Here is a 60948-nt window from a genome sequence, read left to right as displayed (position 1 = left end):
CTCAGAAATATATTCTTTCAAAATTATTCGACATTGTCAAACACTAAATATATGTGTGAAAATTCAAACTATAGTTTGCCTCGTAGTGAAGAACTATCCTCTTATGCTTCATCCACATTCTACCCTAAACCCTAAGCTAAAAATTTATTGTATTTTACACTTTCGTAAAAGTAATGAATATATAAAGGAAAAATAATCTGGGAGCAAGTGTTTGGTAAAATAATAAATACTTTCACATGCATATCTTATTAAAACATGTCGACTGAAGGTTTTTGGTCTATGCCGCAGAACTGAAAGCAATACTAGAAAGAATCATAACAGAATTTTACATTCAAAACATATATAACCAATTTAACTTTTTTGTCAAATTTTTAAAAAATGGTTGGAAATAAGTACATTTTAATATAAAACACAATCTAACCCCCTATTTTGTGTTGAACAGAGAGATGCTGGTAATACCTACCTAACAATTTCCTGGCTCTACAAGTCCCAAGCTTTCTTTAAAAACATGTGGGATGATTAAAAAGAGAGGTAAAGCTCATGTAGTGATACTTGCTAATCAGATGGCAACTTAGCTTTCAAAAAGTTGAGTCTGACAATTTTGTTTCCACTGCTACCAGACATGTTAAGTATCAATTGCTATAGCCGTATCCATCATCTGACATATTTTCAGTAATAATCATCATCGTTATAGCCGTATCCATCATCTGACATCTTTTCAGTAATAATCATCATCGTTATAGCCGTATCCATCATCCTCAGGGTAATATGCATCTGCAATATTATCAGTGGACAACCCATTTTGATACATCTCCCCCATATCATCTTCGAATTCATCCACTGATCCCATCTCATCGTCATTCTTGTCCTCAAATGACTTATCTAGGGGCGGATCCAACCGTGCTTTCTTCTCTTTCTTGGGATCATCGGTTTTCTCCTGTTTGAAAATATAAGAAAAAAAGTTGAATTGAAGAAAAGTCCAATGTCTTGATTTAAAGAATAGTATAGGTTAATTGTCAGAAGACATCTTTCCAAATTTGTCTTTTGAACATGTTGAAATAAAGCAGTAAATGAAGAATGAAATGAGGCAGATAAAGCAAAAGCATGTAGGCCTGATTGGACAGGTTTTTCCATAGGAGAAAAATATTGAAGTAACCTTCTCTAACAAACTAAAATTAACTTATGAACAAGTTAAAATTAGTTTTTATAGAAGCTAACATCATTAGCTTATCTAAAAAGACGATTTTAGAGTATGCATAAGCTAATTTAAACATAATTCACTTTACTTTTGTATTTTCTTTTTCTGTGAATGTCTATTGAGAAGTTTATCAAAATCATGTTTTAATAAGGAATATTTTCTGGTGTTAGTGGAACTCAAAGTGTATCAGTATTAGATGTGATATAAAGCAAATCAGTTCTAGAGAGAATTACCAGTTCATTAAATAATTCACCCAGGCGATCAAAATTGACTTTAGATTTCAGACTCTGCAATTGCTACACAAGCAAACAAGTAGTTTTAGTAATATATAAACAATTTCGGAAGATCTTATGTTGATAATTAAAAAAACTAAAATGAGTCATATGTATATTGCTCAAGGATTTGATCAATAAAGTTGCACGCACATAATAAAACAAACTAAACCGTTGAGAATTGACACATTACCTCTTCTCAATCTGAAGATACAACAACGAAGCCCTAAATCCAAATGCTCAATGAGCACGAGAATACAAGGTCAAAGCAACGGTGAGTACTCCAACACTACTCAATGCTTTGAAAGACTTGGCGTTTATCTTTCCTATCATATCTTCCCTTTTTTAAGATTTTACCTCTAAAGTTGTTATAATTACTAGACTACGGATGGAAACAAGAAATAATTTTATTGATAACAATCATATGAACTACATTTTGGATTCCTCGATCATATTGTAGTAAGTGGATTTATGCCTAACTCATTCTCATAAAACCAGCTTGCAAGGTAAAAATTACACCTCACTTATGGGATCTTCAATGCACTCCCTCACGTTAAGGAATGAACGTCTTAAGCATGAGATTGGATATTTATAAGTGGTTTAACAAGAGTCTAATACTGGTAGCATAATAGTCCCAAAGAACTTCATTAGGATAGGTTCTGAATGACTTCTATACCATTTTTGAGAACTGAGCTTATTCAATGGGGTTGGGTGGTTATGGGGTTAGATGTTCCCAGAAATCGGGTTCCACGACTGTATTACAGACTAAAATAGGAAAAAACAACACAAAAACCAATACCGAATTGCCAAATTCAGGACCAGTAAGGAACAACAATTTTGGTATCCTTCCAGATCCACCTTTCTGTTTAGCATATATAGACTGCTCAATCCGGTAGTGCCATAATATTGGCTTACGGATTCATTGATCTGCCAAAAAAATGGAATACATATTCCGGAAACAAAAAAACACGTACGCACCTCTCCCAGTGAAAACCTACCGCGAACGCTAAATAACCACCACCAAGCCGCCGGAAACCAACTTGCTGCACAAAACAACGAGAAAAATCCAAGTGGCACTGCTGCTCGTTGACGCACTTCCAATAGCTATGTGGACAGAAAATTGCAGATAAGGGAGAAAGAAACGTTGTGACAGTGGTGGTATGCTGCCTTTAGGGTTTTTAAAAACTCCAAGGATATAGTAATTACACATAAATGTAAGGAAGAAACACCCTAATAGGACAGGTGATCTAATAACAAACATAGGACAGATTCTGAAGCTGTCATTTAATATGGGTTTGAATTTAACTCAATCCCACACAACAAACTTTTGAGAAGTGGGACTTGGGCTTTTCCCCAATAATGTGAAAGTAGAATCTCTTGTATTGAGAACTGTATTCCTCAATTCAAAAGACTGCATATAATCTTAATATATAGACTAAACTACACCGATGCTAAAATCTCCTGAATAAGGAAACTAGGAATAAATAATTCATACAGCCGAGCAATATATACAGAACATTTCTGCAATGTCTAAGAAATATGTTTCTAATTTGGATTTATTTATTATGTTTTATGAATTTTATACACTTGTAAATATTTATCTTACACTCATCACATCGTGTTATTTTTAAAATTATCACATTTTTGCATCAGATATGTATATAGTTTCCTGTTATTTTTATACAAATATACAATGGTAATTGGACTGTAACAATATAGAGAAAATGCATGTCTGTTATTGAATAGATAAATACCCTTTTTTTATTAGACATTTGGCCGAAGGCCTCCGCAGCAGATTGAGCTGGCCCCATATTTTTTGCCTCATTGGCTCGTCTCTGTTTCATTTCCTGAAATAGAGTATTTAACAAACCAAAAAAGATTATAAGCTTGAAGTCTTGCAGCATGAATCGTACAATGTAAACAACAAAAAAAAAAAACAATGATAACTATTGGATTGGATCCATTCTACACCCATTAAAATGTATAGTATACTTGATTTTTGAAAGTAAAACAATTACAAAAACGTTGTAAATCACATTGAATTCAATGCATTTGCCAAACTCGCTAACTTCCTAGAGTGGCTGCTTCAAATTTTCCCATGCATCTCAGGCTTCCATTTCATTAGTCTCTAGTTTATATACAAGTAAAAAGTAAATAGGTGGTTTAACTTATGCATAGTCATAACCTTCTTATTTACTTTTTCTATATGCAGAAGTTTATCCAAACAAGGTCACACTATACAATTCCTAGGCCAGAAATTCTTCGTATCTCAATGATCTAATCCCTTTTGATATTCAAATCGGTTTCAACTCAACAAATACACTTTATTATTACATTGACTAATATATGGCAGGGGAAGGGGGTCTTCAGGTGCTAGAAATCCAGTTCCCTTCATCAAACCTTGGATTTCTAAACAACTAATAGCACCTCATTCCTGACATTAGCACTGCAGCAATGACAATCTATCACTTAACAAGAACAGAAACTGCAAACATCAAACATCAAACAAATGCACACCAACATTGGGAAGCTGATAGAACACCCAATTAATGGCTCAGTTTTATCAACAATCATGGGGGAAAAAAGACCTTAAGCTTTAAAAAAAACAATTCCAGATCTTGTAGCTCCTTAGAGACTCGAGATGGAGTCCCCTTCCAAACCACAATACATAATATGCATATAAGCCTGGGACCTTCAAAACATGGCTGAGGATAAATTTGTTGCTTTCCCCCTCCTCAATTAAACGTTCCAGGTCATGGAATTCTCTGAAGAAAGTTTTACATGTAAAATCAATATACAATGTATTTTCTAATAGCAGCGTCCATACTTCCCTGGATTAAAGTTTAGACAAACTGAGGTTTCAGTTGTACTGACCAGTTTCCCAAAATTTTATATTATTAAGTAGTGAGCTTAAGCCTAACTCATCCTCACAAAACTTGGCTAGTGAGGTGAAAATTGCCCCCACTTATATACTATAAATTAGTCTTATCTTTAATCGATGTTAGATCTCCAACACACATCCTCACACCGAGTATGTACATCTTGTGTGTGGGTCTATATATTCGTGGGTGATCCGGTAGTGGTCCAATAACGAGTGGCATGATAGACGCATCAAACCTCGCTAGGATGGACTCTGATATCATATTAAAAAGTGAATTTAAGTCTAACTCATCCTCAAACAACTTGTGAGGTAAGGATTACCTCGCTTATATACTATAAATTACTCTTATCTCCAGTCGATATAGGATCTCCAACAGTTATAAATTGATAAGGATCCACCCTACCAACATAAACAATTGTAAAACTTGGAAAATTAAGTAACTTATTATAGGTGATCAATCTAACCATTCAATTGTGATAATACATTGTTCATGAACATCAAATTTCAAATATATTGGCTACTGATAAGCCAAAATCTAGAATACAATAGTTTTCATGGAAATCATATTTTATGCTAATTAAACATCGAATGAAGTAACAAGCATAGATTAAAATCAAACTGATGTGACACTTCTTGACATGGTTTATGTAATGAAAGATAAAAATCTAACTGTATTTCATGAAATTTTTATCTCAAGTTACTTGTGGTATAATTTCACATTAAGAATGTCTCCAAAAAAAAATCAGAAAGAACCTTTCTGGATTTTGCCACGGCCTCAGAAGCAGATGCAGCAAGCTCTCTTGCTGCAAGTAAATCCTATGAACAGTTCTCAAAATTTGCCTCAAAAGCTTTCTTATTAGCTGCTGCAATTGCTTCCTTGGCTGCTTGCTCCTGAAAGAAAATATAAAGCTTGAGTGAGATCCAGTGCAGATTAACCTTCCAAATAAAGTCAAACAGAAAACCAAGGACAAGCCGAAGTACAAGTAACAAGCACCCACTTCCGAATTTGAACTTCAAACCATGATACAAAATGAAAAAAGAAACTAAAAGACAATTATCTAGCACAACTAGAAAAAAATAGATAATACCATTTCTTTACCTCAAGATACTCCCAATTTGCTGTTTCCCATAGTATCTTCTTGATATGTCTCCCCTCCTCATCATGAATGTATAAATCAACGTCTTTATCATCAATATCAGATAAAGTTTCTGATTCATCTTCTCTAAATGAATCATCATCTTCATATTTACCATCTTTAGTGGCCTCATGGGCAACATTAGCCCTTAAAAGCATTTTTGAGCAATTAGGAATGAATACAGAGAAAATTTAACATGATAGCAAGAGTGAATGAAATAAGAGCACCCACCATACCTTCTGGCACACAGGCAGGCAAATCTTCTGGGTGGCTCTTAAACTGATCATTTGATGCATTCGCTAACTAACCAAAAGAACCAGAAAAAAATATAAAGATTTATAAGTTGTGAATGCTTACGATTCTTCTAAAATTTATGAGCCAAATTGTTCGCAAAAACATACAGTTGTCTGGAAATTGGAATTTATTTCAGATGCCCATATATATGGACCATTGCTTGAAGAATGATTTCATATAGGATAAAGAACTAAATGAAAGTTAAAGTTTGTACTTGGCCACATTTTTGTAAATGCTGCACTTCTCAGGACTACTTTTGCTAACAAGGGGTTACAATTTCATGATATCAACTAGACAATGTGTGAGCATGTGCACAATAAGAGAAATTATCACCTCAAATGGCTAATTTCTAAGGCCTCTCATACTCTTTTGCTGGATGCATTCAGTTATAAGTACAATATTAATTGGATCTGATCAGTACAACGTAAGGAACTTAAAGTATGGGTTTGATGGTCTGATACAATATTCGGCACCAGTATGTTTGCCTCTGGAGTGAGTTTGTGGACATAGATTATCTTTTCTCTTTCAAGATGAAACTCAAATTTAAGAAAGTATTATGAATATAGACCCTATTTAGTTCTTGAATTGTTAGACTACTCCAATTATATCAATTCTTTTAGCAATTTAACTATAAGACAATACAAATAATTTTGCTTCTTTCTGTACAAGCAAGCCCTGGTGAATTTAATGCAAAATGTTAAAACAGAGAAAAGGAAAAATTAAAAAAGATACTTGTAAATAAAATGCAAAATACCACACAATACCAAGCCAAGGAATACTTACATCACATGCTTCATCAACACTCTCTTTGAGAAGTGCTCTTTTCATTCTTTCCCGCTCAGCACGCTGGAATGCAGGAGGATCCAAACCACCAGCAAGTCCACCAGAGAGCTTATCGAACTGTGAGTATATCAATCAGTTCAATAGTCAATGCCCAAAGGCAATCTGGCTTCAAAACGAAACCATCTTGAAAAGAAGGAAAGTACTCACATCCTTATAGCATGCTTCGCACAATCCAAGAGCAAAATGGGACGCCCCACTATCCTTGTGCTCACATAGTAGATCTTTTGAAATACACCCTTTCAATTCACCTTCTGCCATTACCGTTGGATTTTTTTCATGCTCCTTTGCCATGGTATCCAACTCCTCAACCTAAAAGGTTCATGAAAAATGTTTACTCATTGTCAGATCTAAGATGGTGAATTTAACTACAGGCCTTAAAACACACTCAGTATCAAAATAGACTATGGCATTAAAAGGAAGTAGAAACATACTGTCAAGCTAGAACATTCCGTATTTTCAAATTCAACCAATCGCTTGGTCAATGTTGCTTCACACACATGGACGATTCTAAGCTGCATTGAAAATTAGTAAATCAAGGGACATCTAATATAAGAAAAAATATTAAGGTCAACTACTCTGTACAGAAACAATTACAATAGCAAATGTGTATAGGCAGAAGATTGTGTCATACGTTAGAACTAATATGGCCATTCTCTTCAAGAATAGAAATTCTTAAACACAAACAGGATGAAAAATGTAATACTAAAATTCAAAGGATTTTGTATAACATGATTACATCTACAATTATACCAGACACACGATACAGAAGCACAAATCAACCTTGGTACAGATAATAGGAATTGTTGTAACTGCTTGTCAAGATTTTTTATTTTTCTGAAAAAGACAAAACAGAAGAGGATGGAGAGAGGGAAGAGGTTGAATAGAAAAATGAGAATATATAGTTATATTTATCTAGTAAAAGGGTAGAATGTGTAACTATTGCTATAGTGAATATGACATACAGAATAGAAAATAAGAGAATGTGCCATCACATGTATAACAGTTAAAGGGTAAAATAGCCAAAACAAATGTGTACACCAAAATGAAGTGACCCTATTTTTATGATGATTATTAATTATAAATAAAATAACAAGAAAAATATATAATTTTAGTCTTGTAATATATTACAAAGAAACAAAATAAAAAAGATGTTACGAGGACTATTTAAAAAATAATAATTTTGTATGGACCAAACCCAAAAACAATATATTTTCAAGACCAAACATACACCTATTATGACCCAAAAATATAATCATGTTAGATAGCATACTTAAAATGTGTTAAATATGTAACTAGTTGTTACTAGAAATTAGGGAAGCAATTACCAAAATTTATATTTGATTTATTCTTGTGTATTTATGACTGACTCTGTGGCACCCATTAAATTTGATTATCAATAAGACTCTTGTAAACAAAACAACTAAACATACAACACACAACATTCACACATATTCCTTCAATATGATATGACAATTGGGTGCCCTGAATGTGAAGGTTGAAACCAAATTTTATCAAAATTAGGAGCACCTATCTGATGTATACGGGTTTGGACATCCCTGAAATGTTCAATTTAATTATATTTATTCTTTGCTGATCAAAAAAAAAAAAATGATATGATATCAATAGTTGAGGTTCTTTCTCTTTATCCTTTGTCTGAGTCAATGCTCATTCTTGGGTGGATTGTACCAGTGATCACACGAGCCTCTTTTTCCATGTCACTGCCTCTACTCTCTAGTATGCCTCCGAAACCTGACCCAACATCTTCTAACAAGTGTCAAAGGCCCCTCCCCCCACCAATTGTCACACATACTCCCTCATGCAGCTTCTCTTTGGTGCATGTCCCATGTGACAGCAACATATCACAGCATGAGCCCTTTTTCGATGACCATTTTGTCACCCTATCACTTATGCTCCTTAATCATTGCCTCTTAAACCTTGTATACATGGCTCGGATGCTTTTGGTCGTATGTGAACCCTTTGCCTTTTGTTAGCTTGGTAGATGACTCTTAAATGAAAGTTGAAGGCATTGGCAAACTCATCCCATTCCTAACCTTTACTTAGATTTAATGTTTAATGTTACTGGCCGTCACTTAATTTTAGCATCCATTAGCAAGCTAACATGCAACCTTGATTATTCTATTCTTTTTGTTCATAACTTTGTCTCATATTTAACATATTCACTCGAGGAAAATAAATCCTTTATTAAGACCAGGGGCATGCCCAAATAGTTGGCTTCTCAGATATTGTTTGGGCTGGATCACCGAGTGATAGGCGATCCATATCCAGTTAATGTGTACTGATTGGAGGAAATTCAGTATCTTGAAATAATAAAGCAAAATGTTGTAGTCAGATGATTTGCTAAAGCAGAATAGAGAGATAGATTGACTCAGGAGGTATTGCCACAAGCTTCATAAACTCCAGTTAGTAGTTGGCATATGTCTTCACCATGTCCTTGAGGTGATCAAGAATTGACTACATATGTAACAAACTAGGTGTATATGATTTGTATGCTTTAGCTTGAGGGGGAGTGTTGAAAATCAAAATAATATATTTTGTATTTATTGTAATAATAGTAGTTTATAAGCATGAAATCTCTGATTTAGAGGAAACAAAATACCATTATTTATGTATAGTCAAATGTAATAATAATAAGTCTATACTTGCATCCTTTGTGTAATCAAACATGCAGTTTCAGCCTAATCGGGTCTGTTTTCTCTCTTTCAAAGCATAGAGACAATCATTGTGCACTAGGACCCCAAAACAATGGTTTCAATAGGGAGTACACAAATTACCATTATAGAAGAGTCTTAATGGAGGCTATGGTGAAAGAGCATATAATGTCTCTTATAGTGGGAAACAAATTTTAAACCATTGGATATATTAGTTTTTAAATGACTGGTTTGGTTTAGACTTTTTTTTCTCTTTTTCTATCTTTGGACATATTTTAGTTATAATGACCCCCACCCACTCTCTTTTCTCCCAAAAAAACAACACTTGACTTTCAGGTGATGCTAGTTTAAATGGGAGTTCAATGTTCTACACCCAACCAATACAGGATTCTGTTCCGGCATTTTGCTGTTTCTGAACTTGACCTCCACAAAAGCATCTTCCACATCCTTAGGGTGGCAGCAAATATATGCCTTTTGAAATTACACAAGAATAACAACAGCACCAGAAGAAATCAAGATAAGTAGTCAAGTGTGTGTGTTGGTAATAGACAGTAAAACATCCCATTCCACCTAACAATCTCAAAACATAGCAAAAATAGTTGTGTTCCATGAGACTTGAGAGATCATCAAATTCTAAATAATTCACACTGATAACACCATCAGACTAGGAATTCATGTATGCTTCTGCAATAACCAGCTGAACAAGCTTAAAACTTGACTTTGCATTTTTGGGACAAATCTTCTGATAATCAGCAACCAAGCACAGTATTCTGAATTTGGAATCATGTTCTAGATATTCAACGAATATAAATTCCAAAATCCAAGTCTAGTATATCCTATAATGTGGCAAAAATAATCTATTGTGTTAATAGATTTAATATGAAATTGAGGCAATTATATGACTAGCAACAAAGTCTATATGTCTATATCCAATATTCAAGGAAGAAGCGTAAGTTAAAGTTACTTTTAACAAGTGCCTGAAACAGGCTGTATTAATCCAAAAATTCTAGTTCACGTATTCTATTAATTACGTCTCAGACCAGGACAGAACTAATGCCAATATTTAAATGAGTAGGAAAATTGAGTAAATAATAACAATGGAACATATATCAGAAGGGAGACCAGAGAGCATCTGCAATCAAGCATACCAATGAATCTCAAAAAGGAATTCAATAAATTATGAATAAAGCATTGAGTATTTCCTGAGTATCTTCTACACTTACAAGGAAGTGTACATGTAAAATATACCCTGCTAGCAACATAAGACAATAACAATAAAATAAATCACAAGGTAGAAAACTTAATCATTACTTACAATATCGGGTTTAGAGCATTTAATTCCATGTGCAAGAGCAGAAATGTATATTGCCGCACCGCATAGACCACTAGGTTTCCTACCTGTCTGTTTTCTAGCATTAGTAATTCAACATCTTCACAATAAAAAAAGTTTCTACTTGACATCCTAAATTAAGGCTTTCTTTGTCCAAACTAAGAACAATGTTAAGATACCTGCATCCAGTCCCGTTTCATGCTTGCAACAATGGTCAGTGCAGTATCAGATACTGCCTTAGTCCCTCGCTTAATCAAATCTACATGACATGACATTAATCTATTACTTCTCCAAGCTCAAAGTAAAATAACTGGATAAAAATTAAAATAAAAATATATTAAAACAAAACCAGGTTTAAAATCTGCACAAAAGAAAGATGAACATCTGAATTATTTATTCTTTTATCAACAGAAAAATAAAACATATAAAATATGAAAGGAAATTCTCATCTCAAATCACAGTAATTTAGATTCATATTCAAATAAACATAAAATTTATAATTCCCTTCTATATTCTCAATTTATTTATTACAGTATTGTAGGTCCAGGGGAATCTTTGAAGGTGGAATAAAGTCTTGCAAGTGAAAACTCCCAAATACAAAGGGGAGTATTTATTTGCTAACAATCGTAAATCTTAAAAAGCTTTAGCGGGAAGTACAGTATTACAGGGTTTTTGGATTCATGTATCATAGGCCAAAATTGCATTTAATCTTCATGCCTATTAATTATCTAAAAAGCTGCACCACTCATTAAAATCAGAGAGATAGTCTCCATTAGGTCTATAAAGGGTTCTCGTTGTCTAAATTCTCTCTAAATGATTTGTTCTCTCTCTCTCACTCTTTAAATTCACCACATACAACCAACAAAAATGTTTTAGTTATCTCCTTATACAAACTGATGAAAAGCAAACACTCACTTTTAGTATATCTATGAATAAAAAGACTAGGATCAACAGGCTTTTGAACAATTGGGTGCTCTCCAAGCCTCAACACTTCACAAAGCTGCAAGAAAACTGATCCTAGCACATAACTGCACATTGAATTCATGAACAGGAGCAAAGCAACAGTCAGAAACACAAAAAACAGGGATAAATTGACAAAAAAATAACTAAAATATGGGGGAAATATAACCAGTAGACTCCAGTAACAAAAGAAAAGCATACTCACACATCTATTCTTAAAAAAATTGAAAAATCAATAAGAAGGTACGGCTTATTGTTGTGCCTGCAAGGAAAAAAATAATAATTTCAGCACAAAAAATAAAATGTTGCAAAACGACCAGTCTACCAGACTCATTATGATAAATCAAAGGTGAAAAGTGCAATCCATTGAACTCATTGGTCTTCAACCACAGTCATAGAGGCACTATTCTCTGACAATTAAATACTCAACAAACATCCTTAACACAGTAGTAGCTGCAAAAACAATATCATTAAATTCTCGTACACAAGTGCACTTGTTATAACATTTACAAAAGACGAAGGAAATTTGGAATTGCTGGGTAATGCTAAAATCTCATTTGGGATGTGAGATATTTAAGAAGATTTGGAAGATTGCTAAAGCAGTCTTCGTTAATCAAAAGGTTGTGCCAAGATATGGAATCGTGGTAGTGGAATTAAGTGTTCAAGACAAGGTAAGAAACAAAACAAAACTATCAAAGCCTCAAATAGGTCTAACAATGCTAGAAACAAGACAAGAAAAGTTGTAAGAGAAGCACAATCTACGCTTTTGAGAGATTTAACAAACATCTTTGGACAAAGAATGGACAATGTAAGATATATAAGCTTGCCAAAAATAGAGAAAGGAAAACAAGATATTTAGACTTATTGTTGTGGGAGAGTTTGTTAAAGAAAGGCGTTAGTGTGGCTTATATTTGGACTATACAAGACACAGTTTGTGGGGATAACTTTGAGTGTGAGAAACTTAGAAGGTAAGACAAAGGACTTTCCTATAAGGACAAGATTACATAGTCCTTGTTCAAACAAGTCTAGAATCTACTTATCAGGGTCATACAAAAGAATCTCCTTAATTGCATGTTTTTTGTGAATGATATTGTTGAAAGACAGAAAAATAGATAGAAGTTATGCTAAAAAAAAGTGTGTAGACTGCACACAGACTCCATTTTATATAAATTGATCATAATAAATACAAATAATTAAAGGAGATCTTATTCCTAAATACATGACATTTATTTTTAAAAGAAGAAAAAATGTCAAAGTAAAACACTATACAGGCTATAATCCTAACTAGGTTAGCACTAAAACCTATATCAATTCTCTTACACCTTTACACATGACATGATAGCCTATAAATCATATTCTAATCAGATAAGCCTATAAAAACTCTTCCATATATCCCTAAATCAATAAAATCTCCCCTAACTTTGTCTATATCTCCTCCCATCAAAACATAGTAATGGTTTCAAAAATTTGAAGCAACTTCCCTACATCAACTGGAAATTCATTCACAAATTGGAATAAAAATCTCGAGCATAAATTCCAGACCAACTTAAGAACTAAGCTATGTCTGTTTCTTCATATTTCAACTTCAACACATACTATATGTGCACACAGCTTAATTTTATATCCAACCTAATGAGTTAAGAAAAATAAAATATGTAAACACAATATAATTGATTGTCCACCGTGAAGAAGACATCAAAATGACTTATGTACAATTCCACAATGTATCCCATGTTTGGTTTTACATTTTTAAAAATAATAGTTCCAGGAAACAATGTTTGAGAAGAGATAAATCGAGATAGAATATAATGAATATATGTCTCGTGTACACAGAGTGTTCTTATTTATAATGAAGAAGAGATACAATAATAAAGAACTAAATCAATATCTAATAATGGGAAATATTTGACAAGATATTTCCCTATCATATCATATCTCTCTATTTAATTTAATTAAACCATATCTTTATCTTTAAGAAACATATTTTAAATAAAAGTAACACGTTACTCTTTAACTTTTAGAAAATCCATATAAATATTATCAACGATATTTTTTTATCAACCAAACAAAATTTAATCATTCCTAGAAATCATAATTCCCAGGATTCAAGATTCTCATGAATTATGATTCCTACAGAAAAAATTATGTGGTATAAACACCCCATAAAAGTAACAGAATGATAAAACAGGCTTTTTGCTAGGGTGCTTTGTTATCAATTGAAGAAAAAGAAAAAGTAGTGTAACACAGTAGCCAGAAGGCCACTGGCTTTTCAAAAGTATGGGTAAATCTCATGTGCGCAGTTTTACATTTGCATGTTCTAAGAGACTTTTTTTATTCAGACTCATGGCCAACTAATCACCAAGGCACGACTTGACCACTTTAGACAAGAAGTACAAAAATTAATGCTTTGAGGTTTATATTAAAATTATTTGAACAGCTTTAAACAAGGGAACTTTAAACTCTCCACATCACATAGTTACTCATGGGTGGAACTATAAAATGATAACTGTATGAAGAATCATTCAAAACTTATGCCCAAAAGAACTCATACCGAAATGCAATATAGAGACAAGCAGCCTGTACTTGCTCTGATTTACGTCCACGGGTGAAATTTCGCTCAAGCGCTATCTTCAATAGGGAAATTCGAGGATTAGTTAAATGAAAAAACTATTTTCAAAAGTGTATAAATAAAATAAAAGCAAGTTTAAAATGAGTTCAGTTGAAAATGTGACCTACTTTATAAAAGGTCAATGCTTGGTCAGCCATATGTTCATCATGAACTCCAAGGCCCATACTTAGATATTTAATTTCATCATAAGCTGTGAACTCAAAGAAAATTGGCACATAAGAATACAAAAAAGTACAAGCATAAAATTATTAACAGTAATCAAACTGGTCATTATATAACAAATAAACACTGAAAACAACTATCCAAATTTCTCTTCTAGACATGTTTTCCCTATAACGGTAAGGTCATCCTCCTGCACACTATCAATTGATTGCACAGGCTGTTGGGAACATAAACAATACTATATTTTCTTATCGTTTAATAAATATTAAACATTAAATTAAAATTTATTCTTGGACTGCAACTTTGGAAGGATTGAGGAACAACCAGAAGAATAGCAGAACTTGATAGATTTAAGACTAACACAGTAACATGTTTGATAATTCACCAATTTGTGTGTGGTGTTTTATGCAAATAAGAGAATTAATTAATCAAAAAATACTTAGGAAACCATTATTTCAATTAATCCCAAAAGTGAAATTAGTGTAAGACATTGAGATTTAATAAAGGCATACCTCTATCTAAAGTCCTTTGACGTGATTCAGAGAACTCGCTTTGAACTGTTCTTACATAATTACCTGATAATTTACTCTACAAGACAGAAGTCAGGAAACCATGAGAAACAAAAAATTGTGTAAACAAAAACAAGTGTAGAATGACAGACAAAACAAATGGTCGTGCATAAAATAATTAAACTTGAATATCCATTGATAGAAGAGGCAAATAATTAATGTCTTCTATAATGCTCTCCATTGATAGAAGAAGCAAATAATGAATGCACCACAACAATATTTTTGGCACGTTTGAGAAAAGTCCTATATGTGACCTTAGGATAGTTTGGATCCTCTACTTTTTCTTAAGATAAGGACAAGGTCACACACACTCTGCAATAGAAAAGAAGATACTTGCAGGTTTGCATTATAGGACTGCATGGTGGGATTCACCTATTTTTCCTTTCAAAAACCATACTTGCAATCAAACTTAAAAATCAAGCCATCTAAATCCCTATCAGTTCTTAATAGAAATAGGTCAGCCACTTTCCCTGTAACATGATGTTGTAATTTAAGGGGATCAATCTTAAAATTATCTTCCCAAAAGACCACCATAGCATGTCAAGCTTCAATTACCTGCCCTGCCGCATTCTTGACAAATGTAGGCTCCTCAGCAAAAAAGTAATCTTCCAACACCCTCCCACAGCTTCCACAACATCTGAGAAACAAAATTAATAAAATACAAACATTTAACAACATTGGAGGCTTCCTCTACACATTCCTAGATCCATAATTAAATAAAAAAAACAGTACAAAATTCAACTTGTATAGCATAATGCACAAATGCTATTAGAGAAGTGTCATTCCATGAATTACTGTTAAAGCACTAAAGATACTCACAAGAAACCGTCATCTAGTCGCTCCCCAGCTACATTTTTGGCACAGTGACTGCAGTACACCATTATGGTCGAAACAAATCTGCAAAGTCAGTGAGATGAAGGCATTGAAATTGATAGCAGAACTAAAGTGAAATGAGAGGGAGTTGAAATTTTTAGAGAATTGGAATAAAATTTGAATTCAATGAGGGTTTATCATTTAGGGGGAGAGGTAGCTAAATCTGCCACATAAATAAATTAGTGATTAAAATTTAAAGAATTAAAATAATCAAAATTATAATTACCTCACTCATAAATCAGTTGATAGAAACTATTTTATCTAAATCAGAGATTTTAATCAACTAGTGTAAACTGTTTTAATTTAATTGAGTCCTAATCCTGGAGAGTATAGCATGCAGTACGATAACTTCATTAATGCAACAAAAGGAAGAACTAAAGAGTTTTAAGTTTTCTTATGCCCTAATACGTCATTTTTCACCAACCCAACTTCATTTCAAACCAAACATTACCTAAGCATGCAATGATTGTGTTTCAGGGCCAATTTTCATTTATATGACAAATTGCAATGCTATGGTGACTGGTGCATCAATGTAAAAATGCAGGTCACTCTTAATGGGACATGTTTACAACTGTTCATCAATAAACAAAAGTCCCCTTGGATAACTAAATTTAACATCAGCACCTTTATCTTCATATAGACCACAACAAAAGCCAAACCGCATGAGCCTTGAGACTAATCATAAGCAGAAGCACTGACATGTCTCAAATACACAATCTCTAACAATAAGAGTTACACCATCAGAAGAAAAGTAACACTTGACGTCCATCAGACACAGTATTCCATCTTCAACTTTTTCCTTTTCTTTTGTGCAAACAAACTACTACATAAATACAGTAGCCCTAACATATACTGGAAGCTGTTTCCTAGTGATATTTATACATCACGCTAACAGGAAATAATTTGCTCTAAGTCATGAGATGAAACACTACTTTATTATTACCACCATTAAAAGTTCACCCAAAATATCCACCAATTATGTTCTTCTCTTCTTCTACAATCAACTTCTTTTCTATGGTTACTACTAAAGTTCTTCAAAAAAATAACATTCATTGCACTGTTTCTTTATTTATAAATATTATTATTTCAATATGAAAATGTAAAAAGTAATCAATAACTAAAACAAACTCTTACAGTTAATAATCTGAACATGGAACTCGTTTGGTAGGTAGCTTATTCTCATCAAGGAACTCATTTCCTTTTCTATAATGTCAAATTAAAAAATAAAAAATAAACAAACTTTTACTCTTCAATGATATAGGTACCACGCCATACATGCCCCATTACATCACTAATTAGTAATATCCAAACTATTCAAAAATACACTTAATTAAGATACCCTTCACTATTAGACGTATATAAAAGGGAAAATAAAGCAAATCCAAGATCTAAACAAAGGGTCTCTGAACTTTAGCTTCAAAAGTTCACATGGGAAACTACAACAGCAAAATATCACATAGGCAACTACATCAGCAAAAAATCACATAGGCAATTACAGCAGCAACAGTGGTGGCACATGACATAAGCTACAAAAGAATCTGACTTTAGATAGAGGAAGACTCCTGTACTTTCCTTACAAGCCTAAAGGACAGAAGAATGTCAAAGGAGAAAAGTCTATAAATAAACCCACTTTATGTCTACAAAATGGTGTGAAATCAGTTTTGACTTATAAAGTGATTTTCAACTCAATATTGGTTATAAACTGGTTGTAAACTAGTTTTTTTAATTGGACGGTCTTGTGAAGCCACAAGAAACAATGCTATTATTGACGAAATTATAAATAAATTATTCTTAGGACAATTGTCATCAAAACCAAATAAATATACTAAGATTAATTTCACCATAAGTACACTAAATACTAAGAAATAAATATAAAAAAAAATCCCAACAAAATAAGCATACTAAATCATAAGAAGAAAATAAATTTCAATTCAAACACTTACAGAGAGAAGTGTGTATACAAATAACGAACAAGGCCCCAAAAGCACCGAAAGTCACAATCCCAAAATCCTCCTGAAACAACAACAATGATCAATTTCATATTCAAAATGTAATCACCATGACACCTAGCACAAAATTTCAGCACCAATAAATCAAATAGAGAAGAGATTTCCGGCAACTCCCTATTTGGCAATTTCAACCAATAATTCAAATTTAACACATAGAATTTGATCCTCGAAAAAGAAAGTAACACATACAAGTCTTACTTCCTTCTATAACTTGGTCTCCTCTAATCTATGGTTCATATTAGTCTCTCTTTCTCAGCCATTAGGTCCAACATTTTGGGTCAATCATAATAAAATTCCAGAACCGAGCACGATGAAAAAAAATGTGAAAAACAGTTTTTCTACCTTCTAAAATAGTTTTTATATATACTTTTTGTTTTGTTGGTAATCTCTATTAGAGAGTTATAGCAGCAGGGGATGTGAAAGTGGCATTCATGCCCACAACTTCATTAAGAATAGAGATATGCATATTATTTAGCTTTGTGTATACATAGATAGATTAAAGCAAGAAACAAATGAAAGAAAATTGGGCATTATTATTAGAGAACAATATCAGAAAACAAGGTTATGAAGAGTGTAAAATAGCAAATATGGGTCCAACACATATAACACGTATTACATGCCTTGAATAAACAAATTACCAAATATTTTGTTTGAAAGATAAACTTAATCACGTACTAATCCGAAATATCTAAACCCTAAACCCACACAATCTCAACAACAACCAAACCTACACAATACAGACAACCCTGTCAAAGTCCATAACGCAACCAACAACTCACCTTATATTTACGACAATTGGTATAGTGGCATTCTTCTCTCTCACCACCACGTCCAATCTTCCACGGCAACAATGGAGCTTTTAATCGAAGCTTGATTTCAAACTCTCACTACGTAAAAAACTACTCACAAATGTAAAAATCTAGGTATCAAAATACTTACCTTCAACTACTCCTTCTTCGTCCCCACGAATTCAAGGCAGCTGCAGAAATTTTTTAAACATTTAAAATTTTTTGTGTGGGTTTCATCATTCAAATTTTCATCATTTATTTTAATTTAAATTAACAGTTATGTCGGTTAGGTTCATACTAAACTTACATTAATTTTTTAAAATAAAATTAATATAAATCCAACTTTTCCTGCAAATCTCTTTAGAGAGGAAGAGAAAGTTTCAAAAAGGAAAAAACTGCCTATTTTTTATGTTTTCATACATCTATTTTAATTTTCTTCGTCATTCTCTTCTTTCCTTTGAATCCACATCAAATTTTATTTATTATATTTTTTTTAATGTTATATTAGTATTTCCTTAATGGATTTAACATTTTTTATTTTATTTTGTGGGCTTAGTCCACCACTCTAGTCATGTTTCCTGTTAAATCTATACTAATTTTTATAACCTATATCTTCATATTCTTGTAATGTATACAAAATATTTTTGTTAAAGAATATCAAACCACATAGAACTTGTCAAATTATTATATGTATTAAATCATAGTTAATTATAATATTAAATATTTAAAATTATTATTATTGAAAAAATTATGTATATGATGATATTAAAAAATCCACTAAACATATAATTCTAAAAATAAAGTTTTAAAATTTTAATTATGAAGTACATTTGAAATATATCATCGATGGTTAGAATATATTTGAAACAAATATTAAGACTTTTAATTATTTTATATATACTTAACATGAATATACAATATTTTAAATTTGATATTTTCAATAAAAATATCAAACAAAATAAGAAACATTTAACAATATGAAATGGAGAAAGAATCCATTCAACATTTTTTTTTAATGTGTTTCTTGTATATTTGAAGTTGGATTTAACAAATGTTTCTTAATGTTCATTTCTCTAATAGTAAATGACCTCAATTCTTTTATTAAAAGTTATGGTAGTCTATTGATTAATTTGATCAAACTTCTTTTATTAAAAGTTATGACATATGAGAAATTATGTCAGATTTCAGGTTAAGATTGATCTTTCCAAAATAATTTCCACCATTAAAGATTTCAGTTGCCTTGTGTGCAATTCATCTAAAAGTTTATGAAAAATGATATGATATTAATACTCGTAATGGCAAAGTCCTTCATCATCTTCTTGTTGGATGAGAGTTTCCTTCTTCAGGTTGGGTTAAAATTAATATTGATGGTGTGACAAAGGTTATCTTAGTCTTGCTGTTTGTGGTGATATTTTTCGTGAAAATATTGGGGAGTTTATTGGTGGTTTCTCTGCTTTCTTTGATATTTATAATGTTTTGATTGTTGAGTTTGACGGAGTTATTCACACTATTGAAGAAGCAAGAAAGATAGATTTTTCTATATGACTTGAATTTGATTTTGCCTTGGTTTTTGTTGTTTCTACTGCTATGACTAATGTTTATGGGATTATTCGTAATAATTAGTGGAACAAATGCCTTGATTATTGTGAAAAAATCAGACTTAGGATTAACCAAACCAAAAAGAACATAGATAACTTCCGAAAAAACCTTTCTTGGAAGCTTAGCTTGTGTTGATCATATGTTACATCTTGAAACTTTAGTGAATTTTTCTTTATATTCTTTGTGGGTCTGCCTTGGTTCTCATAGTTGTCATTAGAAATTTCTTTGATAATATACAAGTTATTTAAGCATTTAATAGACCATGTAAAAGTTGTTAAATGAAATATATTCGTGAGTGAAAAGCCAAGAATATAATAACATTTTGTATAATGTTGCCAAAGTAGAGATGATAAACTAGTACTACTAATAATATATTTAAATAAGAACATTATCTCATAAATAATAATTTATAAAATATTTTTGTATTTTTTTTAACGACATTTAATCTTAATTTTTATTTAAATATTCACTTTAAATTATTACAACATTTGATATTCATTTACGTTAAATTATCAAATTTAATAATTTATATTAAATTAAAATTCAATTAATAACACTGATTATTAATATCAATAATGATTAAATTTTTAATAACTCATAAATTTATTAAAAATAAAATTATCTATTAGTATAATAAGAAAAAAATAACAATCTTAATATAAAAATTATTTTTATTAGATTTGTTTGAACTTAATTATTAAAAATCGAGGTAATTACATATTGTTAATATTAATATACAATTAACTTTTGAAGATTTTTTTTTTATAAATTTAAAATCCTTAAATTTATTATTATTAATGTAATTAACTTTTAAAAGTGTTCATTTCTTTTGCTTTTTGTAAATTTAAAATCTTATAGAATTAAGTTCAAAGGTACTTTTTACTCTATAAATTAAAAATTTCTTAATAGCTCTTTTCAAAATTAAGCAGTACAATTAACCTTGAAAAAATCCCTTATACTTTTTTTTATTTTATTTTGTAAAATTAAAATTCTTAATAGCTCTTTCAAAATTAATTATATATTTATTTTGTCTCCTTGATCGAGCTGACCGCTGACCGACACACCCAATCCATTAACGCTCAGATCAAGGTCAGTAAAGACAAATCATAATTAAGAACTAAGTAATACGCCTCTAAGTGTGATCCACTCTACTAATCCAATCTAATAGGATAAGTCCATTAAAACAATATAAATAGCGCATATTCAAAGAAAAAGTACAATAATCACTGTCCATTTCTGAGTGTCGAATAAGCGTCAGAGCCTTCTGCAAGTACCCCCATTCGACAATCACCTGAGATAGAACGATCGATACTTAAAGGAGTAGCAACGTAACACTAAGGTGAGAAGGAACATACTAAAGCTCTAGTAGACTGTCCGATAAGAAGGAAGGAAACGAAGCCAGCCAACAATTCTCTAGGTCTCATCTCCTTAATGGAAACAATATTAATTATATTTTTTCTTAATAATCATATTTCTTCAAAAACAAAATAAAAAAAAACAAAAATACAAATAGTGTGAAGTGTGGTATTCTCTCCCCACTCTCTGCAATGAGACGCGCTCCTCCCTCTCTCCATCTCCTCGCCGCCACTGACACCGCCGCAGCCACCGCCACCTCGATGTCTTCTTGTCCTCCCGTACTTTTTCTCTCTCTTCACACACATTCATGCACTCACTATCTTATATTCTCACTCGTATATTTTTCGCAGCATCGAGGACGCGGTAGAGGCTTCTCCGGCCGCCCGTACTCTGGCGGCAGAGGCCACTTCATCTCCGGCGACGCGCACTTGCTCTCGGTCCGCGAAGCCAATTTAGGACTCCGGCGAGGCGAGAGTGGAAGCTTCACGAACCAAACGCCGGATAATCAGAATCCCCTGTCTAACCTGAGACCTCATCCACCGTCGCTTCACAATCAGCGTCCTGAGTTCCGTAATCGACCTCATTCCCCGCACTTTCGGCCGCATTTCCCGCAGTATCGGCAGCATCCTCCGCCTGAGCACCGGCCGACGTTTCGTCCGCATCCCCCGCTGAGGCCGCCATATTATCGAGACTGGGAGTTTGCCCTGACGCCGCCGCCTCCTCATTGTGGTAACATTATACTTGTGCTGTGCGATTGTGACTTAGATTTCTACCTTAGGGTAGGAACCAAAGAAGTCAATTTTTGGTATGATACTGAATGTTATTATTTGGATACCTGGCGTTTCTGCATTGCATTGTTCAACATGTCAGATTATGAAAACGTAATGTTGAGTGGAAGCTTGGAGTTATCATTGATCATAGCAATCACTAGCTTTTGGTTTTGACTTTTGAGTACTGATTTTCTTTTATTCGAGAAATCAAAAGCCATTAAGGAACATCTTTCAGATGAGTAATTTGAGAAATGGCTCTTGCTTCGCATGCAAATTTGACAAGTTTGAGTCAAAGAGGAGGGCTTCTTGTTGGTAAGAAGAATTGTGGTGTTGAGAATATACATTTTTTTGCTTGAAGTGAGCCTGATGCACGAAAGTGAATGGACATGCATGAAAATGTTAACATTTGATAATTTGGATTAGCTAGTGAGAGGAGGATAGGCTTGAGATTGATTGTTTATCAGTGTCCCTCCTCGTGGTTTGATTATTTATCAATATTCCTTTCGCTCCTAGTTGTTCATAGTTGATTGTTTTTTAATTATATGTCATCAGACTAATTTAGCTTATTTTTTTTCTTTTACCTTTGCTCAGAACGGTTTAAAGTTCTTTCCTATAATATATTGGCTGACTACCTTGCTTTGGACCACCGGAACAAACTTTATTTTCACATACCTTCATACATTTTGGACTGGCAGTGGAGAAAGAGAAGCATACTTTTTGAGTTGGGGCTGTGGTCAGCTGATATCTTGTGTTTACAGGTTCATAATTATGTTACATACCCCAATGTTTGCTCCTCGCTTAATATGCTTTTTCAACATGTTTGTGATCATATTATGCTGTATATTTTGGTTTGGCTTCTGGAATAATCATGGTATAAAACACGGATGTTGAACTTGGCAATCACATTTAAGATAAGACATATGGCAAGAACAATTCTTCACTTCCAATAGTTAAAAACAGACTTGGACTTTTTTATTTACCCCATTTTCAGAAAGGTATTTTGCATTTGTTTGAAACAAGATTTTTGAGTTTCATTAACATCTGAGCTTAGTAAGATTTGTATCTTTGGAATTTTAAATTTTTTCTTTGACCTCTTTCTTTGTGGTCGAGTAATATTAATTTTTTTAACTGTGTTGTGTGTGTGTGGAGTTTCACTTGGAAAAAACTGACTGTATATAGAACTATTCCCTTTTGATTTTTTGTTATAACTTCCAGGAGGTCGATAGATTTCATGAGTTGGCAGAGGAGTTGAAGCCTAGGGGATACTGTGGCATCTGGAAGGTGGGTTGGAACTTGAAAGTGCCATTTGCCTTAAGGTTACATGACATGAACACCCATATTCTGAACTTTTCTGTTCAATGCTGCTTGTGCATTTTTTGATATGCATTGGTTTGTTTTAGGCTGTTTCTAGTTTGAATTTATATAGAAGGTGTTTTCAGTGACAGTGTTTTTGTTTTTATTCAATGATCAGAATATCAGATGTTAGTTTTCAACGATTTAGATAAAAATTTATCTTACTTCCGGAAATATTAAAGTGATATTTTTAGTCCCTCAAATGTTAAATTGAAACTTCCCTCAAATTTAAAAATGTTTTTTAGTCCTCCAAATTTATAAATATTTGTCAGTCCTCCAATTTAAAAGTGGGTATTTAAGTATTCTAATTTGGAAATAATTTATTTTGGTTTTCAAAGTTGATGTTATTGAAAATTTCTTGGCATAACTAACACATTTTAATTTGAGAAAGACAATTTTAACCGTATTTGGAATACCTTTCCTGTTTCTCTCTTTCTCATTATTTCTATCTCCTTATAATAGTGATATGGGTGATTGCTCCTATGATCGCAATGACGTAGGCCCTTATCTTCTACCTTGTCACATGGTCATGAATGAAGTTTGACGTAAGTTTTTTCAATTTTCTATCCCTTAATTTTTTATGTGAAGAAGCAGAATGAAACAAAAGTTTCACATTCGGTTTTGAATTAGAGATGTTAATTCATTTTTTCAATTTGAGGGACTAAAAATCAATTTTAAAATTGAGGAGCTAAAAAAATTGTTTTTAAATTAAGGAGACTAAATTAAAATTCAACCCAAATTCGAGGGATAAAAAATATATTTTATTAAAAAAAATTTAAAAGTGAATTTTGATGTCATTATTTTAGTTACACTTGTCATTGTTGATGTGGATGTCGTTAGTGATGTCCTCAACGAGTGTAACACCATTAGTGCTGAGGGACCAAAAATAACATTTTCTGAAAGTCAGGGACTAAGCTAATTTTTAATTTGGAGGACTAAATAAGTGATCCAAATTTGAGGGACTAATAATATATTAAGCCAAACAGTTACTATGCTTTAACTTGATGAGGATATTTCTGCACTTGTGCTTCATCATCTAGTTGATTGATAGGCTACTTTTTCACTTCCCTCCAATATAATCAACAAGTTGTAACTTGGTTATGTGCAGTGACCCATCTTCAGATCACCTTTCAGCAGTATTTTTCTTTTTACATTGCCGTACCCATTCTGATTGATTATTTCCATTAAATTTTGAAAGAAAAAGAAATAGTTCTGTTGCATTATAAAGTCTAATAGCATTCGGTTTACTTATAGATGCGTACAGGTAATCCAGTTGATGGCTGTGCAATCTTTTGGAGAAAATCAAGGTTCTCTGCAAGTTTACTTTCCTTTTGTTGCTACTTGCTGATTATCTTATTGGAATTTGTTTTCTTCAATAATGATTAAAAATTCACTGTATTGATGCATTTTTAGTTTTGTTAAGCTTCTTTATAGCCATGCAAAATTATGTGTTTCTTTTGCAGTTTGATTTATGTGCATTGTTTATTTGGCTTATACAATTTTATAGCTTAGAATGATAATATAAAAGTGTAGTATTCTACACTAAAATGATGTGTAGAAATATGATGTATAAGCCTGTCTTGTCATATTAAAGAAGTAATATCGTTAAGTATTTGTTGGAGATCTCACATCGACTAGAGATTATAGCCTTTCATTGTATATAAGTGGGTGCAAACCTCAACCCTATGAGCCGGTTTTATGGGGTTGAGTTAGGCTTAAAGTCCACTTCGTAATATGGTATCAGAGTCATTTCGAGTCTATCCTAGCGAGTGTTTATTGGGCTTATCAGGCCACCCGCTATCGGGCCGCTATCGGACCACCCATAATATATAGTCCCACGCACGAGTTGGCAGTCTCGGCGTGAGGGGGGTGTGTTGGAGATCCCACATCGACTAGAGATTAGAGCCTTTCATTGTATATAAGTGGGTGCAAACCTCAACCCTATGAGCCGGTTTTATGGGGTTGAGTTAGGCTTAAAGTCCACTTCGTAATAGTATTTATTGACAAATTGAAACTATTATACTCTATAATGCCTCAAGCAAATGTGTTATTTTTGGTGGCCTTTTCTTTTTATGTATTTTCTTTATGTGATCTTGTTGATAATTGATTCATCTGTATCATTTTGTGATTATTCGTTTATGTTGTATATTACATTATTACTTTTCCCATATATTGTTTTTGTGGTGGAAGGCCCGCTTGTCCTGATGCTTTGTTAATACATTTGTTTGTATTTTTCTTTATTTACACATAATAATCTCATTACCATGATTTATCACAGGTTCAATTTGTTATATGAAGAGTGCATTGAGTTTAATAAGCTGGGACTTAGGGACAATGTCGCCCAGCTATGTGTACTAGAGGTACGTAATGCTCTCATACTGTCATCTGCTTTGTTCAATTTTGAGATAAACTTAGAATGTTCAATTATCTTACTCTTCACTCCTTAATTGATTTCCCTGGATTTCTTTCCAATATTTTCATCCACCAGATCATTAATCGAAATGGATCTCTCCCATCCAGGTAATTATTCTCTTTCTTTTGGCTAATTGGGTTTGTATATATCTTCTTTTGGAAAATGTAAGAGTACCTATGCTTCATATGCATGATTATCAAATCTGGAGAGTGGAGTGGTCAACCCCAAAATGATATAGTGGGATTGTTGCTGTACTAAAAGGCAAAGACTATAGATGCAGGACAGATAATTATGTGCATATAAATACTAAAAAAGAACAACTATCCTGATTTAAATATAAATATACATATATATATATATATATATGTATGTATATATATCCAAAATTAATAGTCAAAAGTCACATTATAAGTAAGTATCAAATAATTACCATAGAAAGGAAAATATTGGAATTTAATAATAAAAGGGAGCCTGTGAAATGAGGAACCCGACACATTGAAGAACACAAACAAAAACTGAGTTCATACATGCATGGAAAGAGACTCGTGGGTGTCTAGGAACAGGAACATAGACCTGTGGTTGTCAGAAATGGCCAGGCTCAGCCACAATATTGGCAAGCTGTGGGTTTTAAACCCTAGATGTTTCTATTGTTGAAGGTGGAGGGAAAATCAAAGAAATATTTGAAAAATCTTGGTGAACACAGAAAATAGGGACAAAGATGAAACTTGATTCAGTATGACACCGCAGTGTTTGAGTTGTTGCAATATTGGCTGTGATCATATCTGTTACCCTTAAACAGAGGGCACTGGGCACCCCATAGAAGCCTCAAGCCACTCTGCTCTGATCTGGTGCTATAGTGCCCTGATCTTATGTACTTTCCTCTAAGTTCTTCTAACAGCTGGTTACTGCAACCATTTAGAGTATCTGTTGCATCGTATGTAGAAATACCACCTTTTGATTGTTTAAACAGTAGGAAAACTGTAAACTACACTATAACCCCTTAAGAAAGATATCTCATTTAGCATCTCACCTGTCCAACATATAGAGTAGAAACAGATTTACAAAAGATTGAGAAGGTTACTGTTACAGTCCGCAAATTATTTTTCTTTTTAACGATAAAGGTCAAAAGTTAAAATGAATCAGTGGAATATAGTTTCAATTAAGTTCAGCATGACAGTAATCTTTCTTAAATAAGGCATTTTGTTATGAAACAGGTTCACGGGAGCATTTTATTCTGTTATCCATATTAGAATGAGTTACAAGGTTATGGGATTATTTGAGTTGACCTTTGATTGGATTAGGAATTTGGGATACTTGCTGCTTTTTTTTTTAAAAATAAGTGAGGGTGTTTCATTGCTTTAAGTATTTCTTTTCATATTTTGTGCCATGGGATATTTTTTGCATTCTCAGCATAACATAACATAAACGTCACTCTCTGCAGCTTGACAGGCTCGAGTAAAGTTGTGGTTTGTAACATTCATGTGCTTTACAATCCTAACAGGGGAGAAATTAAGCTTGGCCAGGTGTGCACTGCCTGCTTGACATGACTTTTTTCCTTTTTGATGAAGTCATCTATGCATCTGATACTGTAAATTCTTCTTGTAATTACCTTTTCCTTTATATTTAATTCAAGCAGGTTCGAGTGCTACTTGATAAGGCTAAATCTGTTTCTAAACTCTGGAATGATGCCCCTGTAGTTATCTGTGGGGATTTTAATTGTACACCCAAGGTAATTTTTTCTATTATGGTTTATCATTTTATTTTTGTAAAATGTTATCACAGCCTTTTGACATTAACCATTTTAATCTTGTCTCAGAGTCCGTTATACAACTTTATATCAGAACAGAAGGTATGTACTCTTTTGCTCTTCTCTACCTACGACTTTGACATAAAAAATGACATCTTTATATTATTGCAGTTAGATCTGTCCGGAATAGATAGGAATAAGGTATCAGGACAAGCTTCTGCAATTCGTGCATCAAAGCCCTATTATGGTCCTAATGCTGGGTAGACTTTTTCGTACGAGACATTTATATGGTGATATTTATTGGGTTTCTTGCTTTATGCATAAATTACCTATTAATATGTTTTAAAATTTTCCAGTGAAAAATCTGCTAGTGGTTCAGTTCAGGCCAGATCCACTGAAGGTGTCAAGGAAGTTATTGAACAAAATAACTATCGGTCGGACATGACAGACCTGGACACTAAATGTCACAGTTTGGGTAATCAACATACTCACCCATTTTTGGATATGTCTGTTAAGTCTTGTACAAATGTTGAGTGTGTAAATGAAAATGATGTATTTGCAGGAAAAGATACTCAGGAAACTGCTGTTGACCATTCAAAGATCTTTTGTGAAGTTGGTAGTATAAAAGAACAAGATCCTTCTTATAGTGAAGGTAGGATCCATATTGTTCCTGTAATTGGTGATATTAATGACATTACACCTGTGACCTCGACCTCTTCAGCTACTGAAGCAGTTAACAGAGAAAAAACTGGGATGGGAAGCAATGAACATATACCAGATGCTGTCCCAACTTCAAATAAAGAATTAAGCAAAAAATCCAACTTACATGTCCTTGAAGAGAATGAACAAGTTGAGTTTGACTGTTCCCCAACTCTTCTTCAGGAAGATAATCAATCTTTCACAAGGGTGAGGATTGTTCTTGAGTCAACAGATCTAAACAATGCAGTAATTTCTCCAACTAAGCCATCCAGCCAAACTTCAGTTTCCAAAGCATTTGAAGTCCCTTGTATAGAGTATGGAGATAGCCCATCTCATGAAGAAATTGCTGATGACCAAAATAGCAGCGCATCAACATATCTAGTTGATAAATCGCATCAATTGTCCAACATTAACTTTCCACTTGATGATAAAGAGAAATCATTCTTTGATGAGATAGATAAAACCGTCACAGACTGTGAAAATATTGATGATAACAGCAGTTTTGTATCTTCCTTACATAATACTGAAGGAGTTGCTCTTGACACCAGTCCATCAAAGAAATCAGATCTTGATAAGTCCTATCAGTACAAGGAATTAAATTCTGCTTCCAACTTGTTGCTGCCTGTAGAAAGCAATGAAGTTGAGGATGACTTATCACGTAGTCAGATTTCTAAATCTATTTGTGGGCAGGAAGCTACTTATAATCCAGCATTGTGGACCCCTACGGAGATAGAAACTGCAACAGGAAATGAAGATTGCACCTTCTTGGAGCACCCTTTACTTCTTAGGAGCACATACACTGAGGCAATGGTAATATCTAAATAGTCGCTTGCTCATTTCTTTGAACCTTACTTTATTTGACAAACTAGCATATCTTACACCTCATACTTAAAAGCTACAGTTAAAGTCTGTATTTCCACTATACCTGTAAACTTGTATAATTGCAGGATCGTTCAGGGACCAGAGACCCCTATGGAGAGCCCCTTGTTACCAGTTATAATAGGCGCTTCTCGGGGACTGTTGATTACATTTGGTAGGTGCTATAAGCTGTTCAAGTTATTCTGCCACTGATTTGCTGTGCCGTGCTTCTAATTTTATTTTGAATTATAAAGTGACAATAATTGCTCTGAAGTCGTGACTAATGTTCTTGTAAATGCATGTTTTTTTGGTTAACATTGCTGATTGATTCTCTTGAATTTTAGTATGCATTCATTTTTTTTTCTGTACACTTATGTTTACCTAAATGAAAGGAGTTAATATGAATGTACTTTTTCCTTTGATCTGTCATTTAGGCGATCTGAAGGTCTTCAAACAACCGGAGTTCTTGCTCCGATGGCTAAATATGCCTTGGAACATACTCCGGGATTCCCAACAAAGGTAAGAAAACTTAATTTTTGTCTGAAATATTGCAGATGAATGAGATTTATAGGTGGGTTTTTGGGATTTTTCTTTCACTCATCATTATCATTATGTTGCGCATATCTCAGGTCCCTAAAAGTCTTGGTACTATCATATTAGTCCATGAAAATAAGAAAAGTTTTTTAAGAAAAACCCTAGAAGAACCCTAAAGGTGCAATCTGCCATTCACTTTGCTACAAAATTTAGAAAGTAGTTAAGTGGTCTTATTAACATATATTTAAGGTCCAAATTCCTAAATGTCAGTAAGTAATAAGTTTAGAAACTATTTGACATCAATATATTTTGAATTTCTTAGTTCCTGGGCTGATTTTTGAATTTTTAAGGACCAAGTGGTGTTTCAATTTAGGTTTCCATGATAGCCGTATGTGTTGACAACTGAACTAGATTCCTTTCATGTATAATTTCCCTTGATTCTGCAAACTCTAACCCGAAATGTGTAACTTTTGAATTTTTTAGTGTTTTTTTTTGCCTATCAATTGTACAGAAATGGGGCAGTGATCATATCGCATTGGTGACCGAGCTGGCTTTCATGAAAGATGGTACCGACATCTGCACCAAGGTTAAATAGCAGTTCATTCAGTAATCAGTAGGTTTATGCGATTGTGTTAGATATTCGGATATGATGCCAAGTGAAAAGTGGGGGCATATGGACCTTAGGAGGCACTTTTATTTCAACCACGATTTTCTTTGACACACTTGTAGCCTGTAGGATAGATAAAGGTTCTTCTGCAAGTGTTTATTTGTAAATTAAATATTCATACCGATCCTCAAGTCATTCCTGTACATTTAATAAATGCTTTTAGTACATGATATTCATATCTGTCATTTTATTTTTGAGCTACTAATTAACTGCTTAAGATGGATTGAATTTGGTATTTTCTCAAATTTATATTGGTTTTTGGCCCCAAAAGCATTTATGTTGGTTTTAAAATTTAATGATCAAAATTTAGATTACTTAAATTGTAAGAAAGATTTTGTAAGATCTACTTTATTTACTGGTTCGTATTTTCAAGATAAAAATATATTATGTCAGATTAGTCCAATGAATAAAAATGACCTTATATTAATAAATTATTATAGTAGTTATATGTATATAAAATAATTTTGTTAAACTTTTTCAGTGATCATCTTAAAAATCATTTTGAAGTTATTTGTTTACTGAATCATACATAAAGTTATTTGTGATTAAATCAAATTATATTTATATAAATTCACTACCTAGTACACAATCAATAATTGAATTATAATTTATAAGCCCAATTTTAGACAAAATAGAAGAATAATAAAAAGAAAACTCAAATAATCCATATTAAATAAATATGAATTTAAAAGAAAATCAAAATAATGTCAATTTTTAGCTGGATAAATAAAGATATTAAACAACTTTAGGTCAATATAAATTTTATATGCATATTACATCTAAAAATACTTTTTATTTTTTTATATATCATTGTGCAATAAGTTATATGAATGAAGCATTTCATTCAAACAAAATCAAAGTATATGACTAAGCAACAATTTTTTTCAATACATAATTTGGTTAATATGATCCTCAAGCTACAGGCACATGGCCATTTTTTTGGCTTAAAAAGTAATTAACACACAACATACAAAAAAATGGCAATGCATCAATATAGTGCAAGAAAAAGAATGAAAGTTGGTATAGAAATATATATCAGAATAACAAGATTAAGAAGTGAGCATCAGCAACAGAGATGGGCAATGTACAACTTGATTTGCAGTGTCATCTGCAGATATTAATGGTGGCAGTGCAGGACATTCAAGACCAAGCTTCCCTTCATGACACTCACTAACAAAGAGGCCAGGAGGATATTTTTCATAGAGATTGATGTAACTAGACATGGTTGAGGCACCACTCATTTGTTAGATCATTTAAAACATCTGCATAAGGGCAAACAGACTCTTTAAATCGACCACAACATTCTTTGGGAGGGTAAATTGGGCCCTTTGCACTTGCTTTTGATTATTGTGTAGTTTAAAAAGTCGAAGTTCACAGAACAACCAAATGCAAGTTGAAAAACAGTATCATCAGAATACTATTTGGAGGGTTTGAAACCACATACTTTCAATTCATATCCCACACAATCAAAATATATAACATACAACATATAAAATAAAGTAATAAATTAAACAACATTTAAAGATCTCGTAATCATTGACCCAACAGAGTGTAAATGAAAGGGCCTAACCTTCAAAAGGAACAAACACAAAACTATATCACAATCAACAAACATTGCACCTCAAACCACCAAACACCAACACTGCACCAAATTACACTTCATAAAGCACTTCACAAAATCGTACTTCACAAGATCGCATTTCACCAATATTCAATTATAACCCCAATCGTCTAAACTCCCTCATTGCAACGTTGATTGCAATTAAAAAACACTAACCTCAATCACCCACTCATTTATTCCAATTCAAAAACTCCAACCCCAATGTTTATTTGTACTAATATGTTGATCCACTTCACTTGTCACCTCACACAACACCCAAATTCATTTCTCTCTGCTACATAAGGAGCACTTGACGCAATTGGGAGGAGGAGAGAGCAAGTTAACATAAAGGAGAAATGACTAATTTGGATACTTTAATATATCCATATTTAAATTTAATTAATTCCATAGTTCCAAGAAATTTAAATTCATTATTTTTTCTGTGCTTAAGCAAGGAATTCGATAAGTGTTTTAAGTGAAATATACTATAGTAAATGATGAATGCTTAAGCAAGTCAAACTTATTGACACTTAAAGGGAAACTTTCCAAAGCAAATGTTCATGCTTAAGGATTTTTTTTTTAAATACAGTTTTAACATGCTTAAGCACTAGAAGAAATTTTTTTATTATTTATTGATAATTACTTACTAATTTATATCCCTAGATAAGTTAGGACTTACCTATATATTTTATCTACAATTTTTTTAAATATAACAATAAAATAATTTGGTGGGAAAAATATGTAGATAAAATCTGTACATAATTTTCATAGATTTTGACAAAAATGTTACGAATATTATCTAGGTTATCAATGAATATTAATATTATTATTAATTTTAGTCATATTCTTACTATCAATCTTATTAATAATAATAATAATAATTTTATTATTATTATTAATTGTAATTTTATTATTATTATTATTACTAATATTATTATTAATATCATTAATATCATTTTTAATATTATTAATATAATTATTAATACAACTATTAATAATATTAATAATTGTATAATAATATTAATATTAATATTGTTAGTATTATTATTAAAATTGTTATTAATATTATTAATTATTATTAACATTATTAATATTATTATTTCTATTAATAAAAATTATAAAAAAATAATAATAATCATTATGATAAAAAAAACATTTTTGGTGTAGTGATTAATGGTTCTATGTGTACTCATGAGATCCCAATTTGATTTCCTTCTATAATAAAATGTGAATAAGAATAGTAAAATTAATATTACCTAAGGATTTAAATTCGCAAGTAGGTAATATCTTTAGGTAATATTTGTAGGCAACTTTATTTATGTCCATTTTACCTACGGATTTTTGTTTGTAGGTAATGTTTTATCTATGGATTTTTGTATTACTTACGAATTTCTGTTGTAGGTAATTGTAAATTTTCTTGTGTATTTTTCACTTGACATAGTGATGAAGCATGAGTGAATTATTTATATAAATATGTTATATTATTGTCACTTAAGTGAAATATTTATTGATGCTTAAACAAAATAAACTGATATACTATTGATTTTTTAAAGCATGTGTTGTACGTTAATTAAACAATTGTACTGTAAGTGATTGTGCGGTGAAAATGTAACAGACATGGAAGTTCCTCAAAATAGAAGGTGGATGAATAAAGGGATAGATTTGAGTCATAGTATCATTGAATAGTTTGTTATTAGAATTCATGCATTTCATTAGTTTGTTATAATATGACGTCCATGTAAAGTTTGAAAACGTAGGAAATATGAAGATTCAGATGTAGTGAACTTCATTTTGTTAAGGAATAAACAAGTCTAATGATGATAAGAGGTAAGTCTTAAGATTTATAGGTATGCCAATGATATCCATGTTTTAATGATATTAAGCAAAATATTTTGTGTTCATCTGATATAGCTACCTAGTGTGGAAATATGTTTTAAACAAAAGCTGAAAACTATATGAACAAATCAAGAAAAAGCTTATAAGATGTGATCAAAGCCTAAGATTCAAGATACAATTGATCTAAAAATCTCATATAAGACTCATCACACATAAAGCTAGATGAATACTTACTCTAAACAAAGTTCAAATCAACACGCACATTTAGCAAAGCATATTAAAAAATATCACAAAATGCAAGTGTCATAAAGTATGTAAGCATCTTTGTATAGGCTATACAAAATTGTTATAAACACTAGATCAAGAACAAACACTAAAGAAAAGATTAACTTCTAGACATTGATAATGATAACATAAATCATGTAGATTAAATGTAGCTTTCAAGTGCTTAATACAAGATACATCTTTAAGATGTAATATCGTATAATAACTACAAAGTTGAGCAAAAGTGTTTCTCAAGAAATATTATAACACAAATATCATTCATCGATGTGTATATACTTAACATGTTGCTAAAAAAAAGCATAAACATAATAAAGATAAAGAGATTGACTTACATATCTCTTTGTACCACAATAATAAATATTTCAGCTAGCAGAAAGTAATTAACTTTTGATAAAAATCTAACACAAGATCCTTTGAAATATGCAAGCTAATAATTGTATTTTCTAAACATCTATAAAAGGAATCTTTCACATGGAGAAAAGGAAAATGATTACATTTACAACAAGTGACCTTTAAGTGCATAGTAAAGAGACTTCAAGTGCTTAAGATCATAGTTCGTATCCTAAATGACTTAAAAAATAAGTGTTTATCTTTGTATATTCTTCACTTTTTCCAAGTTAAGTCTCTAAAGTAAGGAATGAATATTTCATATCCTTTTCTTTGAGAGTGAAACTTGTATTCAAAACAACCTTCGTTGCATAATACATAAGGTTTTATGTAATTGGCCAGAAGAGGGATTGAGTATTAGGTGCTCAATTTCAATGAGAGATTAACTTAGAACCTGGAGATATTTTGTGTACTTAGCCTAGAGAAATATTGTGTACTGAGATAGAAACAAGTGACATTTTGTACTTGTTGTAAGCTAAAAGTGGTAGTGATAACTTTTGTGTTGATTAATGGAACCTTTTGTAGTTTGTAATGGACAATTGGACATAACCCAAGTTTAGGATAAACTAGTATAAAAATTGAGTTATCATTGTTATCTTCTATTACTCGCGGAATTTGCTTTTGGACATCTTCTTTGCAAATATTTTATTAAAGTGCAGTGAACATGTTTTATAGAATAATCAGTTGACCCCAACATAGCATTTGATAGTCCTTTTTATGAAAAGTTTTCCAAACAATTTTAAAGTTATATTCAAACCCCCCCTCTTTAGAGCTAACACATTCTTTCAATTAGTATAAAAGCTAAGCTCTTAGGGTTAGTTTTTTTATAAGACTAGAGGAGTAGATCCTAAGTACAATAGAAACAAAGGGCATGGAATGAACATACCTCCTTCGTGTAATGAAGTTAAAAGCAAAAAATGATCACCTTTTTTTTGAGTCCTATCATATAATATGATGGACATAACACAAAATGATAACTATATACCAATAGATGATGATAAGAAGCCCATATCAAGAACCATATGGATAACATAGTAGAAGCAAAGATGTTTGTTGAAGTACAAAGCTCCCAATGTTTCATATGCTCCCTTTTAGCCAAAAAATATTTGAAGGTCCAAGCCTTCAAATGAGCCAAAGAAATGTGGGACACTTTTATTGTTATGTAAAGAGGGTTCCATTGAGGTAAAAAGAAAAAAAAATCAATCTATTTACTTATTAGTATGAATTGTTTGGTATAAAAGAAAATGAAGACATACAAAGTATGTTTAATTTTTAAACAATACTAAATGAGATAAAGTCTTTGAATAAATCTTATAATACTTATGATCATATTGAAAAAGTTTGAAGAAGTCTTCCTAGTAAATATAAACCATAGGTGACAACTCTCACCATGTTTGTGGAAGAACTCATTGCAACTCTAAAGTACATGAACAAAAGATAGTGAATAGTGAAGTGAGTAGGAAAGAAAAACTTCTTGCCTTTAAGGCAAAATAATACTCAGATGAACCATCAAATGATAAAAAGTCTAAGGATGACAATGAAATAAGTCTCTTATCAAAGAAACTTCACCATAGATGGAGAAAAAGAGGAGCTTCAAAAGTACAAAATATACTCAAAGGAAAGTTTATCAAAAAAAGAAAGTGTTTGTGACAACTTGGGAAGATTTGGCTAACTTAGAGTCATAGGTTACCAACTCTTGCTTAATGGTAAATACGATGTTTTACTATTCATTAGATACGTTTGATAAAGAGTTAGATTTTTCTAACTCACACTTTGTCATTGAAGCTTACAATGTGTTTTTTCCAACTTATATACCTTTTGCTTCACTTTATTTTCTATGTTTTTTCTCGGCCCCACGGTGGGCGCTAGTTGTTCTCGTACAAAAGGGACTAAGAGAAATTTCATTGGCTAAACAATTGACTTCTTCGCTTCGATCGGTACTACCTTCCTTCACTTCTTCTTTCCTAACTCCTTTGCTTTGGTCGGACTGTGCTTCCTTCCTTCACTCCTGTTCGTTGTCTTCGACTCTCGGTCAAGAGGACACCTACAAAAGGTGTTCCGACCCTCAAGTAAGTGTTTGGTATTTGGTGCAATAAATGCGTAATAATGATGTACCTTTTTCTTGATTGTTGTGCCTATTTATATGTCTTTGATGGACCATGTTAGGGTTGAAATTAACATATGGATCGTGATTAAGGGTATATTATCTAGTTCTTCACACAACTTAACCTTATTAATCATTCTTTAATCTCAATACATTTTAAATATGTCGATCCATCAGTACCGGATACCGAGACATCTTAGAACCATCCTACCACCTCAACCGGTACATTTAGATTCCTTTATAATGAAACAAGAATTACAACAAATAGAATTACATACAAGAGGATCAATTATTCATATTATTTTAAGAGTCTATATGCAACACAATTTACTCTTTGTAGGATTTTGGAGCAATGGCATGGGGAAGCATAAAATATATTAAGAAGTTTTTTCATTTTTGCTATGAAAAGGATTGGGCGTATATATGTACTTATGATGGAATATGTCATTTTTGAATGATTGTGTACGGTTATGTGTTCCGTACTTTCAGATTATTGTAGAACTGAAAATATCTTGAAGAATTGACGTAAGTTTTTCAATTTATTGGGAGTAGGTGGAATACCCTTTTTACATATCCTTAAAATATTTCTGTTTATTTAATTATTTTTACCAATAAAAAATACAATTTACTCTTATTTTCATTGCAATTATAGACATAATTTATTTAATTTTTTTCAGAAACAAAAATGCATATATTACTCCAACTGAGATTTTTTTTTTTCAAGGGATGAATAAACTACAAAGATTGATGCATGGTATCAGAACAAAATAATTAAATTCAAAAAGTATTAGTCCTACCTTATATATATCAGAAAAAACTAGCAATATGTTTTTGTCTTAAATATAGTTAAAGTAAAAATTATTTTCAAATACATTAATTATAATTTTTCATACCATTAATTTATAACGAAACATCCACTCGTCTCTAATGAAGGTGGATTAATTTATCAGGTGAGTAAAAATATAAATATTAGTTAAAATAATAACTTATAGAATTATTAATAATGTCATTAAATATAATTCCCAACTAAACTATTTAATTTGGTGAGTATATCTCTTAAAAAATTTAAATTTGTAATATTATTAATTAAAGCTAACCAATCAAACTAGTTTATTAATCTTAATGATTTAAACATTTTGTTATTTATACATGACCTATAGAGTACTAAATGGATGGATTCGATTATTTTTTATCAAACATAAATGAGATAAAAATATATTAATGAATTAGGTGTTATTCAATCTATTATATATAACTAAAGTTTTATTGAATTAAGAGCACGAGTAGTTAAAAGACAATAGGAATAATGATGATTAAGACAAGTTTTCCAATAATGATGATTAAGACAAGTTTTCCATATTTAGAAATATGAGATTATGAGATATTTTTAAGAGAGTGTAATTTATATTGAGAATAAGAATTTATCGTAGGTATTGATCTTCTAGGAAGTGACAAATGGATGTACAGCATGTTTGCAGCCCCACAAAACACGCCTGTTTGTTCTTACAACACATTCTTATTTCTGCATCCATGCATGCATGCAGCCACCCTTTCTTTCTATATCTCCTCTTTCTTCAGAGAGAGAGAGAGAGAAACATTCATCATCATCATCAAAAAAAATAAAAAATTCATCAATATCATCCCTTGTTACCTTAACCCTCTTGGGTTCTGAGGTCCCTTCAACTCTTCCTCTAGTTTTAGGCCTAGGGTTCACCTAGGCTTATCCTTCAAGTGAGTCTTCTTTTCTTTCTTTCTTTTTCCCTTTTGCAGATAAAAAATATTGTGCACGTTTATTTATGAAATGAGACTCATGATGTTACATGATTCATGAATAACTAAGAAGATTCAAATTTTGTTGTGAAAGAATGGAAAAACATTAGTTGGAACTTCATCACAATCCATTATTTAGATATCGTTACCCCAGAAAATGTCCTGATTCACAGTTTTCTGCAATACTAAGGATTAAGATGATGCCTCAATCCTTGCCAACCATAATTTAAACTAAAGAGTATTTCCAAAGATTTTTTAGAGAAAATTCTGATTTATGGTGATCAATGCAGGAACCAACAATGATATTTATCGATTTAACCCCACTTTGGATTATATATATATATATATATACATGCAGTTTAATGATGATGGATAAAAGAACCTGGTTAAAGATTTCAATTGATGCCTACACCTATCTATCTATCTATATATATCATGGCTATTTCATATACATGCTACAACAATATGGAAGTCTATTTATTTGGAGGTGCTTAAGAAAGGAAAAATGAATCTCCAAACTTTCCTTTATTTTCATCTCAAGATATTATAGTATTCTCAAATGTATCTAGTTTTGGAAGCTTGTGAGTTGATGATCTAATTTCTTGCATCAGATATGGAACCGTTCGGAGGAATTATTCAAGATTTCAGAGGAAGGGTTGCATGTTACAAACATGATTGGACCAGTGCATTCCGTTCTGGCATTAAGTAATTATTGTTTATCTTGGCCTTTTGGGGAAGCAATTGCATATTTCATATACATGTTACAAACATGATTGGCCTTTTTTCACTTTAGTGTTATAAGTGCTTTATTTTGATTTGTGTTTCTCTGAGTAATGTTAGGATTCTGGCTCCAACTTTCTACATATTCTTCGCCTCAGCTCTTCCTGTTATTGCTTTTGGAGAGCAACTTAACAGGGATACAGGTAAAACTTTTCTTCAATAAAGAGTTTCTTTTAAGTAACTTTCAACAATATGAAGTTACTTTCAGCAGCCAATGCTATGCTGTTTGTTCCATAACTCACATGTTTTTATAGGTGGAAGCTTGAGTACAGTAGAAACATTGACATCAACTGCTATTTGTGGAATTATCCATTCAATATTTGGTGGTCAACCTTTGTTGATTTTGGGAGTTGCTGAACCAACTGTTATAATGTACACTATTCTCTATCAGTTCTGCACAAAAAGTCCAGATCTAGGTGTTGAGTTGTTTCTGCCTTGGGCTGGCTGGTATGTATCTATCTATGATGCATAAATATGATACCCTATGATTATATATTCCAAAATACATGTATAAGATATATATTTAAATATGTATATAAATTCATAAAATAATAAATATATAGTTGTAGTTCTGCTTCTGCAAATTAATAATATACTTATTAGACATCACTATGAATAATTATCTATGTTTGACATTTTGGTTTTACCATGTACTTAAATTTTTAAATATAGTTTTGAACTGTAGTATATCTACATCTAACTTCTATGTTCCATTGTGTTTCAGGGTTTGTGTGTGGACATCTTTGTTGCTGATTATGCTTGCAGTTTTCAATGCCTGCACAATTATCTCGAGGTTCACAAGACTCGCAGAGGAATTATTTGGCATGTTAATTACTGTCCTTTTCTTCCAAGAGGCTATACTGGTACATTGCTGACCCTTGGTAGCAAACTAGAATGTTAATTTTGCACTTCAAGATCCAACCAAAAATCATGTGATCCTCAGGGAATCAGGAATGAGTTCAAGACACCGAAATCTGAAAATCCTTCTACAGAGGAACATCAATTCCATTGGCGGTATATAAATGGACTACTTTCTGTCATTTTCTCTTTGGGAATACTTCTCACTGCCCTGATGAGTAGAAGAGCAAGAACATGGAAACTTGGAACAGGTAAGTGACTCCAAATATCTACATATCATGCTCAATGTTTTCAACTTTTCATGTAGGAATTGGGGACATTTGGAATAACTTTTTCATAAGTAATTCTATAGAAGAAAAAAAGTAAAATAGGATTATTCCTGAAGTTAAAAGTAGTTATTTCTATAAAGTAACTTATGCTTAAAGTAAATTTAGTGCTTGAAGCAGTATTTTTCTTGTTTTTCTTTTCTAGAAGTGTTTGTCAAAAAACTCTCCCAAACATGCTAATGATTATTTTTTTTTCATTTGTTATCTTCTTTGTGGCATTCAATGCAGGGTGGCAACGAGCTCTCGTTGCAGATTATGGGATTCCACTGATGGTTGTGTTTTGGACTGGAATGTCATATACTGTACCAAGCAAAGTTCCATCTACGATTCCTAGAAGGCTGGTTTGTCCACTTCCCTGGGAATCTGAGTCTCTCTACCACTGGACAGTAATAATGGTATCATTACACATATTATGTATTTTTTTCTTATCATCTTGTGAAACAGAACAAGTCCTTTCTCATGGCTAAAATTAGTTTTAGTAATTACATTTTAAAAAGGGTCTCTGTCCCCATACTAATACTTCATTTGACACAGAGGGATCAAATCCATCACATTAAAAAAAGTACAAGGATCAGAGTCGTCATTTTTAAAATGCAGGACAAAAACTAATTTTGACCTTTGTTAAGGGACAAAACAATATTTTACCCTTTTTTATCTTCTTATGACACAGAATGAGTCCCTTTGATGGTGTAGTATGCTTAGAACAAAGTACTGCTTTCTTACTTTTGTTGATTTCATCATGGTGTCTTGTCTTGCACCATGATCTTGGATAAAACTTGTTCAACATTGTATACTATAATTAATAACTTTATGTCAGACCAAGTCCTAGAAAACATCTAATATGGTTGATGGCAAAGTGCAGGATATGGGAAAGGTACCCGTGCTTTACATCTTTGCAGCATTTATTCCAGCTGTGATGGTAGCAGGTTTATACTTCTTTGATCATAGTGTTGCTTCTAAGATGGCTCAACAGAAGGAATATAATCTTCAAAAACCATCTTCTTTCCACTATGATATGTTCCTTCTTGGTATAATGGTATACCATTTTCTGCAAAACCTTGCTACCTAAAACATTACTTTGTGTAATAAACTCCTTCTAAGTTTAAAGAAAAAAAAACAACATTACTTTGTGTAAACTCCATTAATTAGTTGTCTGACATATCTATCCTTTTCATGTGTAGACTCTGATTTGCGGTTTACTTGGCCTTCCTCCATCAAATGGAGTCCTTCCTCAGTCCCCCATGCACACAAAGAGTTTGGCAGTTCTTAGGACTCAGGTAAGTATCATCTTAATTTTTCATCAAGACCCTTAAGCCTAAAACACTAACTAGAATATATTACTGTATGAATTTGTAGTTGATCCGAAAGAAAGTGGTAAAAAGTGCCAAGGATTGCATTAAACAACAAGGAAACACCACTGAATTATATGGAAAGATGCAAGCTGTGCTTATAGAAATGGATTCTGAACCAAGTGTTAAGTATTGCTGACTTGATAGTATTTATGTGTGCCTATTTTGTTCAAATCCAAGAGCAGTTTGATTAACATTTTAAATTTGGTTCAGACTAAAACAATGACGAATTTGAAGGAGGCTGTGATGAAATCTTCCGAAAATAATGGTGAAAATCCAAAATTTGATCCTGAGAAACACATTGATGCCTATATACCTGTCCGTGTTAATGAGCAAAGAGTCAGTAACTTATTACAGTCTCTCCTGATTGGCCTATCAATTTTTTCCATTTCTGTCATCAAAACGATTCCTACTTCAGTTCTGTGGGGATATTTTGCATACATGGCTATTGATAGTCTTCCAGGGAATCAATTCTATGAAAGGATATTGCTTCTCTTCGTCTCACAAAGCCGGCGCAAAAAGTGAGTATCCCTACAAGTTTTAAGACAAATTCTATGTTCTCTCTTGGTGTTCTCAAACTCATTCAACTATTGGCCAAAAAACCTTAGATTTCTAAGGGTACCAAAACCACTCAACTCAAGTTTTAGTCTATAAATAATGGTTTTGAAATTGTTATACTGCTTCTTGCTCTTCAAAGCTTTCTGTCATTGTGGTGGAAATACTACTTTGTAGCAGAACTGATAATCTAGTATTAGAGCACAAAATGTAGTTAGCATTTTCACAAGAATGCATAGTTTAGGGTCTTTCATTTTTCCCTTGGTGCCCAATTAGTGTTATTTTCATATAGTATAAGAAGCTAACTCCATTTTTAACTTTGTCATTGCTCTAATATGAGTACTTTTTGGCAGAATTTTGGAAGGTCCTCATGCCTCATTTGTGGAATCAGTGCCATTCAAGACCATAGCCATATTCACAATCTTGCAGTGTGCATACTTTTTAGTGTGTTATGGGGTGCAATTGATACCTATTGGAGGAATACTTTTCCCATTACCTTTCTTCCTTCTCATATTTATAAGAGAGCATGTGCTTCCACTCATATTCAATCATGCTGATCTTCACGAACTAGATGCTGCTGAGTACGAGGAAATTCTTGGAGTTCCAAATACGGTACATAGATATATAATGAACTCAACAATCTAGTTCTTTTTATGTTTCTGCACAATAATTTTACATTCTAACTTCTTAACTAATCTTGAAAAATGTTTCATTCATCAGCACAAAAATCCAGAAGATGATGATGATGATGATTACAACGCAGAGCTATTGGATGAGATGACAACTCACAGGGGAGAATTAAAGCTTAGAACTGTAACCCTAAAGAAAAGAACCCCCGTTGAAGACCCCATGCAACAAATAAATATTTATGAATAAGGTATTCGTGATAATATGTTGATGAGAGAAAACATGTACTCTTTTTTTTTTATAAATGATGAGAATTGAGTTTAAAAGATACAAGTTTGTATTGTTCAAACTCATCTTTGTTGAGTTTTATAGGACCTATCAAGTGAATATTCTTCTTAAATGTGACTCAAATATGTGTGATGCAACCATACTTATATCACCAAAATTAAAAGTTAGCTTTCAATCATATGACTCTTTAAAAATGTCATCCACATTATTTCTAATCTGATATATTTATAGTTTTAGTTTCACAAGAGAGTTCTGATTTGATAAAAAAAAATGTTACTTTGACAACTATACAATGAAAGACATGAAGTTTTGTGATATGGCACAACTCAATTTTAAAATTGTCCCATTTCAGTAAAAAATAATTTCTGAGTTATAATCTAATGCAGGGTTGTCAACATATCAGGGATATATTATTTGTTTTATGTTTTGTCTTTGAATGATGAGATATGGTAGCTAAACATGGAATGGTCTTTGACAGGTTCACCTTGAAGAAAAAATGAGTCTCTCCATTGGCTTGTAGGAAAGGGTTTGATATGAATATGATCTTGAATGGAATCTTCAAGAGTCTTGTGAACTCAAAAAAAGCTGAAGACATACAATGTATGGAAACATAATGAGAAGAAAAATGAAATGCAAATTGGAAAGAAGACATATTGAACTTTGATTAATTAGCTTCAATACTGTTACAAGGAAAATACAAGTAAATTAGCTTGTTTTGTTCAAGGGTCATTTTTCCTTCATTAATTGGCTACAAAGTTTAGAAAAAAGATTGATCAGTACTTGTGATCAAGTGGAAATATGGCTAATGTATTATATATGTATGTGATGTATGTGTTCATTGGACACTTAGAGGATCCTGTAAGCATTATTTGTGACTGTTGTAGATAAAGCAGTAAACTGGCATGAGAGCTAGGCTGCATAATTGTAGAACAAATATTTTTTTTCACTTAAAAATGATTTTCCTATTAGTATGTGCGAAACAACAATGTTTTAGAGGGGTTCCAATTTACTTGTTTAAGTGATGGATCATCCATGAAAAGTGATGAATTCATATATAATAACCCATAATAATTTATGCAATATCACTTTTTTATTTTATTTTTATGAGCTATTAAATACAAAAGAAATGTTGTTGTGATTCAGCTTCATTAGCTTGTTTAGTTTGAGTTTTTTAATAAATAGTTTTTTATGATTTATAAACATATAGATTAAACCAACTATTTTGATTTAATTTAAGATTTTGGGTTTGCTTTATCATTCCACATTGATAACGGTTGAAATAATGTGAGTTAGAGTTTGGACTCTTTCTTTCTTTCTTGCACCTCCATATTATGTTCTTATGCCACCCCATATAAAATGTAAAAATACATTTTTATCTTTCTTGTGCCACCTCCATAGAGTAGTTTCCGGATTATGTAATCTGGATACGTATTTGAAAAAAGACTTCTGGATTACATAATCTGGAAGCTAAAAAAGATTTTCAGATTATGTAATCTGGAAACTAATCATGCATCTTAAAAAAGGCTTTCAGATTATGTAATCTGGAAGCTAATTACGAATTTGAAAAAAGACTTCCAGATTACGTAATCCAGAATATTACAGAGAGATATTTTTGGAAATACGAAAATTTTTGGAGGTGGAAGAAGAAGATATGGAGATTCAGGAAGAAACATTATAGATTTTGATATGATAAGAAAAACAGCATATAAAAAGTAAAATCCCTCCACAAACATTGACACAGTTCTATGAACTTTTCTTTTGTTTCCTGCAAACAAGATATTTTTGTTCTTTCTGGATTAACTTTTTTTTATTTTCAATGGTTAATACCTCCCCACATATATATCCCCTTGACATTAAAAGACAAAATAATCATGATCCAACCTCTCTATTCCCCACACTCCTTTGCTCACACATAGGTTTTTATCCCTACATCATCTCTTCTCTCAAGGTTAATAAGTTCTTTTATAATCTCACTCTCCTCTACCATTCTCAAAGCCCCAATAGATTTACTCAAGTCCTATAACTTTTTTTTGCTTCTTCTACCTCATTTTGAAAATGGAATAAAACATTGTAGTTTTCAAAGAATATTAAACATAGAATACACAAACTCTCAAAAACATCCTACTCATCGAACTCATTGAGGTTGAAGTGAGAGAGACATTTTAACTTATCTGGGTCATTCTCCTTAGTCTTTTATTTTCCTCTTTGTTATTCATTTCATTTTCTCTCCACATGAAAAGCTAAATCTTTTTGGATTGATTCTATTGTGATTTCACATTGAATTGTGAGGTTTTGTGGAATTTAGTTTCTTTAGTTTATGTAACATATTACGTTAGACGGTTTGATCTTTTTAAATTTTACTTTTTACTTTTGAACGCTTGTTGATAATTTTTTTTAATTTGAATTATTGTTCAGTTTGTTTTATTCTGAATAATTTATTTTTTTCTTAATTCAAGAGGTAAAACACTAAAATTCTCATATGTGTATGCTTGGACACGGGTGATGTACTTAACTTAATGAATTGATTGATTGACCCTTATTTGATTACTTTGCGAATGGATTGATGCTTATTTTTACTTTTGTTGGAAATTATATTAATGGAATAAATGTTAATTGATGAAGGATTCAATGATAAATGAATTCGATAATCAATTTGCTTTTTAATTTCCTTTAGTCTTTTTGTTTAAATTTCTATCTACAACAACAAACAACCCAATTTTTTGTAAAACAAGCAATCACTCGCACTTGAATTTCTCTAAAGAAACACTCTTCTTTGTAATTCTCTCAATTGTATTTCTTTCTTTGGGTGCATCTTACAATTGAGAGAGCATCCTATTTATAGGCTTTAGGAAGCTCTTCTAGAAAAGTCTTCATTATGGCCTTAAAACCCCACTAACAACACAATTAAAATCCCACTCACAACTTTTGACCTTTTACATATCCAAACTCCCATTCTACTCTTTTCTAGTAACTTCTAACTTTAAAACCCACAAATTACATTAAAGTTTATTCAACAAAACTCCCCCATAAACTTAAATGTTTCTACCATCCATCATGCCAATCATCTTCTTGAATTTGTCGAAAAAGACTTTCGGTAGCGATTTTGTGAAGATATCAACAACTTGATCTTGACTTGCCACATGCACCAATTCCACACTTCCTTTCTTCACATGATCACGAATAAAGTGAAAACGAACGTCAATGTGTTTGCTTCTTTCATGGTTCACTGGGTTCTTTGCCAACTCAATTGCTGATTTGTTGTCAACTTGAACCACGGTTGCACCTAGTTGCTTTAGCTCCATCTTGCTCAACAAGTTTCTAAGCCATATCGCATGACATACACACCAAGATGCTGCCACATATTCAGCTTCACACGTCGATAGCGTCACGATCGGTTGCTTCTTTGAAAGCCAAGAAAATGTTGTGTTGCCCATAAAGAATACATATCCCGATGTACTTTTCCGATCATCTATGTCTCTGCACCAATCGCTGTCAGAGTAACCCACCAACTTGTAATCTTCTGCTTTTGAGTAGAACAATCTGAGTGATACAGTACCTTGGATGTACCGTAGGACTCGCTTCAACGCCTTCCAATGTGAGTAAACCGGTTCCTCCATGAATCAACTTATGATGCCGACACTTAATGAAAGATCTGGCCTCGTGCATGTGAGATAACGAAGGCTTCCTACCAAACTCCGGTATCTACTTGCATCGACACGTTCTCCTCCATTGAACTTTGAGAGTTTTGCACCTGGTTCCATTGGTATTGATACTGGGTTGCAATTTTCCATCTTGTACTTCTTCAAAATCTCCTTTGCATATGTCTCCTGTGATACAAAAATACCTGTTTCTTTTTGTCTAACCTCCAAGCCAAGGAAAAACTTCATCAATCCCAAATCTGTCATCTCAAATTCCCGTCTCATTGTGCCCTTAAACTCTTCTATCATCTCATCATTGTTACCCATAAAAATGAGATCATCAACATAAAGAGCAACAAATATCATGTTACCTCCATTGTTCTTTGCGTAAAGAGCATGCTCGTAAGGACATTGCTTGAACCCGTTCTCCTTGAAGTATGTATCGGTACGAGTATTCCATGCCCGCGGTGCTTGCTTCAACCCGTAAAGTGCCTTCTTCAATTTTAGCACCTTCTTCTCCTCTCCGATTTTCATGTACCCAGGTGGTTGTTCGATGTAGACTTCTTCTTCAAGCACACCATTCAAGAATGCCGACTTGACATCCATTTGAAATATCGGCCATTTAAATTGAGCCGCTTGGGAAATGAGCAATCGAATTGTCTCCATTCTTACAACGGGAGCAAACACCTCATCGTAGTCAATTCCCTCCTTTTGTTTGTATCCCTTCGCAACGAGTTGCGCCTTGTATCTCTCTATCTCGCCTTGAGCATTCATCTTTTTCTTGAATATCCACTTCACACCAATGGGCTGACTTCCCTCTGGCAATTCTGTTAGCTCCCATGTGTTGTTGCGGTCAATCGCTTTAATCTCTTCATCCATGGCAGTTTGTCACTTCTTGTCTCGCACCGCCTCTTCAAAGCTGATATTTTCTGCATCTGCCAAAAGACATACTAGGTGTACCTCATTTGTCGAATCATACAAATCATGCAAACTTCGAATTTTAGGTTGTCGTGGTTCATCTTCATCATCGTTTGTTTCAGAATTTATACTTGTCGGTGCAACAATTGATGATTCTCCAACTTCAATCATAACCTCTGAAGAATTATTCCAATCCCACTCGCTTGTTTCATTTATTCGCACATCACGACTCACCATCACCTTCTTGCTTATCGGGTTAAGGAGCTTGTATCCTTTTGTCTTCTCATCATACCCAATAAAAACATACCTTTTGCTTTTGTCTTCGAGCTTCGTTCTTCGTTGATCTGGTACGTGTGCATAAGCCACACTACCAAACACTTTGAGATGAGAAACTGTTGGCTTTTGTCCGCTCCATGCCTCTTGTGGTGTTTGATCATCTAACTTCACATGTGGACATCGATTTTGCACATAGATGGCGCATTGCACAGCTTCCGCCCAAAATTCCTTTGGCATCTTTTTGCTCTTAAGCATTGATCGAACCATGTCGAGAATGGTCCAATTCTTCCTCTCGGCCACACCATTTTGTTGAGAAGTGTATGGTGCAGTTAGAAATCGCCTTATGCCTTGCTCCTCGCAATACTCCATGAAAACCGTTGAAGTATACTCGCCACCTTTATCAGATCGTACAGCTTTGATCTGTTTATCAGTTGTCCTCTCCACCATCACCTTGAACTTTTTGAACACCTCAAATGCCTCGGATTTTTCTTTCAGAAAGTAAACCCAAGTTTTCCGTGAGAAATCATCAATGAAGGTAATGAAATACCTTTTACCGCTAAAGGACTCTGGAGTAATTGGTCCACATATGTCGGTATGAATCAATTCGAGAGGTTGCTTAGCCCAATATTGAGCCTTCTTTGGAAACGAGGTTCTCACATGCTTGCTGAGCACACATTCTTCACAAAATTTTCCCTCATAGTCCATGTTGGGTAGCCCGTGCACCATATTCTTCTTCGCTAACTCTTTTAGTCCACCATGATGTAGGTGACCAAAACGGAGATGCCACAATGATGCCTTATCTTCTATGTTGACTTGCAAACATTTTTCTCGTATGCTTCTCAAATTCAGCTTGTACATCCGATTTCTTGTCATCTCAATTCGAGCAACCAAACGCCCTTGCTTGTTCTTCAAGTGTAGGAGTCGATCTTTCAAAAATATCGAGTAACCTTTCTCCGTGAGTTGCCCCATACTCAAAATGTTGGTCTTGAGGTCTGGTACGTAATAAACATCTTGGAGTGACCCAATTAAGCCATCCTTTTGTAAGTAGCAAACCGTACCTCGCCCTTTAACCTCCACCTTTGATGCATCTCCAAATGAAACATGACCATCTTCAATCTTTTGCATATCTTTGAATAGGTACTCGTGACTGCACATATGGTTGCTTGCTCCTGACTCGAGGTACCACAGAGTGTCATTGTTAATGTTGACTTCATCTCGAGCCATCAAGAGAACACCTTCATTCGTTTCGACTTCCAAGGCTAGGTTGGTTTTTTCTTCTATCTTTATATCAGCACGACAATCTTTTGCAAAATGCCCCACTTTACCACAATTGTAACATTTGTCAGAGTTACAATCCTTCGCATAGTGACCATATTTGTGACATTTGTAGCACTCGATGTTGGAATAATTCGATCGATCGCCTCTTCCTCTACCACGTCCTCTTCCACGCCAATTTGGTTGGCTCGACTGTTCCTTCTCCTTATAGTACCCTTCATGGTTGCTGCCTTTTCCACCACGACCGTTTCCACGACTTCCACGACCACGCCCTCTATATTGAGAATTTTGATGATAGAGTACCTTTTCGTCTTTGATTGACGCCTTGGTTTGAAGTGCTTGCTCGAGTGTTTCCTCCTTCTTCTTCTTTCGTTGCTCGTGTGCCTTGAGAGAACCGGCGAGCTCGTCGACTGTGAGCGTCGCAAGGTCCTTTGACTCTTCTATCGCGCACACAATACTCTCAAAATTGTCTGTTAATGTTCTCAAAATCTTCTCCACAACTCGTGCATCGGTCAGAGTTTCACCGTTTCGGTTGAGTTGATTCACCACAGCCTGTACACGCGTGATGTAGTTAGATACACTTTCTGACTCCATCATCTTCATGTTCTCCAACTCGCCACGCAGAGTTTGTAGACGCACTTGCTTAACTCGGTCAGCTCCTTTGAACACCTTTTCCAATATGTCCCATGCTTCCTTTGAAGTGGACGCACCAACAATCTTCTCAAAAATTGCCTCATCAACAGCTCTATACAACATGTACAAAGCTGCCTTATCTTTCGATCGCATCTCTTTCAATGCCTTGGTTTGAGCTGCCGTATAACCCGTGGTATTTGTTGGTTCTTCAAAACCTTCTTCGACCACCTCCCATGAATCCTGAGAACCGAGAAGAGCTTTCATTTGAATGCTCCAGTTGTCATATCTGGTCGCCTTCGTTAACCGTGGTAGCGGTATTTGACCCGTCACATTCGCCATTGGCTCTTGATACCAAATTGTAAAACAAGCAATCACTCACACTTGAATTTCTCTAAAGAAACACTCTTCTTTGTAATTCTCTCTATTGTATTTCTTTCTTTGGGTGCATCTTACAATTGAGAGAGCATCCTATTTATAGGCTTTAGGAAGCTCTTCTAGAAAAGTCTTCATTATGGCCTTAAAACCCCACTAACAACACAATTAAAATCCCACTCACAACTTTTGACCTTTTACATATCCAAACTCCCATTCTACTCTTTTCTAGTAACTTCTAACTTTAAAACCCACAAATTACATTAAAGTTTATTCAACATTTTTAAGTAATTGTTCCTACCAACTCAAAACTACCTGCAAACATTTTTTGAACTCCATTTTACCGAATTTGTAATTGAGTTTGTTGAGAGATTATTTGGGGTTAACTAACCCTATCTACACTATAATTTTATTGACTTTTGATGTAATAGATGGTCTATGTTGAGCACCAAACGATCCAAGACATCACATTAGATAATCTACACTCTTTTTATTTGATTAAAAACGAAAGTGATCAATAAGCAAATAGATGATGGGTGATTGTGGAAAGATGATGAGATTCATGTGTATATCATTAAATTTACTTATAAGAATCTGAACTTGGGGACAAAATGAAAAGATAGAGAATTGTTGAATCAATTTTGGAAAGTGTAATCAATCCGATCAACAAACTACTTCACATAAAGGGTAATTTTAAATAGAGTAGCTACAAAGGACATAGATTGTAGGTGTGGCCATTGTAAGTAATATATGTGTTTTGTCTAAAACCCATTTTCAATAGAACTAAATGTAAATGAACCTGCATCCAATCTGTTATTAAAATGACAAAAATACTCCTTCAAAATGATAAAAATGATTTAAATGAAAGGAGGGTGTAGATAAAAAAATACTTACAGAACCACTTTTTCATAATACATTTTCGGATTTGAATTTTCATAACACATTTTTGAGTTCTAAAAATTCTTTTCTAGAATTCATTTTCAGATTTTGTGTTTTGGATTTGGATTTCCATAACATATTTTTGAATTTTGAAAAAAAAATTCAAAAGATTTTGTGTTTGTGTTTCAGATTTTCTTTTCCAAAATTTATTTTTTACATTTTAAATTTCCTTTTCCAAAATAAATTTTGACTTTTGAATTATATTTTTAAATTTTATTCAAAATCGAAATATAGGATAATTTTGAAAAAAATTTAAAATGATATGGTGCATGTTGAAATTGACTTTATCATATAAGGATGTATGTGGATAATAGTAATATGGAGTATATAAAACAATAAGAATGGCTATATTTCGGAATATTGATTGAGAACAAATATTCACTATGGCAAAAAAAATCAGATTTATTGAATTCAAAGTTTGAAATAGTTATCTTAGAGTGAAAGTCTTAAAAGGCAAGTAGGAAAAACAAAAGTGAATATGACTTCTAAATTGTTGGTGGCAAATTCTTCCTACACCTAATCTTTTTGAACATATACTCTAGGTAGTTAAAAAAAAATTAAAATACTTTCTATTTTAGATGCTGATAAAAAAAATCTTCATTTTAGAAAAATAAATCTAGAAGAGATTATTATGTTCTAAAAATAAAAATCCGAAGAAAAAAATCAAAATTTTATCCAAATAAAAAAATCACAGTAAAAAAAATTCGTTATGGAAACATATTCCAGGAAAGGAATCTGCAATTTATTTTTATATGTAACCCATTTTATTTAAGGATATTTTTGTCTTTTCAATTGAAATTGGTGAGGAAGTAATTGCCATTAGTTGGTTTGGAAGTAGCATTGCAAGAAATAGGTTCACATATGTAGTGGTGATGTTCCTGCACCTCCATATCTTCTTCTGCCACCTCCATACACAACATGAAAATATATTTTTTTCCTTTTTGTGTCACTCCCATAGAGTAGTTTCCGAATTATGTAATTCGGAAACTAATTTGAAAAAAGATTTCCAAATTTCATAATCCAGAAGTTAAATAAGACTTCCGGATTATGTAATCCGGAGAATAATTATGTATCTGAAAAATGACTTCCGGATTATGTAATCCGGTAACTAATTACAAATTTGAAAAATAACTTTCAGATTACGTAATCCATAATATTATAAAGGGGCATTTTTGAAAACTTGAAAACTTATGGAGGTGAGAGAAGAAGGTATGGAGGTGAAGGAAGAAAAGTGTCCAAGAAGGGTGCAGGTAATAAAGGGAAACTAAACCAACTTTTTGTTATTCCTACCGTACTTTTTCTATATAATATTCTTATTTATCAATAAAAAAATATTGTCATTTATGGTAAGTATTTTATAAAATATATATAATATTATATTTACTACAAAACCATAATAAAGAACTAAAAATATATGTTTAAATTAAAAAAATTACAAAACATATTTAAATTTTTAGAAGTTAGAAAAAAAAGTTGGGAGACGTATTCCATATTTTAGAAATTTAACATAATTTACTATATGTATAAATCTATTTTACGTATATACACGTATTTGTATATACTACTCGTATGCTATTTCTTTCTCAAAAAGGATAAACTAAGAATTTTTTTTTATATTGGAAATTTACAAATGAACAAAAATAGACGGACACAGTGGTGAAATAGAACTGTAAAATCTAAAGTCACAATACAAGAAAATCATCGAATAGAAATCAATTTTTAGAGATCAAAATAATTAGTTACAATAATAATTAAATTAGATATCATTTTAAAAACTAAAAAAATGGTTTTTAAATTAGTTTATATTATTGTTAAATAGTTTCTAAATTGATATCTAATTAGCTACCAAGGTTTTAACTACCAATTATTTAGATTCTAAATTTGGTAGCAAAAAACTTGTTGTTAATTAGATATCAATCTAGAAACCATTTAACAATAATAGAAACTAATTTAGAAATCAAAAATTTATTTAGTTCTCAAAATGATTTCTAATTTAGTCACTATAACAACTAATTATTTTTTGTCTCTATAATTGGTTTGTGTTTCGAGATTGAATTGAGATTTTGATATGATTGAACGGTGAATCCTATACAAGAAGAAGATGATCACCATCTCTTATAACATCTATGTCTTCAATTTGAGCTCCTTCTGTGGTCAATATTTTGGAGGGAGTGCAATTAAACTTTTTAGCACCAACACGAAGCAATTCGTTTATGGAATCTGGCAAAAACAGAAGCTTCTTTGCATCTTCACCTTTCTCTGGACAACTAAGTGTTATTCTGGGTAACACTTCCTCTTTAATACTTTGACTCGTTTGAGATGATGTTGTTGAATCATTTTTACCTATAAACAAAATCAAAACTCAAATTCACTCTTCCCAAAAGCAAAACTTCATCAAAAAACAACATTTTTTTCTGCTTTTTTTCTTAAAATGGAATGCAAAATTAGGGTTAGTAGTATCCTTACTAATACCAATCTTTTTCTTTCTTTTCAAACTTCTATGCTATTTTCTTTCCTCTTTATAATTCAAAATGTCATTGTATAAATGCTAGCAATGGCTAAGTTTTGTGCAAATTTAACAAAAAATTAGCACAAAAACTATGTAGAAAATGAAAAAATGGTTAAACTAGTTTATTATATTATAAGCGTACCGTACAATTATTAGTTAGAGTAGTTTATAAATGTAAAATGATAGAAACATACATATTAATTTTAATTTTTTTTAGGTTTTTGTTATAAATCAATCGTTCTAATCATATATTATACTTTCAATTGGTATAATTTTAATATTATATATTCAATTATTTATCTTAGATTATATTTTAAAATACTTTTAAGTCAAATTCAAAAATAGAGTAAACAATCATATTTAAGAAGACGTCGCACTTTCATTATGTTAATACAATAGTTAAAAAGTGTAATGTAAAGAATGGCATCTATCAATACCAATATTTTGAAATTTAATGTCAAAATAATAAAATTAATATTAAAAATAATAATTAATTATTGTCAACCATTATGAATATTTTATGTGATAAAAAAGTAAAAATATAAGAAAGAAAAATAATTTATTTTATATATCCCATTAGTTGAACAGGAATAAAGCACATATATAATAATAATAATGACACAGCTTGTATAGAAAATTTTAAAATAAAAATTCATAATTAATTTGAGGATAAAAGGAAAATAAATATATAAAAAGTATAGGTTATATTTTTAAAAAGAAAGTTCACTTTAGGAGTGTCAAAAGGACTATATGTGAAGAAGTTAGCATTTTTTTGAAACGCTATAAACTAGTGAAAAAACTTTATTCATCAAACTCAACTAATAAGGTTAAACAAGCTTTTAAGTTAATAAAACAAGTGAGAAGTTAGCTTTAAATATTTTGCCAAACATAGTTAAAATTGTACAAATTTTATTGAACCGTATTCTGAATTTTCAAGTTTTAAATAAATTTTAGTTTATCTAAATATATTACCAAATAACTAAATTGTCTAGATTTAGTGATTATAGATTCTGTTATGTACTTAATTACCTGCATTCGAATTCCTCCCCTAACAAAATATTAATAATAAATATATTATCAAATAAAATCTGTTATTTTATTTTATTTCAAACTATTATTTGACTCATGCTCCTAAAAAAATGTGTTGATTTCCAGTTAAATATATGTGATGCATGTTTGCGGAAAATTGTTTAACTTAGCCTAAAGTTACTATAATTATGTATGTATTAAAGATGTTTTGGAGATCCACATCGATTAGAGATGAAGACAATTCATTGTATATAAGTGGATGCAAACCTCACCTCAAAAACCGATTTTATGGGGTTAAGTTAGGCTTAAAATTCACTTTTTAATAAAATGATTTGAACAATTTGTTTATTCGTAGTATTGATGTAATAGGGTTGAGACAATCTTTAAAAGTTAGGAAGAAGTTGTTTTAGCATAAGTTTGAGTTAATGGTAAAAAAATGTGAGTTAGAAAAGTATAAAAGAATTTAAAAGATAAATGCATGTTACCATAATTTGCAGATGACATGATTCCAAAAAAGGAATTGTGGAAAGGGCTGACCCTTCTTCTTTGATGATTATCAAACCATGTGAGTTCTTTATTAGGTGGTTTGATGGGTAGAGGAAGGGCTGGTATTGTGGGTTCACTTTGACACCTACCAACAAAGGTTGAAATTTGAGGAATACCATTTCTTTCATTCTTGTGTCCAATTGTGTTAAATATGTTTAGTATTTCTTCATGACATTGATGTTCTGCTAAAGATCTTGCAGTTAACCCAACACTATCTTGTCTATCAATGTCTGCTCCTAGCTCTACAAGGTACTTCACTATTTCAGAATTTCCCTCACACACTGCAGCATGGAGCAGTGTGGTCATTTTATCACTACATTGCATCACATCCCCACCACGTTGAATAATCTCCTTCAAAATTTCTAAGTTGTTTTTCTCAATGGCCAATCTTGCATAATCAACTACATTATTAGATGATATTTCTGCACCATTTTCTACAAGAATTCTCATCACAGTTTCATGTCCACCCTTAATTGCTTCCCATAGTGCCGAATTTCCTTCCATGTCTGTACAAATAAGACTAGTTAAAGGTTGCATTGCACCAACTAATACCCCCAAGTACCAATACCAACATGCATAATGTGACAAAAACATATTTGTTACTGATAAAACCAGAAGGTGTGATGTGATAGATGAAATGAAGTGAATGCTAGAACCTTTTATTTTCAGTAGTAATTGAGTTTCCATAAAGTGTGTATGTACCTTTCATGTTGGGATTTGCTCCATGTTCTAGAAGCACAATTACACAATGTTTATTGCCTTTGCAAGCTGCAATATGCTGTTACATGTGAAAGCAAAGTTGTTAGATTCCAATATTGTAGGTTTAAACATATGTGTATGTGTTCATACTAGATGAAATCATATTTTCTAACCATTGCTGTCTTTCCATTCTTATCTGGTTCATTTGGATCTGAACCCTTCTTTAACAATTGATTCAACAAAATATCATCACCTCTACTTGCTGCAAACAATAAACTAATTGGCAAATCCATTTTGCCCCTAGCCAACATTGCTTCTGCCTCTGCCAAAATTTCTTCCATTAGTGGATTCCCTAGTTCATGTAAATGCTGCACCAAGGAATAGAACATAATCAAAACCAACATTGATAATCTCCTACATGGGGAGCAAGTATTTGCTAGCTAGCTCCTAAACATGATTTGTGATTCTAAACACATTTATGAAATTTGACTTCAACACATAGGAACTATGTTCAACTCATGCAAACAAATTGCACATTATATTAAAGTATTACATCTTCTAAATTTGTATTCCCTTATGATCTTTTAAGATGAATATATATGGGAATATCAACAAATAAATATGTCAAGTAGCCAGTTATTGAAAGGCCAAGTGTATCCTTAGAATGCATTATGAGAACATGTTTTTGTTAAAAAAGTTTAAAATATTAGACAATAAAGTTGGGGTTTAATAGATCAATTATGAAAACATTTTACTGGTTTTATTCATAGTCTATATCATTGAGCTAGTAGAACCAAAATGGATGTGCATGAAGCAAAAAATCAAACTGTTGTTTAAGTATATCAATACACACACAAAACTAAACAATACTAGTAGTATAATTTATAGAAATAAAAAGAAATCTTTCATAAAAGATCCACAAGTTTTACATACATGAAGAAAATTGTTTATGATCATTGTTCCATCTCCAACATTTGAATGAGTAAGATTTAGAAATGTGGTACGATTCAAACGTAAGATCTGGCTCAATCTCTTGGTCCGGACTGTGAACAATTGTGGCTTATAACACAAGACTCCTATTTCACCAACTACATCTCCTGGCCTTACTTCTCCAACAATCTGGTATAATAATTGGATACATGTTTTGTTAGTCATAGAATCAAGTTTTTTCATGAAATCAATCACATGAAAGAAAGCAGTTAAAAATAAACAAACTTACCTGTTCTAGTCCATTCGTTTGAGTGATAAGATCCTGTTAGCAACAAGAACATGAAATTTAGCTTGCCATGTTTCTCTTTGAAACAAGTTATTAAATAGATAATGGACATGCAAGAAATTACCTATTCAATGTACATTAAAAGGTTAATCAGTCATGATATAATGTCTCAATTGCACTTCTGGTTTTCTTAGATTTGATTGCAATAATAATATTGCTCTGCTTTGTTTTTCTTTGGTTGGTTTTGCTCAAATCTTATTAATTTGGAAATTTCAAACGATGTTAAACTTATTTGTCAAATTACTACTTACTTACATAGATAATTCTTGAAAGACATAGTTATTCTAAATACCTCTCAAAAACTTATCTATGTGTGCATGTGGAACACAATACAATAAATTATAACATAACAAAGTAAATAAAAAAAGGGCAACACAACATCTTACAGCAGATCCTGTAATGAATATATAAAAGTCTGTTGGTGCTTCATTTTGCAAAATCACATCTTCCTTTGGAGGAAAATACTCAGCCTTCATCTCTGATACCTTCAAATTTGATATGTAAGCACAGTCAAATAAAACAATCTTTTTATTCAAAATAGAAAGAATAACTACAGTCTTATATGCAGATATTTATTCCAAGATCCTTTCATTCAACATTATTAGTCTCTCTAGCTACAAAACTTCTTAATCCCTAATTCTAAACCAAAAGTCATATTTCAAAATATTTTTCACCCATATTTTAAGTTTTTTTAACAGAAAATCGATGTAACACCCTCAAATGTTTGTCCTTCTGAATATTTGTGTTTCACTAATTGAGGAAATGATTAAAAACATCATTTATAGTTGTTTGAGTGCGTATAAAAAAGGGTTGTTGGAAGTACTAGTAAGGATATTAGATTCCATGTTCTTTATCCCTGTAAAAATGGGGAAAAGGTGACCAAAAAGGACACTGGGAGGAATTGTAAAACTAATGTCATCAAGTTATTAGGAATTAATTGTCATATGTCAATTACATGCATATCTGTCCTACAAATACTATAGTTTATTTTCTTATTATTATTTCCTCAACTTAGCATTACTGTGTGTACAAGTGAAATATTGTCCCAATAACAATTGCTAACAAAGATCTAATGGTGAATAACATCTCTAAAAAACTTTGTTTCTTATTGAGTCAAATGACATAGTGTGATTTATGTAACTGAGATTTCCAAGTGTGATAAAGTTTTTGTTGTTGTTGCACTTCAAATTTTGTTTAACCAAATTCTTTAAGGTTTTTTTCTTTTAACATAATGCAGCAAGGTATGACAAACACAAAATATTACCAATTGAAAAAGTAGGTCATTTGACACTCCATGGAATAAGTACACTTTGTCCATAAGTGAAAAGAATAGGTAGTGTGAGATGCTAGAGTGAATGGCTTTTGGAAGGGAATCAATGATCTCTTGTTGTTGTAGTCCTTCTAAATCAGTTCTATACCTCATAAGCAAATGAGCAAATATTTGTTCTTGCAAACGAATAGGCAAGCGATTCCTATGGGCAAAATTTGAAGCAGATTGGACAGTGTCTCTCTGTTATGCCATGAAAACAAACATTTTGAATTAAAACTATATAATTAACAAGCCTCCTGAAAATAAAAACAAAAGAAATATAGTTTGCACAATGTGTTGAGACTTAGAATTCTCTTCCTTTTCCTTTCCTGTAACAGAACTCTGGAACTTATTAGCAAAGTTTTATACTGTGGTAACGATTAGTACTTGGTATTGTAGGAGATTGCAGACAAATATGAAAAAATATATGGTCCCAATTGTAATCATATTGTATTCATAACATAACAACCTCAAAAACCTTGATTTGGCCTAATTCAAGACCACTAATAATTTCTTAAAACCTTGCTTATAAAGGTTAACTATAAAGAAGGGATGGTGAATGACAAGATACACTTACATATCTCTTAGTTCTTTCAGTCCAGTGGACAACCATGTTGGTCATGTTGCCTATCAAATATGAGGTGAGTCCAAGATTAAAGAGCATATACAAAATGCTAAATACCATTTCTTTTGTATTTACAGGATGTAGATCACCATAACCAACTGATACAAGGGTGGCTATGGACCAATATATAGCTACTACATATTTTCCCCATATATTTTGGTCGATGGCCTTAGGAACAAGTCCAAGCCATGTATTTTGTGGATCATCTCGTGCAGCAAGAAAAAAGAAAAAGCATGCAGCAGCATGCACTGCGAATAGAGTAACCTAAAATGGCATAACATCATAAGATAGGTTGTTTTGTCATGATAAAAAACTCTACCAAGAAACTCACTGCAGTATAAGTAAGTACTTACACATGTAAGCTTGCAACAACGCACCCAAAAGTAGCTATAATTTCTGTCCTTTTCCAATCTGTCACATTAATTAAGCTATAATGTAAGTAAAATGAAGCAAGATTACCCTAACTCAAACCAAGATGATTATTTTATTTCACATGCCTTCTTCACACTCCTTTTATATGTCTGTTGTGACATGATTTAAAATTATAAACTTTGGACCAATTTTTATGACACTTGTCCATCTCTGTTATTTTATATCACATATTCCACCATAATTAACTTCACAGATTTTCTTATTACACTGCAGATACATTTAAGAGTAGAATCACAATGTAAAACAGTGCTTTAGAAGAATGTGAAATACTCATTCTCCCATACATAAAAGAGGCTTTTCAATGTGTGTAGAAAACTATAATGATAAATAATCAAAACTTATCCTATATAATAGTTGAGAAGGAAAAGTTTGAGTTATGTCATACCTTGCAAACATGGCACTAACTCGATGGAGACGCCAAAGTCGGAGAATATTCAAGTAACTATAGAACTGAAGAGGAGGTGGCAACAAACTACGAACAACTTCATATGGAACACAAGCAATGACATCCAAAATCAACCAAGATTTAGCATATCTCAAAGCAATGAGTTTGTAGTTATCAACTAATAGATAAGTAGACTTATCAAGGTAAGCAACGAAGAAGGTGAGAACAATGTCAATGGCAAAAAACCCGTTTACAACATTGTCGGTTACAGCTAGTGCACCCTTTGATTTTTCAAGGAAACCAAATTCAAATGGACATATCCAAGCTGTGTAGAACACCAATATTAGCAGAAACTTGGTCCATATTCTGCAATTATATGTTAACATCACACACAGTACCATCATCATATCTTCATGTAAACCCTTTCTCTCTCTCAACATTCAGTCATCAGATTTTACATGCTTCATCATTAATAACTGCATGACCTAATCTAACCATCACAAATATGTGAATTTTTTTATTTAAAATCAACTCAAACAACTAATTTAAACGGCTTTTCCGTTCAAAGAAGCAATTCCTTATTTCTTCTGAGTTTTTTTTTTTTTTTTCATAAAGCTTCATTCAGAACATGGACTAAAATATGCGCAGTAATTTGTTTTTGCTTCTGGGGTGTACAATGACAAAAAGGTTTTAACCCAAGTTTCTATAAATTG

At 32.3% G+C, this 60948-nt stretch overlaps 3 protein-coding genes and 2 pseudogenes across 9 annotated transcripts in view; 2 read left to right on the top strand and 3 right to left on the bottom strand.

Moving 5' to 3' along the window:
• Window positions 1–323: 323 nt before the first annotated feature.
• On the bottom strand, window positions 324–18873 carry LOC137813346 (transcription factor IIIB 70 kDa subunit-like; annotated as a pseudogene). Its single transcript, XR_016519050.1, has 21 exons — window positions 18765–18873; window positions 18605–18681; window positions 17760–17829; window positions 15763–15840; window positions 15499–15580; window positions 14887–14962; window positions 14320–14402; window positions 14135–14211; window positions 11789–11845; window positions 11539–11651; window positions 10803–10882; window positions 10609–10695; window positions 7056–7136; window positions 6772–6933; window positions 6565–6681; window positions 5719–5786; window positions 5451–5634; window positions 5105–5242; window positions 3225–3317; window positions 1432–1494; window positions 324–937 (listed from the first exon to the last, which is right to left on the bottom strand). The product of XR_016519050.1 is annotated as a transcription factor IIIB 70 kDa subunit-like (transcript).
• A 2827-nt stretch (window positions 18874–21700) lies between these two features.
• LOC137813345 (DNAse I-like superfamily protein) lies at window positions 21701–30799 on the top strand. 6 transcript variants are annotated; one of them, XM_090299427.1, is made up of 17 exons: window positions 21734–21846; window positions 21919–22297; window positions 22930–23096; window positions 23554–23619; window positions 24154–24236; window positions 24946–24998; window positions 25970–26051; window positions 26180–26211; window positions 27546–27627; window positions 27741–27833; window positions 27921–27953; window positions 28023–28111; window positions 28208–28326; window positions 28414–29360; window positions 29498–29583; window positions 29843–29927; window positions 30454–30799. In XM_090299427.1, exons 5-17 carry the CDS (start codon window positions 24225–24227, stop codon window positions 30535–30537), a joined length of 1797 nt encoding a protein of 598 aa, XP_090155553.1. In that variant the 5' UTR covers window positions 21734–21846; window positions 21919–22297; window positions 22930–23096; window positions 23554–23619; window positions 24154–24224; the 3' UTR covers window positions 30538–30799. The 6 variants fall into 6 exon arrangements, with proteins under 6 accessions (XP_068471627.1, XP_090155552.1, XP_068471626.1 ...); XM_068615526.2 differs by lacking the exon at window positions 24154–24236 and having other exon boundaries at window positions 21701–21846; XM_090299426.1 differs by lacking the exon at window positions 24154–24236 and having other exon boundaries at window positions 21701–21846; window positions 30426–30799.
• Window positions 30800–31658: 859 nt separating this feature from the next.
• Window positions 31659–32224, bottom strand: LOC150029483 (GPI-anchored protein LLG1 pseudogene; annotated as a pseudogene).
• A 6137-nt stretch (window positions 32225–38361) lies between these two features.
• LOC137815418 (putative boron transporter 7) lies at window positions 38362–44219 on the top strand. The gene is made up of 14 exons (XM_068618556.1): window positions 38362–38552; window positions 39203–39296; window positions 39432–39514; window positions 39626–39818; window positions 40096–40234; window positions 40315–40480; window positions 40784–40950; window positions 41418–41591; window positions 41737–41832; window positions 41912–42028; window positions 42118–42425; window positions 42813–43071; window positions 43180–43336; window positions 43853–44219. The coding sequence occupies exons 2-13, from the start codon at window positions 39205–39207 to the stop codon at window positions 43333–43335; spliced, it is 1950 nt and encodes a 649-aa protein (XP_068474657.1). The 5' UTR covers window positions 38362–38552; window positions 39203–39204; the 3' UTR covers window position 43336; window positions 43853–44219.
• A 9238-nt stretch (window positions 44220–53457) lies between these two features.
• The window catches only part of LOC137813344 (potassium channel AKT1), an 8045-nt gene continuing 554 nt past the window's right edge, over window positions 53458–60948 (bottom strand). Inside the window, exons 2-12 of the mRNA XM_068615524.2 lie at window positions 60236–60601; window positions 59772–59829; window positions 59371–59682; window positions 58749–58994; window positions 57871–57969; window positions 57428–57460; window positions 57142–57327; window positions 56382–56576; window positions 56212–56287; window positions 55449–56015; window positions 53458–53768 (exon numbers count right to left, since the gene is read on the bottom strand). Coding sequence (XP_068471625.1) covers window positions 53512–53768; window positions 55449–56015; window positions 56212–56287; window positions 56382–56576; window positions 57142–57327; window positions 57428–57460; window positions 57871–57969; window positions 58749–58994; window positions 59371–59682; window positions 59772–59829; window positions 60236–60601 — 2395 coding nt within the window. The 3' untranslated portion in view covers window positions 53458–53511. The remainder of the gene's footprint in view (window positions 53769–55448; window positions 56016–56211; window positions 56288–56381; window positions 56577–57141; window positions 57328–57427; window positions 57461–57870; window positions 57970–58748; window positions 58995–59370; window positions 59683–59771; window positions 59830–60235; window positions 60602–60948) is intronic.

The sequence above is a fragment of the Phaseolus vulgaris genome, chromosome 1, assembly GCF_051622355.1.
Source record: "Phaseolus vulgaris cultivar YP4 chromosome 1, ASM5162235v1, whole genome shotgun sequence".
NCBI lineage: Eukaryota > Viridiplantae > Streptophyta > Magnoliopsida > Fabales > Fabaceae > Phaseolus > Phaseolus vulgaris.
The sequence above is the reverse complement of the archived record's forward strand: the minus strand, read 5'-3'. Positions and strand labels throughout refer to the sequence as shown.

Excerpts from the sequence above, each read along its gene's own strand:
- LOC137813345 (XM_068615525.2), top strand. The coding sequence starts at position 21,760 with ATGAGACGCGCTCCTCCCTCTCTCCATCTCCTCGCCGCCACTGACACC. Across the intron at positions 23,620-24,945 it reads GATACTGTGGCATCTGGAAG|ATGCGTACAGGTAATCCAGT; the intron begins GTGGGTTGGAAC and ends GTTTACTTATAG. Across the intron at positions 27,834-27,920 it reads ATTTTAATTGTACACCCAAG|AGTCCGTTATACAACTTTAT; the intron begins GTAATTTTTTCT and ends ATCTTGTCTCAG.
- LOC137815418 (XM_068618556.1), top strand. The coding sequence starts at position 39,205 with ATGGAACCGTTCGGAGGAATTATTCAAGATTTCAGAGGAAGGGTTGCA. Across the intron at positions 40,481-40,783 it reads AACATGGAAACTTGGAACAG|GGTGGCAACGAGCTCTCGTT; the intron begins GTAAGTGACTCC and ends CATTCAATGCAG. Across the intron at positions 40,951-41,417 it reads ACCACTGGACAGTAATAATG|GATATGGGAAAGGTACCCGT; the intron begins GTATCATTACAC and ends GGCAAAGTGCAG.